The sequence below is a fragment of the Papaver somniferum genome, chromosome 8 (assembly GCF_003573695.1).
Source record: "Papaver somniferum cultivar HN1 chromosome 8, ASM357369v1, whole genome shotgun sequence".
NCBI classification, from domain to species: Eukaryota; Viridiplantae; Streptophyta; class Magnoliopsida; order Ranunculales; family Papaveraceae; genus Papaver; species Papaver somniferum.
Window position 1 is genome coordinate 84,292,152 of NC_039365.1, and position 72,089 is coordinate 84,364,240.

At 38.0% G+C, this 72,089-nt stretch overlaps 1 pseudogene; it reads right to left on the reverse strand.

The window, feature by feature from the left end:
* Positions 1 to 20,130: 20,130 nt before the first annotated feature.
* LOC113307184 lies at positions 20,131 to 20,230 on the reverse strand (annotated as a pseudogene).
* Between the last annotated feature and the right edge of the window lie 51,859 nt (positions 20,231 to 72,089).

A 72,089-nucleotide genomic window follows, 5' to 3' on the forward strand; every position in this document is an offset into this window, starting at 1 on the left:
AGTGTTTTTAAGTCTCGATAAGTTTACTTATGTTGAGCATGTCTTATTAAATTAATCATGGGTTCTCTTATGGTTAATTTAATTGAATATTTTGGATTCAAATTCATACTCGTATGTGATTTTTTATGTCCAAAGAAATCCTTCTTTGGTTTTTGAAATTAAGGTTGCTCTTGTTGTTCTTTCGGGAATGACATTTAATGGGGGAGAGTTCTTAATTGAACTTGTGCTTAATTTTCAAATCTTTGTGGGGAGTGCGGCTGTGGAATATTATAGGGGTTATCTTGTATCTTTATAGACTCCTTGATGGATGCATTTAGCTTCGGATTTATGATTGCATCTAAATAAGATGATATATGCTTTCTTTTGGTCATGAAATGTCTCTTTCGGAAATTTCATTAGGATCCCGTTCTTGTACCTTTGCCAATTTTATTGACAAAAAGGGGGAGAATTAATATGTAGTTCACACTAAAAATACATATGGTTTTCGGATCATTATGTAAGGAGGAAAGGTTTCCATGAGAGATGGAGTATTGACTAAGGGGGAGTGACATATCACCATAGTATTGTTGTTAAAGTTGTGATACAATTGAACTTTGACGCTGTGTAATGATACCATGAAACTGTATAACAATGATTGAGAACTGTTGTTTTCTCGTTGTTATAGCTACGGATTTTCAACAACGATGATTCTAAACTTACAACCTTTGGGATCATTGGAGTACTTGGAAGTGACGAAGATTTCGAGTAATGCTGAAGATTAGGCATGTGGAATAGGAGCTACAAAAGTTTATTTATATAATTTTTGTATTCCATATGTATTGATAGTTTTGTCACTAAAATTGACAAAGGGGGAGATTGTTAGAGCATTGCTCGGTCGAAATCGCATGCATTGTTATCTCAAGCATGTTTTTCAATGTTAGTGAGCAAAACTATAAGTCTTGATTTCTAGTCTACTATAGCTAAGGTCTCGGACTAGGATAGAAAGTGTAGTTGAGCTCAAGAACTCCATGGCAATCATCATACAAGACGAAGGACTACTCAAGGAACTGGTGGATCTTCATCGAATAAAAAGTACGTGGAGACTTGAACTTATCTATCACTCAAAAGTATATTTATCTCCTATATTGAGACAAAAGATGTTTTGCTATATAGACTTAGATTATATACATTTGGTATTTCGAGCCGAGTTTATCTCGCCTATCTATTTCTCGAATATGTGTTGGTAAGATTTCGCTTTAACCAAGTTCATCTTTACCTAGTGACGAAAGTCATGTTATTTTTTCAATCACTTTGAAAATTTCTCTGACGAAAATGGTTTGTGAATAAAAACTATATAACGTCCTCTGAGAATGTTTCAATGATTGAAATGAGAGTTTAGATTATATAATCATTGGAGGAAATAATCATTGTTGTGGAAACACATACATGTATAAGTCCTTATTCGTTTAACCAAATTTTGCGAACTTTGTTGATCAAGTGAACCGGAGTAGTGCGTGAGCTAAGTCCGCGAACCCAGTCGGCGAACTTGAGTAGGTTATATCTAAAAACGATGATTGTGAACTTATTCATATTAACTAAGGAACGCAATTGCAAACAGTATATATATAGTTCATGAACCGATTCAAGTGAATCAAATCGTTTTTGCTTCAATTGTGTCTTGTGTAGTACATGAGATTTCCTTGCAATTGAACGAATCTCTAACTAGTTCATTTGAGTCATTTGAACTAGTTATGCTGAAGAAGAATATGGTTGATATAAAAGTGATAATATGGCTAACCATTTGGTTTACTATTGTTGAACCAAATAATATATAAGTTTGGGTATGGTTACACAAGCCTAGAGACGTGCATTTCATTTTTGTATAACAAGCTATGTTTTCGATCTAACGGTTGATAAATATTAGATTGAATCTAATCAGGTTTCCATCTAACGGTGAATATTGAATGCTTTGTTACCAAGCTAACATTGATTGCAAACCCTGATTTGAAAGACTATATAAGGGAGAACTCTATCAACTTGGAAACCTAATCCCCACACATTCTGTGTGATACTAGTTGTGCTAAGCTAGAGTCGATTCTCCTTTAACCTTTGGTTTCTTCTTCTCAACCAGGTTAACGACTTAAAGACTTCATTGGGATTGTGAAGCCATACCGATACTACTTTATCGTAGTTTTGTGATCTGATCTTGCTGCTTCTATCGTACTTGTACAATTTTAATAATTGTCTTGATATTTTTATCTCCGATAGGCAAGATAAAAAGTAATCACAAACATCTTCGTCTCATCGTTTGTGATTCCACAATATCTTTTTTCGCTGCGTCGATTAATACTATTGTGAGGTGATTGATAATACTAGACTGTTCTTCGGGAATATAAGTCCGGATTATCAATTGGTTCTTGTTCACGACGGAAAAAAACTCGTAGGTATATCGTGGGAGACGGATTTATCTATTACCATAGACTTTTCTGTGTCATACAGATTTTTTTACTAAAGTCTTCGACTTTGGGTCGTAACAACTCTTAGTTGTGGGTGAGATCAGCTAAGGGAATCAAGTACGTAGTATCCTGCTGGGATCAGAGACGTAGGAGCATAACTGTACCTTGGATCAGTGTGAGATTGGTTTGGGTTCAACTACTGTCAAGACCGAAGTTAGTTTGGAGTAGGCTAGTGTTTGTAGCGGCTTAATACAATGTGTGTTCAATCTGGACTAGATCTCGGGGTTTTTCTGCATTTGCGGTTTCCTCGTTAACAAAATTCTGGAGTCTGTGTTATTTTTTTTCCGCATTATATTTTGTTATATAATTGAAATATCACCGGTAGTGCGTTGTTCAATCAATTAGAATATTCGACCTTTTGGTTGTTGATTTAAATTGATTGACACTTGGATATTGGTCTTTGGTACCATCCAAGTTATCTCTCTAGTATTTGATAAAGACTAGCAGATTTTTATTTGCTTGAGTATATATCAAATCGAGAGATTGAGATATAAACTCTTTGATATACTTTTTATTTAGATTGAGTCTGCCTGTCTAGTTGATTTTCTAGAAAGTATATTGGAGTTTGTCCATACAGATTGCTAAGCGAAATATTGGGTGTGTTTGTTAGACCCCCGCGTTTTCAGTAGATTGGATTGATTAATTGAATAGATCGGCATCAACATATTTTTTTGGATTAAGAGTGTTTTTGGCTTAATCTTAAACGATTACTTCGGTAATTGAACATAAGATAGATCTAAGGACCTGACGAAGGAGTTTATGTTAAGATAAACAGAAGAGCCTTTGTACGACTCATATCACTTGGTTAAATAGAGTTGATACCAAACAGATTTGTTGTTCCTTTACTGTTTGGAATACGAACCAAAGAAATTGTACCAAGTATGTGACTTATTTATAAGTTGGAGGCGTGGGAATACATACGGAACTAGGTGAACTATAGGTTTAGTTGCTTGGTCTCAACTATACGAAGTTAGGTGTAATTTTGTGTAGCTGCTTAATCCTGAGAGTATTTAATTCTGGACAAGGTCCCAGGATTTTTCTTCATTTGCGGTTTCCTTGTTAACAAAATCTTGCTGTGTCATTTACTTTATATTTCCGCATTATAATTTTTTTATTATAATTAAAGTAAATTACACAAACGTTAATTCCTATTTACTTGATAAGCAATCCTATTGTGTTTGGTTAAGTCCGAATCTTTGTATCAAGTAAACATACTTCGTTGTTGCATTGTCTAGATCTCGTATCCATAGAAAATCACACGAAGAGTGAACCGATTAGTTGTATTGTCTCGACTCAGTCCATAGACAATCACTTTCGTAGAAAGGACTTATAGATAGGAAAAGTTTTAGCTTGTGGTATGTTTAGGTACCCTCGCCTTTTAACTTTTTATAATATTGAGTCTGACTGTCTAGTTGATTCTCTTAAAAGTATATTGGAGTTTGTCCATACAGATTTCTAAGCGAAATATTGGGTGTGGTTGTTAGACCCCCGCTTTTTCAATTGGTATCAGAGCAGGCAAACAATATAAACCTAATAAGTTTGTGTTTGACTGTTTCCTAAAGACTGTACCTATGGGAAATATCTTTAGGAAGCTTTCTCTTGGCATCTGTAACGCATGCCAGAATTTCGTAAAGATTGCTCAAAGATTATTGATTAGACCTCTGGTCTCTTGTGATAATCCTGCTTCATTTAAGTCATTGGAAAACTTAGATGATGAGGAACAATCTAAAGGAAAAATTAAAAGTTCTTCTAAGAAGAGTCTGTTGAAAAAACGCAGTCAACGCTCAAAGATATGGAATCTCACTAGATTTACTCTTAATCTTTATGAGGAATACTATCATAATGGATCAATGGACAAATATCTATTTAGAGATTTTGAAAGCGTTTTAAAATTCTTATTAAAGCTTAATTCCTTTGAGAATAAGAATTGTTCTGAGAAAAGTTTTGTACATGTCAAATCACGTATTCATGATTATGAACTAGACCTACCTCCAACTCATGTGAAATCAATAAAAAGAATTCCTATGAGTGCGGTGTAGGTTCTAATCTTCAGAAAAAGTCTTTTCTTGGGTTAAAAAAGGGGATTCAAAAAATTCTACTAATCCAGAATATAATCATTACTATGATTATACTAATACATCTCAACCTGAAAAGTTGCATGAGAATTTCTCTGCACATTTAGTCTCTCGATAACATGACTGGCTTTACCCCATGTGTATATAACTTGATGTGGGGCAAGTGATGGTTGAATTTTTGTCTAGATTAATTTCTGTTGTAGATTTTTTTGTTTTCTCCAAAGTTTAACTAAAATTAATGGAGTCTCTCCTTTGTTCTTTTACTGCACTGTACTGATCTCTTCAGTGTGCGAACCTTGGATGGTGAACGGCTTAAGAAATCCTACTTTCCTTTTATGGGTCGCTGTTCATGAACGGGTCCAAGCCCATTCTTGGGTGTTCAAAAGGATTAGTACACGTACCTTCTTCTTCCTTCCTGTTCACGTACGTGAGCATTCTAGGGTTCATGCTTTTCCTCTATTAAAACTTCTTTGGAGAAAAATTAAGAAAAAGGGTGTTCAAGGTTAATTCCAAGTAAGTGTTTTCTTCCTCTTTCCTTTCCAATTTCTAGACCTCATGATGAATCTCAAGGTTTCAAAAATAATTTCAAAAAGTTTGGGTTCTTCATAGCATGAATCTTCCTTTAGACCAAAATTATCTTAAGATTAGGTTTGTCAATGATTCTTGTGCTAGTATTTTTGAAAGGATTTCATCTAATGGATTTATTTTAGAAAAGAAATTGGATTCCTCTAGTGGACATAAAGAGGATTTAATTTGTTTTGAAAAATTCAATCTTGGAAACATCTTTGATGGTCTTGGCCAAGGGTTTGATACTCTCACAAGAATTTTCTATGCCAACATTCATGATGTTGATCTCGAAAAATTGGAATTCAAAACCATGATAAATAGAAAAAGGTTTCTTATTAATAGAGAGTTGATTCCGAATATTACCAAAATTCCTTTGGGTAATTTTCATCTCCCTAGGCCAAGTGATGAACGACCATCGTATGAAGACATCTCTCATGGTCTCTGTGGCAAGAAGTTTGTTTGGAATGAAGGGAAATTTCCAACTAATGTTCTTAGTATTACCTTGATGACTTTCGGGAAACTTGGTATCTATAATCTTTGTCCCTACATAATTGAGAATTCTCGGTGGAGTCGCGAGTTTGTAGAGTTAGTTTATTTCCTTGAATCGGGTATTCTGAGTCTCGATATTTGTGGTTTCATCATTTTTCAAATGGATTCGATGACTTCACCCAACAAGAAGTTAGTCTTTCCTTGCTTGATTAGTAAAATTTTCCATGAACGTGGTTTTGATCCAATTGGAAATTCCCTTAAAGCTCCCAAATCTGTTCGTCCCTGTACTTTCAAACATATGAGGGAAAATGTGTGCCAAAGACAAAGATGTGATTCCCTTGACGGTTTCTGTGACCTTACCACCTTGAGTCTTCTTCAAAAAATTCACAACGGTGTGTGTAAGGTCAATTCAATGGTAAAATGCGTGCAAGAACAATTAATGTTGGTTGCAACTAAGTTTCCCGAGATCAAGGAAGATATGAACATGATTCAAGCATTTTGGATTGTTTCCGATGATGAAGGTGATAAGTAAATCTTGTTGTCTTTATTAGCTTGTTGATTTTATTCTGTCTAGGAAATATTCTTATAAGAATTTTATTCTTGTGTTTTAGGAAGAATAACTAGAGTTCGGAATAACCATTATTGTGATTACACATATCTATTTCAAACGATTTTCATCTTCTATGTTTTTAGATTTATTTGCTTAAATTCTAAAGTTTGTTTGGAAGATGATTTTTGCAGTATTAATCTTTATGGTTTTATATATTGTAATTTGTTATGGGATATGTGTGTTTGCGTCCGTGAACTATGATTGTCCCATACTTGGTCAAAAGTTAAGTCTTTCATATGTCGATATGCAAGTATTGATAAAAGATTGATGTCATGAACTGAATTCCAGATTCACCAACTTTCAGTGCCTTATCTTCCTCAGACAAGGAATGAGCCTTAATAAATTTCAATTATTGGTTGAATGGTTTTCTCTCACAACCAATCCGAGAAGATAAACCAAAGAAAGGCTGAATCAGCCGATGGGTGCAAACATCAAACAAAGTAACTTAAAACAAGATAAGAGAAATACATTCCCACAATGGGCTTAACAAAGAAAAAGTCTAATAAGGTTGTCATGGCCTAGCTAGCTAAAGAGAAACACTAGGTACATGACAATACCCCCTTCTTTGGAAAATCCTTGTCCTCAAGGATAAAGTATGGGAATTGGGAATGAATGTGGCCAATGTCCTCCCATGTCGCATCTTCAGCAGGAGCCCCAACCCATTGAATCAAAACTTGAGGAAAAGTGGTATCATCCCTGATAATATATCTGGAGTCAAACACAACAATAGGGGTGACAATGAAGGTACCTGAACTATCCACCAGTGGCAGGGTAGGAGTGGGAACAACATGCTGACCAATTTTTTCTTTAATTGTGAAACATGAAACACATGGTGAATTCTTGAACCAACAAGCAACTTCAACTTATAAGCAACAACACCCACTTTGTTTAAGACTTCAAAAGGGCCAAAATATTTTGCATCAAGCTTCATATTAGTTCTGAGAGCCACTGAAGATTGTCTATAAGGTTGTAACTTCAATAAAACCAAGTATCCCTCTGTAAAAGATCTGTCAGTCCTTTTAATATCAGCAAAATGTTTAATTCTGTGTTGGGCTTGAATCAGATCATCCTTGAGTAACTGCAGCATGTGATCTCTTTCCTGAAGATATTCTTGTACAGTTGCAACAAATGCAGTAGCCTGCACTGGAAAAGCCATGTGTGGGGGAATGTAGCCATATAAAGCCTGAAATGGTGTCATCTTCATACTGGTACGGTAATTGGTTTTGAACCACCATTCATCAAGGGACAACCATTTAAACCATTGCTTAGGAGTAACACCAGTCATGCACCTCAAATATTGTTCCAAGCAAGCATTGGTTCTCTCAGTTTGTCCATCTGTTTGTGGATGATATGATGTACTGAGGTTCAATTGAGTGCCCAGAGATTTAAATAAATGTTTCCAAGCTAATAAATACCTTATCCCTGTCAGATACAATGGATCTTGGAAGACCATGAAGTTTGAAGATATGGTGCATGAATTCCTTGGCTACTGAGATAGCAGTGAAAGGGTGACTCAAGGAAATAAAATGACTATATTTAGTAAGCATGTCCACCACTACCAAAATGACAGTCTTCTTGTACGACATAGGCAAACCCTCTATAAAATCCATAAAAATGTGTTGTCATGCTCTCTCTGGAATTGGAAGTGGTTGTAATAGTCCAGCAGGGGAAAAATGATCAGTCTTATTGCATTGGCAGACATCACAGGCAGCAACAAATGTGAAGATATCTTCCTTCATATGAGGCCAGTAGAAATAATCTTTTGCTCTAGTGTAAGTGCCCATCATCCTAGAATGTCCTCCTACAGCTGAAGTATGCACATAGTGAATGATGGTTTGCCCGATGTTCATGTGAGAACCAATATAGAAGAGTCTAGACTTGAATCTGAGAATGCCATCTTTGAGTGAGTACAAATTATTGGTAGGAGTGATGAGGAGTTCAGAAATTAATTATTGAGCATGAGAGTCCTCAGTGCAACTTGCAATAATATCTTGGAACCATTGTGGCTAAGAAACTGCCATAGCTTGACATGTAGAAGCATCATGAGGAAGCCTAGATAAGGCATCTGCCACTTTGTTTTCCATGCCCTTTTTGTACTTGATAACATAATCCAGCCCCATCAATTTCATGAGCCATTTCTATTTCAAGACAATAATAAGCCTTTGTTCCATAAGATACTTCAAGCTTTGGTGATCTGTATGAATAATGAATTGACTATGAGAAAGATAGTGCCTCCATTTTTGGACTGCCATGACAATGGCCAATAATTCCTTCTCATAAGTGGATAAAGCCAATGCTTTGGGCCCTAAAGCTTTGCTATAAAATGCAATTGGTCTTCCATTTTGCATCAATACTTCCCTAACCCCTGTAGAGCAAGCATCTGTTTCCAGTGTAAATGGTTGAGAAAAATTTGGAAGAGCCAGAATTGGAGCAGAAATCATTGCTTGTTTCAAAGCAGAAAATGCTTGTAAGGCTAAAGGAGACCACACAAAAGAATCTTTCTTCAACATATCTGTAAGTGGCTTGCTGAGAACTCCATAACCCTTGACAAATCTTCTGTAATAACTAGTCAAACCCAAAAAAAAAACTCAACTGCTTCAATTTAACTGGTTGTGGCCAAGTTTGCATTGCAACAATTTTATCAGGGTCAGCAGCAACTTCTTGTGAAGTAATAAGATGGCCCAAATAATCCAGCTGAGGTTGAGCAAAACATCATTTTTTCTTGTTGGAAAATTAGGAATGTGCTCTCAAGAGTGATAAGGTTTTTGTTAAGTGTAATACATGTTCCTCCACATATTTACAATAAACCAAAATGTCATCAAAAAAGACTAAGATGTACTTCCTTAAGTAAGGTTTAAAGATGGAATTCATGAGAGACTGAAAAGTAGACGGTGCATTTATAAGGCCAAAAGGCATAACTTAAACTCATAATGACCCTGATGTGTTCTAAAAGCAGGTTTGAAAATGTTAGATAAATCCATCCTGATTTGATGATAACCAGAAGTCAGATCAATCTTTGTAAAAATGATTGCTCCATTCAATTCATCTGGTAACTCTTCAATTAGAGGAATAAAAAACTTGTCTTTAATTGTGATATCATTCAGTTTCCTATAGTCTACACAGAATCTCCAAGAGCCATCTTTTTTCTTAATGAGTAAGATAGGTGAAGCAAAAGTACTATGACTCTCTTGAATCAACCCAATATTAAGCATGTCCTGAACCAACTTTTCTACTACTTCCTTTTGGATATAAGTACATCTATATGGTCTCTGAGAAATAGGAGTTGAATTTGGTTTTAAAGGTATCTTATGGTCTAATGCCCTTGGAGGAGGTAATGATGTTGGCTTAGCAAATACATCAGAAAAAGAATCTAAAAGTGTATTGATCTCAGGTGGAATTGGTTCCAAAGGCATGGTGGAAATGGATAAAAATTGGCCAATAATAGTGGGAGTATTGGCTTTCAAAAATTTCATAAAGGAACTACCACTTATTAAATTGCAGGATGGAATGGAAGAAGTACCTTGAAGAGTTATTTGTTTCCCTTGGTGGACAAAATAAACCTTGAGATCAGCTAGATTAAACATCACATCACCCAACTGTTTCAACCAATCAACTCCCAATACCATGTGACAACCACCTAGAGGAAGGACTCTCAAATCACCATATAACTGATAACCCTGCATACTCCAAATCAAATAAGAACACATACCCTTACTTATTGTAGTACCACCATTAGCAACAGTGACTAACATATGGCCTGTGGGTATAATGGGTAACTGCAACTTCTCATCTAGTTGTGAATCCACAAATCTATGAGTACTACCAGTGTCTATCAAGACCAAAATATCTTCAGAGTGTAGTATACCTGGTACCCTTATGGTGTTTTGAGTGACAAGGCCTGTCACAGCATGAAGTGATATCTCCATAGAAGATTCAATAGGTGATGAAGGAGAGGTGGTATCTTCTTCAAGATCCTCCACAGAAGAAGGAGAGGAAGCTTCCTATGCTACCAACATAAACAGTTGTTGTGATTTACAGAAGTTCCCTGGTTTATATAATTCATCACAGTTATAACAGAGCCCTTGATCATGTCTACTCTTCATCTGAGCAGGTGTTAATCTCCTAATAGGAGGAATAGAAGTAGTAGCTTTGGTAGGTGTACTTGGGTGAGTTACAAATGGTTTTGTATTGGAGAAGGATGGATTTGGAATATTAGTAAGCTGAGGCAGAGATGGCTTAGAAGGGGATGGTATATGAGAGAATATAGTAGGTGAAGGTTGAAATGGTTTAGGAAAATTTCGAAAACGTTTATTCTGAAAATCGACAGAAGCTTGTTGCATTCTAGCAAGATAAAACGCATCAGTGTCTGAAGTAGGTTTAAACATCTGCACTGGATTATGAATTTCTTCCTTGAGACCACTAATGAAACTCATTTTAAAATAAGCATCAGAAAGAGATGGATTTCGAGCCTTCATTAACGCTTTTAATGACTCATAACGTTCATAATATTCTTCAACTGTTGTGAGATGAGACAAATTATTAAAGCTACCCACATAATTATCATAAGCAATATCTTCAAAACGACAACATACATCAGAAGAAAATTGAAGCCAATCGATAAGAATTTTACCCTCCTGATAGTCTAAAAACCATGAATCTGCTTTACCATCAAAATGAATGGAAGCCAGATCTACTTTGTGAACATCTTCTACTGAATTAAGATGAAAATACCTTTCACATTTACGAATCCAGCCTCTAGGATTAGTCCCATCAAATCTAGGAAAATCAATTCTAGGGTGTTTAGAGAATTTACCAGATTTCAAAATCAATTCAGTATCCTGAGATTGAGATGCTCCAACAGATGAAGCTGTCGGAGTAACTACATTACCACCCTGTTGTTGACATAAATGATTAATAGTAGCTAAAGATTCTTTAATAGAAGCCATATCTGTAGAAAGAGAACGAACTCCAGTGGACAGGTCCTTAACCGTATCCTATAAGTTCTGTAATCGATCTTCTTGAGTCCGTAAAACAATACAACATCCTTCAGTGTTGTAGGTTTATCAACGCCTCCATCCATAACTCCAGGAATCAGGATTGTAACTGGAGGATACCAATTGTCATGAACTGAATTCCAGATTCACCAACTTTCAGTGCCTTCTCTTCCTCAGACAAGGAATGAGCCTTAATAAATTTCAATTATTGGTTGAATGGTTTTCTCTCACAACCAATACGAGAAGATAAACCAAAGAAAGGCTGAATCGGCCGATGGGTGCAAACATCAAACAAAGTAACCTAAAACAGGATAAGAGAAATACATTCCCACAATGGGCTTAACAAAGAAAAAGTCTAATAAGGTTGTCATGGCCCAGCCAGCTAAAGAGAAACACTAGGTACATGACAATTGAATGAACATTTGACAAGAAAATATTGATGAAAGAAAGGATGAGCTTTTGTTTACAAAGATTAAGTCTATTATATGTCATTGTGCAAATAGTAACGAAAGATAGAATGAATCTTTGTTTATTCCTCAGTATTGATCTTCCCTGATCCATATTTTTTATGTGTATATTGTGTGGCTCCGTAAGTTCTCTTATGCTGAGCATTTCCGATTAAATTAATCATTGATTCTCTTGTGGTTAACTTAATTGAGTATTTTGGATACAAATTCATATTCTTATGTGATTTATGTTGTCCAAAAAAATCCTTCTTTTCTTGTGAAAGTAAGGTCGCTCTTGTTGTTCTTTCGGGAATGAAATTTTATGGGGGAGAGTTCTTAATTGAACTTCTGCTTAAATTCCAAATCTTTATGGGGAGTGCGGCTGTGGAATAGTACAAGGGTTATCTTGTATCTTTATAAACTCCTTGATGAATGCATTTAGCTTCGGCTATATGATTGCATCTAAAAAGTTGATATGTGCTTGATTTTGGTCATGAAGTGTCTCTATGGAAATTTCATTAGGATCCCACTAGTTTTCATACCTTTGCCAATTTTATTGACAAAAAAGGGGGAGAATTAATGTGTAGTTTGTACTACAAATACATATGATTTTCGGTTAATTATGTAAGGGGGAGTGGTTTCCATGTGAGATGGAGTATTGACTAAGTGGGAGTGATACATATCACCATAGTATTGTTGTCAAAGTTGTGATACAATTGAACTTTGATGATGTGTAATAATACTATGACACTGTGTAACAATGATCGAATACTTTTGTTTTCTCATTGTTATGGCTACGGATTTTCAGTAACGATGATGTTGAACTTACAACCTTTGGAATCATTGGAGTACTTGGAAGTTACGAATATTTCGAGTAATTTTGAAGAACCAAGAGGATCATTCATGTGGAAGAGAAGCTGTAAAGTTTATTTATTTTATATTCCATATGTATTGATATTTTTGTCACTAAAATTGACAAAGAAGGAAATTTTTAGAGCACTGCTCGGTCGAACTCGCAAGCGTTGCTATCTCAATCTTGTTTGTCAAGTTTAGTTGCCAAAACTATAAGTCTTGATTTCTAGTCTACTAATAGTTATGTCTCGGACTAGGATAAAAAGTGTAGCTGAGCTCTAGACTCCACGGCGTTCATCATACAAAGACGAAGAACTACTCAAGGAACTGGTGGAACTTCATCGACTAAAAGGTATGTGGAGACTTGAACTTATCTATCACTCAAAAGTCTATCTACTCTATCTCCTCTCTTGAGACAAAAGTCGTATTACTATATAGACTTCGATTATACACATTTTCTATTCCGAGCCGAGTTTATCTCACTTATCTATTTCTCGAAATATATGTTGGTAAGCTTTTGCCTTGGCCAAGTTCGTTTTGACGAAAAATAGTTTGTAAACAACATGTATATAACGTCCTCTAAGAATGTTTCAATGATTGAAATGAGTGTTTAGAATATATAACCTTGAATGGATATAAACATTGTATGTGAAATCATACTTTTGTAAGTCCATAATCCGTGAACCAAAGTACGCATACTTAGTCCGGGTACTTAAGTATGCGTACTGGTATGCATACTTGAGTGGGTTATTTTATGAAAACGGTTTATTTGTGAACTTAAACTTATATAAACTAAGGAATGCATATTTGCAAACCGTGGCTATAAATTTCATGAGTCGATTCGAGTGAATCAAAATTATTTTTGTTTCGATTGTGTCTTGTATACTTCTATGAGATCTAAGCAATTGAAAAACTCTCTAACTAGTTCATTTGAGTCATTTGAACTAGTTGTGGTAAAGAAAAATATGGTTGATATGAAAGTGCTCATATCAAGCTAAGTCCGACTAAGTGTACACGTTTATGTACGGTTACACAAACCTTAAAGAACGTGTATTTCATTTGTGTATAACAAGAAAAGTCCGATCTAACGGTTGAAAGATATTAGCTTGAATCTAATCTGGTTTTTATCTGACGGTGAATATTGAATGCTTAGTTACCAACGTAGCATTGATTGCAAACCTGATTTGAAGACTATATGAAGGAGAACTCTAGAAACTGGGAAACCTAATCCCCACATCCCCTGTGTGATACTAGTTGTATAAGCTAGAGCCGATTCTCCTTTAACCTTAGATTTCTATCGAGACCCTGTAGGTTAACGACTTGAAGACTTCATTGGGATTGTGAAGCCAGACCCAACTATTTTCTCTGTAGTTGCGTGATCTGATATTGTTGTTTCTATCGTATTTGAATACAATCGTAAGATTGGCTTGAGATCAATTTCTCCGATAGGCAAGATAGAAAAGTAGTCACAAACACCTTCGTCTCATCGTTTGTGGTTCCACAATATCTAGTTTCGCCATCACATGATTTAGATTATTATGAGGTGATTGATAATTCTAGGCTATTCTTCGGGAATATAAGTCCAGGTTAACGATTGGTTCATGTTCACCTTTATTATCAAAATACGGAACAAAACTCGTAGTATTTCTGTAGGAGACAAATATATCTATTTTTGTAGACTTTTCTGTGCGATACAGATTTGTTTATTAAAGTCTTCGACTTTGGGTCGTAGCAACTCTTGGTTGTGGGTGAGATCAGATAAGGGAATCAAGTGCGTAGTATCCTGCTGGGATCAGAGACGTAAGGAGCGCAAATGTACCTTGGATCAGTGTGAGATTGATTGGGGTTCAACTACAGTCCAGACCGAAGTTAGTTTTTAGTAGGCTAGTGTCTGTAGCGGCTTAATACAGTGTGTGTTCAATATAGACTAGGACCCGGGGTTTTGCTGCATTTGCGGTTTCCTCGTTAACAAAACTACTGGTGACTGTGTTATTTCTTTTCTGCATTATATTTTTTTATATAACTTAAATATCACAGGTTGTGCGTTGAATCGATCAATTGGTAAATCCAACCTTTGGTTGTTGATTGAAATTGACTGATACTTGAACATTGATCTTTGGTACCGTTCAAGTTAATTTCTCTTGTGTTCAATTAGACTCGCAGATTTCTATTTGCTTGAGTAAGTATTGAATCGAGAAATTGAGATATTCTTTGATATACTTTTTATAAGATTGAGCCTGACTGTCTAGTTGATCCTCTTCAAAGTATATTGGAGTTTGTCTATACAGATTTCCAAGCAAAATATTGGGTGTGGTTGTTAGACCCCCACCCCCTTCATAAGTGATAAGAACATATTGTAAAAGTACAATACCGAGAAATCCGGAAAGAGAAGGATTACCGGAGTAAGACAAATACAAGTATGAATAAGATCCGATTAAATCGGAGGAAGAATGGTTTTTCTCGGAAGTAAATCTCAACCATTTAATTTCTTTTTCTTCTTTAGAAAAATATGCTCCCAAAATATGAGTGATTTGCTCAAATCTCTTGTAACTAGTGATGAGGATCTGTTGTCAAAGAAATCACTGATTAAGATTCCGTCGTCGGGTAATTTGTTGATGAATATTTCGTCATTGAAGAGCATCACTATCGATCTTAAAACCCAACCCAAGAACCAAGAAACGCCATTAAAGCGAATATAAACCTCAAAATAGTAAATAAAACCACCAAAATGGCGTAGATAAGCAGAAAACATAATAAAAACTAAAGTAAAACTACTAACTAACCTAGAAAGCAAGAAATAGCCAAGAAATATGCTCAGATCCGATCCAAAAAAGGACCAGATCTGAGCAAAGAAGGGTTGTTGTTGATGGTTTCGTTGAAGAAGAAGAAGGAGTAAGAGAGAGGAGAAAGGGTGTTTATTAACACTCAAGACTAATCAATGATCCAGAACTACAAGTGATTTAGTGAATATAATTATCTTAGAAGTGTCTATGAGAGATGTAACAAAAGCGAACATAGTCATGTAGATTAATTTGTATACTTTTGAACGTGTTTGGTTTGGAAACCTCTGATAGTTCATGAAGTCATGACACAAGGGTTTGCAATCCGTATTTGCATACCTTGGCAGTTCGCGAAGGGTTCGCAAACCGGGTTTGAAAACCTTGGTAGTTCGCGAAAGTGAAATGATAGGGGTATGTAAATCGGGTATGAGAACCTACCTTATCCTCGAACTCAGATGTAAAGGGTTCACAAACCGGGTTTGCATACCAATAAAATTCTCGGAATTCACACTGACTTTGGTAAAACATACAAGTATGTATACCTACCGCCAAGTAGTTCTTTTTCTTTCATAATTAATTCGAAATATCCCAATGGCCATAGATAGTGTGTACTGTTGCTTGGGCAACCAAATTATCAACTTGAATTAAAAATATTTTGTGAACAATAAATTTTCTAACTAAGTTTTATAAGGATCTGTGAACATCCATTGCTCGAATCATATTTCGAGAGTTTAACCAAGACAAGCTTGAACTTTAAAATTTTTCTTTGCAATATTAAATCTACTAGAGTCATACGACATAGTCTCATAAGATAGAATGGTAAATGTCGTTGTTAGAGCACTGCTCGGTCGAACTCGCATGCGTTGCTATCTGAAGCATGTTTGTCAATGTTAGTGATCAAAACTATAAGTCTTGATTTCAAGTATACTTATAGCTAAGTATCGGACTAGGATAGAAAGTGTAGTTGAGCTCAAGACTCCATGGCGATCATCATACAAAGACGAAGAACTACTCATGGAACTTGTGGAACTTCATAGACTAAAAGGTATGTGGAGACTTGAACTTATCTATCACTAAAAAGTCTATCTATTCTATCTCCTATCTTGAGACAAAAGTCGTATTGCTATATAGACTTTGATTATACACATTTGCTATTTCGAGCCGAGTTTATCTCGTGTATCTATTTCTCGAAATATGTGTTGGTAAGCTTTCGCTTTGGACAAGTTCATCTTTACTAATGACGAAAGTCATATTAAGTTTCAATTACTTGAAAATGGATTTGACGAAAAATGGTTTGTGAATAACAATCATATAAAGTCCTCTAAGAATATTTCAATGATTGAAATGAGAGTTTAGAATATATAACCTTTGGAAGGATATAAACATTGTGTGGTAACACATATGTGTGTAAGTCCTTATTCCTTGAACCAAAGTATGCGTACTTTGCTTCTTAGGAAAACCGGAAATAAAGTCCACGTACCAGTACGCACACCATCTGAAGTTCACGTCCCGTGAAAATCTGCTGGAGTTTGTGAACTGAAAACAAACTCATTCCGGGTACTTAAGTCCGCGTACCAGTATGCGTACTTAAGTTGGTTATCTTCTAAAAACGATTATTTGTGAACTTAAACTATATAAACTAAGGAGTGCATATTTGCAAACCGTGGCTATAAAGTTCATGAATTGATTCAAGTGAATCAAATAGTTTTTGCTTCAGTTGTGTCTTGTATACTTCTATAAGATCTAAGCAGTTGAGCAACTCTCTAACCAGTTCATTTGAGTCACTTGAACTAGTTGTGGTAAAGAAAAATATGGTTGATATGGAAGTGCTCATATGGTTAACTACTGTTGAACCAACTAAGTGTACATTTTTGGGTATGTTTACACAAACCTAAATAAACGTGCATTTCATTTGTGTGTAACAAGCTAAGTTCGATCTAACGGTTGAAATATATTAGCTCGAATCAAATCAGTTTTTCATCTAACGGTGAATATTGAATGCTTTGTTACCAAGGTAACTTAGATTGCAAACCCTAATTTGAAACTCTATATAAAGGAGAACTCTAGCAACTGGGAAACATAATCCCCACACCTTCTGTGTGATACTAGTTGTATTAGCTAGAGTCGATTCTCCTTTAACCTTAGGTTTCTTCTCGAGACCCTGTAGGTTAACGACTTGAAGACTTCATTGGTATTGTGAAGCCATACCCAACTATTTTCTTTGTAGTTGCGTGATTTGATCTTGCTGTTTCTATCGTATTTGAGTACAATCATAAGATTAGATTGAGATTGATTTCTCCGATAGGCAAGATATAAAAGAAGTCACAAACACCTTCATCTCATCGTTTGTGATTCCGCAATATCTTTTGTCGCTATTCGATTAATATTATTGTGAGGTGATTGATAATACTAGGCTGTTCTTCGGGAATATAAGTCCGGGTTATCAATTGGTTCCTGTTCACCTTGATTTATCAAAAGACGGAATAAAAACTCGTAGGTATTTCTGTGGGAGACAGATTTATCTATTACCGTAGACTATTCTGTGTGATACAGATTTGTTTATTAAAGTTTTCGACTTTGGGTCGTAGTAACTCTTAGTTGTGGGTGAGATCAGCTAAGGGAATCAAGTGCGTAGTATCCTGCTGGGATCAAAGACATAAGGACAACAACTTTACCTTGGATCAGTGTGAGATTGATTGGGGCTCAACTAAAATCCAGATCGAAGTTAGTTTGTAGTAGGCTAGTGTCTGTAGCGGCTTAATACAGTGTGTGTTCAATCTGGACTAGGTTCCAGGGTTTTTCTACATTTGCGGCTTCCTCGTTAACAAAACTTCTAGTGTATGTGTTATTTCTTTTCCACATTATATTTTGTTATATAATTGAAATATCACAGGTTGTGTGTTGAATCAATCGATTGGGAAATCCAACCTTTGGTTGTTGATTGAAATTGATTGATCCTTGAACATTGGTCTTTGGTACTGTTCAAGTAGTTTCTCTTGTATTCAATTAGACTCGCAGATTTCTATTTGCTTGAGTAAGTATTGAATCGAGAAAGTGAGATATAACTCTTTGATATATATTTATTAAGATTGAGTCTGTCTGTCTAGTTGATTCTCTTAAAAAGTATATTGTAGTTTGTCCATACAGATTTCTAAGCAATATATTGGGTGTGGTTGTTAGACCCCCGCTTTTTCAATTGGTATCAGAGCAGGCAAACACGTTTAAAGACCTTATAAGTCTATGTTTGTAGCGATATGACTCTATGGACAAGAGCACTATCTCTGATAAACGCATCACCATAAATAAAAATTATGTCTCGACTGTATCTATTAAAGAGAAAGATTTTTCAATCTCAAATATAGACGAACCGAGTGTTTTGACGAGACAGACAAACACTGACATGTGCTATTCCGATTACCCTTCAAAAGAGTCTATCTCACGATGGCTCAAACCCTTCGATACCTAAAACGTTGTGCTACCTTCACCTCCAGCGTTCCCCTTTCAGCATTTTCTTCGGTATTTTTCCTTTTCATGCAATATTTGTAACTTCTCTAAAATGATTGCACTGCTTGCACTCATGAGTAGAGTTTTCGATTTCAATTAAAGAACGTCTTTCCTTAAAAGGTTTTCCCAAACCATCTTAAAGGAAAAATACCAATTAAACCCAAACTCTCACAGAGTCATTACCCGTCTATTGAAAGCCAGAGAAACCAAATCACCACAAAAAAAATATATCTATTCAAAAATACTGAAGAAGGGAATATGCAAGGAAGTTGATCATTAGGCGGCAGAACAAATATCTTCTTCAAAAATATCCGGCTTCAAATCTCACCTAACATTCCTCTGGTTTTCGGGATGTGTGACAACGATGCTGCTACAAGGGAGAACCAAGAAACAGGTCGGTCGAACCTTTAACCATTGTTGTTATTTCCCCTGTTTTGAGTTAATATGGGTGATGTCAGTGTTCGGAGGCATTGGATACGAAAGCAGCAGACCGACTAGTACCTGTGGCAAATTCCATCCGCATTATTTGTGTACGACGTCTATCCGTCTACTGGATGGCCAGGAGGGTCGAGCTAATTATTTTCGCATAAAGGGTTTTTGGATCTTTTCAGTATGGAGGTTTTATTGATTCATTCAGAGATGTGAAACCGAGCTAAACAACGAAATGTTACTTGGCGAAGACCTAACTCCGCCATGAAGACAAGAAAGTGAAACTAATATTTGAAATATCAGAAGCGGCTACACGCCGAGAAGAAATAGCAAAAGTAAAAAAAATTGGTCGTCAATGGCAGACGCCTGGATCAATAACGCCTCCATCAGAGCTTTTTCAAGCAATTTCCCCAGCACCCTCTCTGGAAGCAAACGTTCCATCCAGACGCCGCCTCGGAAGCAACAACTTCAGCATCCCATCCAGAAGCCGCCTCAGCAGCAGCGACCTCAACATCCCATCCAGAAGCCGCTTCGGCAGCATCATCTTCCACATCTTGTCCGGCGTTTGTTTCAACAGCAATCCCAGCGTATGAAACAGAGGCACCCTATGAACTGAAACCTGGGACCTTACAGATGCTCCCAATCTTTTTAGGGAAAGAAAATGAAAACCCTTATTACCATGTTAGGGATTTTGAGGAAATTTGTAGTACTCTAAGAATTAGAGGCTTAGATGATGATGCTTTGAAACTTAGGTTATTCCCATTTTCCCTGAAAGATAAGGCCAAGTCGTGGCTGTATAGTTTGGACTCCGAGTCAATTGAGACATATGAAAAACTTACAGCTGCCTTTTTCAATAAGTTTTTCCCTAAGCACAAAACATCGTCTATTAGGACGCAAATATGCACATTTTCACAACAAGAGGGAGAATCTTTATATAGGTATTTGGAAAGGTTCAATGATTTATTATCCCAGTGTCCTCATCATGGTTTAGAAAAGGTTAGGCTAGTTCAGATCCTTTATGAGGGTTTAGATTATTCCACAACGACCATGGTTGAGTCTCTATGCACTGGTGGATTTGAAAACCAAACTGTTGATGCGGTGATGGAATTTTTTAATGTAATCGTCGAAAAAACCCAGCAATGGGAAAATAGTAGGGAACCCCAGAAAACAATTCTTTTAAGTAGAGGAAACGTTAATAGGGTAGAAGGAGGCTATGAATCAGATGTCAAAATTTCTGCTATAGCAAAAAGGTTAGAAGCCTTAGAAGTGGGCCAGACTAGTGGTAGAGTGGAGCCTTTTTGGGAAGGCCAGAATATTGAAGAGCAGGCCAATGATCTTTATAATAACACTAGATTTGATAACCGTCAAAAGATTGACCCATATTCAGAAACCTATAATCCTGGTTGGAGAAACCATCCGAACCTTTCGTGGTCTAAGGGACAAATTCAAGGTCAGTTTAGTAATTCTAATGCTCCCCCAGGTTTTGGATATACTAAGAATCCTTCAGGACTAGCTCAGTTTCAGAATCAGTCAGATAAGAAAATCCTAAGTTTAGAGGAATCTCTCACCTTGTTAACTCAGCAAACTGCAAAATTCCAGTTATCGGTAGAACAGAGTCTACAAGCTAGTAACAGGATAGGACAAGAAAATAGTCAGGCTATTTCCGAGTTAAAAACCTAGGTTGGTCTGATAAGTGATTCTTTGAGAGAAAAAGGTAAGTTTCCTAGTCAAACACAACCCAACCCTAGAGGAGTTCATGAATTAGGTGCAAAACTATCGAATAAATTGAATGTTGTTAGAACCCTTAGAAGTGGTAGAGTTGTAGACAATAAGGTAACCATGCCCGATAATGAACATACTGTAGTTCACCCCTCAGGATCTCACCTCTCAGGACCAGTAGCTGAAGAGACTGATAAAGAATCTGATGATGTGAATTCGGTTCCTGAAAGGTCTGATTTTAGGCCTAGAGCCCCATTTCCTCATCTATTAGTACCAACAAAGAAGGAATCGAACTTTAATGACATAGTGGAGGTTTTTAAGCAAGTTACCATAAACCTTCACTTATTAGATGAAATTAGGCAAATTTATGCTTATGCCAAGTTCCTTAAGGATATGTGTACGCGAAAGCGAAAACTTAGCGTCCATAAGAAAGCCTTTTTAGCTAGTCATGTAAGTTCAATCATTCAGAACACCACAACTCCAAAGTACAAAGACCCAGGTTCTCCTACCATTTCTTGCACAATAGGTAACTTCCGGGTAGAAAAAGATTTACTTGACTTAGGAGCCAGTGTGAACTTACTGCCATTCCATGTATACTTACAGCTAGGACTTGGTGAAATGAAACCTACTCAGATGACACTGCAGTTAGCTGATAGGTCTGTTAAAATCCCTCGAGGTGTTATCGAGGATGTTCTTATTGAGGTCGAAAAGTTTATTTATCTAGTGGATTTCGTGGTCCTAGATACCTAACCTGTCCCTGACCCAGAGAACCAGATACCTGTGATTTTAGGTCGCCCATTTTTATCTACGTCTAATGCGATCATTAACTGTCGAAATGGTGTGATGAGTTTATCTTTTGGCAATATGACTATGGAGATGAACATTTTTAATGTCATTAAGCAACCTCATGAGCTAGATGACACATGTGTTGAGGAGGTGAACATGATAGAAGCCTTAGTTCAGGAGTCATTACCAAACATCTTGTCTGAAGACCCATTAGAAAGTTGTCTATCCCATTTTGGTTTAGATTTTGACGACGATAGCACTATTGAACAGGTGAATGCTCTATTAGATTCTACCCCTGTGTTAGACACTGATAGATGGAAATATAGGTTCGAACCGTTACCAGTTTCTGAGACTACCCTAATTCCTTCTTTAGAAGAGCCCCCAAAGTTGGACCTTAAACCGCTACCCGATACTCTAAAGTATGTGTTTTTAGGCCTATCTGAGACTTTACCTGTGATTGTAGCTTCCAATTTGGATAGTGATCAGGAAAGTAGGCTAGTAAATGTACTTCAATACAATAAGGAAGCTTTAGGGTGGACTATAGTATAAGTCCTACTGTGTGTATGCATCAGATTCATTTAGAGGAAGACTCCAAACCTTCTAGGGAGATGCAACGTCGACTGAACCCTAACATGAAAGAGGTAGTTCGAAAAGAGGTGCTTAAGTTGTTAGATGAGGGTATTATTTACCCAATTTCAGACAGTAAGTGGGTCAGCCCTGTTCAGGTTGTCCCCAAGAAATCAGGTATCACTGTAGTCCAGAATGATAATAATGAATTAATCCCTACCCGAGTGACCACGGGATGGCGTGTGTGTATTGACTATAGTAAATTGAACAAGGTCACAAGGAAGGATCACTTTCCCCTTCCTTTTATCGACCAAATGCTAGAGAGATTAGCTGGACATAGTCACTATTGCATCTTAGATAGCTACTCCGGTTATAATCAGATCGTTATTGCCCCAGAAGACCAAGAGAAAACCACTTTTACCTGTCCCTTTGGTACCTTTGCGTATAGACGCATGCCTTTCGGGCTATGTAATGCCCCTGCAACTTTTCAGCGTTGTATGATGAGCATATTTTCTGATATGGTAGAATGGTTCTTAGAGGTCTTTATGGATGATTTTTCAGTGTTTGGTTCATCTTTCGATGAGTGCTTGCATCATTTGACATTAGTGTTGACTAGGTGTAAGGAAAAAAATTTAGTGCTTAAAAAATGCCATTTCATGGTTAAATCAGGAATTGTATTAGGGCACATCGTCTCTTCGAAGGGTATAGAGGTAGACAAAGCCAAAGTTGACCTTATTAACTTTACAGGTCCCAAAAACCGTAAAAGATATTAGGTCATTCCTAGGGCATGCAGGTTTTTACCGTCGATTCATTAAGGATTTTAGCTTGATTTCTAGACCTCTTTGCAATTTGCTTGCAAAAGATGTTAAGTTTGTCTTTGATGATGCTTGTTTAGAGGCTTTTGAGAAGCTTAAAACTTTACTCACTACTGCCCCGATAGTCCAGGCACCTAACTGGAACCTACCCTTTGAGATTATGTGTGATTCTTCAGATTATGCTATAGGCGTCGTTTTAGGACAACGAGAAAACAAATTACTTCATGTGATTTATTATGCTAGCAAAACTCTGAATGATGCCCAAATGAACTACACAACTACCGAGAAGGAACTTTTAGCCATCGTGTTTGCCTTGGATAAGTTTAGGTCCTACCTATTAGGTTCTAAGATCATAATCTATAGATCATGCTGCTTTGAAATACCTTTTATCTAAGAAGGATACCAAACCTAGATTGATTAGATGGATCCTATTGTTACAGGAATTTTCCCCAGACATTAGAGACAAAAAGGGTGCAGAAAATAGTAGCAGATCACTTGTCTAGGCTAGTTGTTAGTTCCCCTAGTGATTCCCTTCCTATAAGGGATAGCTTTCCTGATGAACAATTGTTCTCTGTTTCCCAATCACCTTGGTATGCAAATATAGTGAATTATCTTGTTACTGGTCGAACCCCTCAACATTGGGGTAAGCAAGATCGTTCTAGGTTTTTAGCCGAGGTTAAGCATTTCTTTTGGGACGATCCTTATCTGTTTAAGTATTGTCCGGACCAGATTATTAGGAGATGTGTATCTGAGAGTGACCAGTCTAGTATTATCTCCTTTTGTCATGAACATGCATGTGGGGGTCATTTTAGTGCTAAGAAGACTGCTGCTAAGATTTTGCAGTGTGGATTTTACTGGCCTTCGTTGTTTAAAGATTCCCATAGTCATTGTGTTTCTTGTGAGCGTTGCCAGAAGTTAGGAACCATTTCCCGTAGAAATATGATGCCTTTGAACCCTATTTTAGTGATTGAGGTCTTTGATGTGTGGGGCATTGATTTTATGGGTCCATTTCCTATTTCGTTTGGTTATCTTTACATACTTGTCGCTGTAGACTATGTGTCTAAGTGGGTTGAGGCGGTTCCGTGTAAAACGAATGACCACAGGGTCGTAGTCCAGTTTTTGAAAGAGAATATACTTACACGTTTTGGTACGCCGCGAGCTATAATTAGTGATGGAGGTTCACACTTTTGTAATAGACCGTTTGCTTTTAATGAAACAATACGGTATTACCCATAAAGTAGCAACCCCATATCACCCTCAGACTAGTGGTCAGGTAGAGGTTTCCAATAGGGAAATTAAACGTATTCTAGAGAAAACAGTTAATCCAAATAGGAAAGACTGGTCGTCGAGGCTTACTGATGCCTTATGGGCTTACCGTACTGCGTTTAAGACACCCATTGGAATGTCACCTTATCGTTTAGTGTTTGGCAAGGCATGTCACCTGCCTGTTGAGTTAGAGCATCGAGCCTATTGGGCTATTAAGAACTTAAACTTTTCACTTGACAAGGCAGGAGCTCAAAGAAAGCTCCAGCTCAATGAGTTGGACGAGATTCGTAGAGATGCATACGATAGTGCTAAGGAGTATAAGAACAAAATGAAACTTGTGCATGATAGGAATATTTTACGAAAGTCATTTTCTCCAGGTCAAAAAGTTCTTCTGTATGACACTCGTTTGCATCTATTCCCGGGAAGTTGCGCTCTCGGTGGACCGGTCCTTTTGTGGTCCGTACTGTTTTTCCTCATGGCGCTGTTGAGATTGAGACACCAGATGGTAGTAGTTCTTCGAAGGTTAACGGTCAGCGATTGAAGCCCTTTTTAGAGCCTTTTCCTACAGGTGATGTTGAGGAGGTCCCTCTGGAGGACCCTGTTTACCTTGATTGACCATCGAGGCGATTTTGTGTTGTATAATATTTTTGTAGGTTTTGGTTACACTTCACCCAGGTACTATCTTTCCGACTTCTCTCTTTACTATTTCCTCATGTTACTTATTTTTGGTACTGTTCTTTGATTAGAAACATTGAGGACAATGTTAGATTTAAGTTTGGGGGTGGGGTAGAACTTTTTGTTACCTTTTCGTTGCAATAAATAAACTCCAGAGCCTAGAAATTTATCCCTATTAAGGATGGCACTAACCAATCTAAGTGGATGGAAGCATTTTGGTTGTAGGAGTTGAGGAACCAATCTGACTAGATGGCAACATCTAAAGAGTCTATTCATAAAAGCACAGAGCTCAGGTGTTAGAAATAACATGATAGTTTCACCATATCTCGTTGAGTCCTTTTCACTTCTGTTTTATTTTGTTTTGTTTTTAAACTATGTTTCTCTAAGTGATTAGGTGGGGCTCACGATTCAAGTTGTTACCAATGCTAGGGTGAATTAGAGTGATTGAGATACAAAAAAAAAAAAAAGACCAGACCATCAGACCAACTGGAATAAATTCAATAAAGTCGACCACTGGAACCCTTGTATATGCCAGTTGTGTTGACCTAGAGTTAGGATTATCAATCACTGTTCCCTTGTATATGCCAGTGTGTTGATATTAGTCAGACGTATCTCAGTCCATTAGGATAGGTTCATTTTGGCGGAGGCCTTCAGACAGATATGAGAAACACCGTTCACCTAGTAAACATCAAAACCATCTATGTTTTTCTATATCCATCTTCTTGATCTATCCATGTGATTAGTTTTGACTCCGGATATTGATGTCCATAGTGCGACTATCTGAGTAGAGCTCTGTCACTTCATATGAATTTTAGTATGCTTGAGTGCAAACTCGTGTACAACAATTGGAATTTCGCATCAGGGTACTTCCTCCTGTAGTCAATAAGTATGCCAACCAAGGAGATTCTTTAGTGCCTTCCAAGGTTCTGTGTAGATAGCTAGGGTCTGGAGTAAAGGTTTTGTGGGTATACCTCTGGTAAGCCCTCCGGAGACAACACTCCGCCACTAGGGACACCTAGGGGTTTAAAGGCTTATTGCATACGCTAAATGCAATCGACGATGCCTGCGACAGTGAGTTAGGATTTTATTTCTATTTTATTTTTGCTCGAGGACTAGCAAATAATAGGTTTGGGGGTATTTGATAGACACATTTTTGTGTCCGATTTGTCTCGATTCTATATTTGTTAGGGCTCATTTTTGTACTTATTATGGTGTTTTATTTATTTGTAGGTTTTTTGGCTAATAAACATTTTTGGAAAAAATTGGCTCGAAAAGTTGTCGGAAAGCACCCGGAGGACATTTGCTATTCGGACTCTCACTTTGGATAAGGGGTAACCTAATTACTAAGGGGCATCCCATTTCCAGGCAGTTGCTAATCGCACCCCTACTCTGGATAAGGGGCAACCATCTTCAACATTCAAAAACCAGGTTTTGGCGGGAAAAAGTGCAGTTAAAGAACAGTTTTGGCAATCGTGATTTGGAGGAGTTTGAGGTCGATTAAACCTCTGATTTTCATAGGATAGACTCCTTATGGGTCTAGGAATCTGATATGGGTGTTTAAATCGATTAGACTGGGCTCAATCGACGGATTTTTCTCAAAAGAAAATATGGAAAGTCACGTGTGTGACCTGTTTTAGGGAATTTTAGAGAGATTAAAACGCTGTAAACCTTCCAAAAGATTTGTATCTATCTAAGGAAGAGTTTAGAATAAAAAGGAAATCTCAGAAACGCGTAGAAATCCTAAAACAAGAAATTGTCGCAACTTGGCCGTGAAGAGAAGGAAAGAGATTTTGGAAGATTTGGGAGAGATTTAATCGGTATTTTTGATATAAATAGATGTCTTGGGTCATATAGAAGAGGTGTCGAGAGTTTGGGAACCTAAGGAGAGCCAGAAAAGAAGAAATCAGAGCTTTACCAAACTCTGTTTCTGCTGCTGCTGCTGCTGTTAAAGAAGAAGAACGTGAATAACATTGACGCTCGGTAAACAGTCGCAGAACAGTGTCGTTGTTTAACAGCTGAAGAACATTAAGTTGTTCAGGGCAGTCTTATTTTAGGGTCTTAAAATCAGCGGCAAAGCAACAGTTTTTCTGTAACAGTTCCATTGTAACAGCTGTTTTGCAACACCAATACACTGTTGCAAACAGTCTGTGTTATTACTTTTCACTCTTTTAATCATCTTTTGAGCAACAAACACACATTTTGAGATCATGATTGATATGAGGAGCGAAACCCCATTGCTGAGGCGATAGAGGAAGCTATTTTTCCAACAAAAAGTGGTATATTCTATTTTATCTTTTTATTTGCAATAATTATATGATTATTTGCCTTGAACTGTTATTGAATATGATTTTTATTTGAGTGATTGTGATCTATTTTGATGGAGTATGCTTAGTTTTAAGACTTTTGATGCTTCATACTTAGTATTTACAATTATTACTTTTGAAAATCTACTTGTTGCAATATTTTAGAATCAAATTAAACAAGAAAATTGCATAAATAGAACTATTGGTTTAATCACTTTGAACTTGGAAAACAGTGGAATCTTAGCCTCAGTGTTTCTTTTAGTATTGATATCATCTTTGATTGAATTTGCTATAATTTTTATTGATTTTTCTATTTTAATATTAGTATTTAAGTCTAATTAATATCCTTCACAAGTCTGAGAATCGAACTACTTTTACCACTATCTACAAATCACATCAAAGCACAAATTCGGTTTTCATAATTCCTGGAAATGCTCTGTCCAAAAATAATGATCGAAATCTCCCGGAAAATCTCTAATTAGTAAATGCACATTACTAATTCTTATTTCCCTATAAAATGAAATTAATAACCTTAATTAAAAGATTCTTAACTTATTTATGTTTTGATCCTAGGATTCTCTTCCCTTAGCTATTAAGGAATAACTTTGAAAAATTAAAGAAATAAACATTCATAGCACATGTTCAAAGTATGTCGACATCCTTACTTTGTAAGTTCTCTTTCACACTTACAACCTTGAAACCGATTAACCACACTTCCAAACAAGTTTAGAATTGGTTCATCTGACTTTCAAGAACTATGTGATTGATCAAATAACATTCAATCACAATCACGGGTTTAACGGTTCTACCAAAACAAGTTTCGGTTCTACCTTCCATGTGAGTACGGTGCATAGTCACACTAACTTTCCAAAATTCGGTTTACTAGCTACTAGGATCGGTTCCCCACATATATATGGTATCTATCTTATATGTGTTGCACGTGTCCATAGGATCGGTTCCCCTTTGCCTAAAAACGTGTTGTACATGTTCATAGGATCGGTTCCCCTTTCTGCTATAAACCTTGATGCACCTTATACAAGGATCGGTTCCCCTTTGTAATGTACTGCACCTCTTACTAGGATCGGTTCCCCTTTCCCATATTTGGTCATACATAAAATCACAAACCTGATCATACCATCTCATGTGATTATTTAAGATCGGTCTCACTAATAAAAGTCATACCAATACATAAATCAGACCTTTGTGAATAGTTCTACCAAGAACACAACAAGTCGTGAACGGTTATACTCAATCACACATATTGGTTACTCATAGATATGCAATGAATAACAAAACCAATAGCGCCTGACGATTTCTTTTTCGATTCACAAACAAGTTTATGAACTTACTTCCTTAGAACACATGTAAAACATTGTTCCCTAGGATGAAATCCTCACCTTATATCCATACATAATCATAATATGATTCAAATGATTATGTCGATGTCTTATTTACAAAGTTTAATGGTTAAGCAATAAACCTCGTATTGTACTCCTTAATACTATGTCTATCTATAGTTCAAATATGCTTCGCAGTTTTGTTTTCAATATGCACGACTTGAAAGATACGTTAGGGAATGAAACAGTTCAAGTCAAATATCACTAACCTCAAGTGGAAGGATGATTGTTGTCGTTGTAGCTCCTTGCTTGTTCACATCTCCAAGTCTTCAAAATACTTGTAATGTCTCATATCTTAATACTTTAAAGCTAACCTATACGAAATTGACTCTAGTACATAATCAAGCGACTCTTAACATGAGTTTTGATTTACTAAAATATGACAACCAAACTTGACATACCAATGCTTGGTGGGTTCAACCGAGCAATGCTCTAACAATATCCTCCTTTGTCAATTTTAGTGACAAACCCCTTAAATTACAAGAATTCATTACACATACGCTTGATTCCCGATTCAACAACACAGTAAACTTCTTACATTCAATCCTTGAAAATGTCGTTGTTGACATTATAATAACAAATCAAATACTCCCCTTAAGGAAGATTGGTAGATATTTAATCCGCACGTCTGTGTTATACCAATTCATATGACATGTTACTCCCCTTTAGTCTGTGCCTTCACTCTTTCGTTTAGATAAAACGTTTAAGCGCCAATGTTCTTTTCCTTAGCGATACAAATCAATATAAAATCAATGCCAATATCACTTGTTTACTCCATATATTTCTCCCCCTTTTTGTCACAAAATGACAAAGAAACGAAAAAAGAAAGGACAACGCGAAAAGAATCTTACAAATCTCAAAATAGACTTGCAACTTGTAGAGTTAGGCACGAGGGTTCCACACATCATGTTCTGATAACCAATATCAAAACCGAAACTAGAAGTAGTTTTATTTTGATATGTTACCAAGGAAACAATTGTCCGAAACAATTTTTCCAATTTAGTTTAGCAAAACAAAAATAAACTAAGCACCTTAGTCCCTTTGCTAAACCGATTGTTCAAACAACCGCTTAATTCGATAAGACCAAAATAAAGATAGCTCTATTTTTCTCATCAGGTTCTAATTATCCATAAACTTAGACCTTTCTATTTTAAACAAGACAAGTACTAGGTTAGTTAACTATCATTTCTTGTTAAGGAATTCAATTAGACTTGAATAACCGAAACCTCACTTCGATAAGTCTAACTAAGATCAGAATTAACTTAGTTTCTCTTATACGAAATCGAATTGTACTAAACAACTCATCCCGTAATCGTTTTATTTCGTTAAGCCATAAATAATTCATACAAACCAACATAAATCAACTTGATAATTATTCACCTCAACCGGAAGCAATTGAAACAACATAAGCATTAAAACACCGCAATTGCACCGAAATTTTGTAAGCCTAAACAATTGATACCACACAATAAAGCAAAATAACAATAGTTTTTCTTAACCGAAACCAATTGAATTACACACATCCATACACACATAATGGAATAAACATCAATTGAACCCAAATTTTGTTAAGCAAAAGCAATAAATATATATGATATAAACTCAGGCTTTTCTCAAACAGGAAAACAATTAATTAACAAGATTGTTACCTCGAATTTCGCATCCACTTCTCCAATATGATTGCATCTTCGTCCATGGAGAATTGATATCGAAATATCATCATGTTGTCATTCTTATGCAAAAACAAAAGAATAACAACAACCAACCTTTACCAGAGAAAGGTTGAAAATCGGTTTTAACAATTGCAAGCAAAAGTTGAAAACCGTCGAAACATATATGCTTTTATGCTAAACCAAAACCGATTCAACATATTGTGACTTTTCACGTATTGTTTCTACCAGAACCCCTCATGATTCTTTGATAAAGACTACCAACATGGGATAGAACTTAATCCTGCTAAATCAAAAAGTCACCCAAACCACAAGGGTTCACAACATATGAGATCGAATATTAAGGTAGTAAAATCGAAATCAAACATCCCATAGACATACATAACAATAAGATAAAAGCATTCAAGCAAGGCTATGTAAACCGAAAACTATCACAAGAAAAATTATAAATCAAATAATTTTATTCATAATAGTTTTATTCATAATAGACTAATACAATCAATAAAAGAAATCAAAAATTGATGTCTATTTTTCTCATTTTTGAAACTCTAAAATTGACTTTTTAGAGTTTTCTTCCAAAACTGAAACCGGATCAGCAGATTTTACCGGATTCCAATCATCTTCTATAATCACAAGTATTGATTCAAGACTAACAACATTGTCATTGACTTCTTTAACTTCCTTCCTCAAATCCTTTTCCATGTTCCTTACTTCACACAAAATTAGATCTAACTTTAGTGAGAGATTTTTGAGAAGATTATCATTGAGAAAAGAGATCTCTTCATTAGGAACATCATGTCGAAGCTCCGAAGATGAATCGGAATCGCCATCAGAAGACTCGAGATGAAGTTTCTTGTTAGGAAACAATATAGTCCATACCTTTTCCGTTTTGCGAGAATTGCAGCTAGAGGTAGATATTTTGTCAGAACTCTATGAAAATGGAGTAAGATATCTTACCTCTTATAAGCTCTCGAACTTTTTCTCAAAGATCTTTGAGAATATTATTTTAATTAAATTCATAACCGAAAAATCAATTTTAGAAAAAAATTTATCCAAATATTTACATCTATATCCTTATTGTATACTATCAAGGGTAACAAGTAAGGATTCATGATAACCGGTTAGGCTGTCACAATTTGGTTGTTGAATTTTCTTCCCTTGAAGATTTCAACAATATGTTTGAGCATTTAGATTTACCTCTTAATCTCGTTGTAAGATCATGATGCTCGAAGATCTTATTATCTTGTTTTGAAGAGACTTTTGATCTAAGCTTAGATCTTGATTTTCTGGTTTTATACAGTCTCTCTCTATGTTTAGTATTCACACATTCCCTTTGAAAGTGCCCACCTTGTTTGCACAAGAAGCAAACACCAGAATTATTACGTTTTCTGGAATTAGATCCTTCAGATTTGTCTAGCCTTACCTTCTTGTCTCTTAAATCATTCATATCCGATGATGATTTTTCAAGGTAATTGAGTCTGTCTCTCAGTTCCTGATTCTCTGCTTTTAACTTCCTGATCTCACCTTGACAATATTGAATATCGGAGACGAGTTTAGACACTTGAGTTTCTTCGGAGAATTGAGTAACTTCGATTTTCTTTAGTTGCTTGTTAAATTTTTCTTTATCATTCAGAAAACTCTGTTTGAGTTGATTAAGCGATGCTTTCATTTCAACAATGTCGGATTTAAGAAGGTGAGTTCTTTTATCTTTCATGGAAAAATCTCTTTGAAAATCGAAGGGTTAAACTCTTCTTGAGTGTTTATAGTTGGAAGAATTCCAGAATCATAGACTTCTGCAATGGTTACAACATGATCTATCTCATCAACTTGATTATTCTCATTAGGACAATAATCAAGTATGGCAGTGTAAGCATTTCTTTTCCACTGTATATCCTTGGTTGGACAATCCGGAGAAATATGGCCAAAGCCTCTACACTTGTAGCATTGAGGAATAACATCATCATCATCATCCCAGGTGTCTTCTCGTTTATGTGGAGGAACATTTTTTCTTTTTGACACATGTGATTCTCTTTTTCGATGTCTCAACAGTTTCTTGAATCGTTGAGTAATAAGAGACAAATGATGATTTAGTTCAGCTTCATCTTCAGCAGTAAGCTCTTCCTGATCATCGGACTCTTCCGAGTATTGAGTCGAAACCCCTTTTATGGCTTTATAGCCCAGATTGTCCTTTTGTTTAGACAAACTTTCTTGATCAAATATCTTCAGTTTTACAACTAAGGAACTTCTATATAGAGACGAAAGATCATTAGCTTCAACGATTGCATAGTTTTTAGAATCGTATCTAGATGGAAACGATCTGAAAATTTTGCATACTATGTATTTTTCAGAAATAGTCTTTCTTAACGAAAAAGAAGCATTGATTATCTCAGAGAGATTAATATGAAACTCTTCAAAAGTATCGTTGTCATCCATTCAAATATTCCCAATCAGACATAAGAGTTCGAAGTCTAGCTTCCTTTTCTGATGTGTTTCCTTCGAATACGATCTGAATATTATCCCAAGATTCTTTCGAAGTTTGATATGTTGAAACATGATGTTGTAAATTACGACTTACAACATGAATAATCGCATTCAAACCATCTGAATTCTGCTAAGCAAAAGTCTTTTCTTAGTTTGAAAAATCCACTAAGCATTTAGGTTCAGTTTCAGAATTTTCTACCGTTGGGTAATTGTAACCATCAACGACTAATAGCCAAGTATTAAAGTCTCGTGATTAAAGAAAAGATCTCATAGCAGATTTCCACCATAGATAGTTTGTTCCGTCAAATCTTGGCGGTAAGTTAATTGAAGTCGATTCATGAGAACCCGCGTTCATTCTTATAGGTTGGATCGCACCAAACACAGATTATTAGATCTTTTCGTGTTTGCATGCTCTGATACCAATTGAAAAGATGAGGATACCCAAATATACCTCAAGCTAAAACTTTTCCTACCTATAAGTTCTTTCTCCGAAAGTGATTGTCTATGGACTGAGTCGAGACAATACAACTAATAGGTTCACACTTCGTGTGATCATCTATGGATACGAGATCGAGACAATACAACAACGAAGTATGTTACTTGATAAAAAGGTTCGGACGTAACCAAACACAATGGGATTCACTTATCAAGTAAATGGGAATTAACGTTTGTGTAATTTACTTTAATTATAATAAACAATTATAATGCGGAAATATAAAGTAAATGACACAGCAAGATTTTGTTAACGATGAAACCGCAAATGCAGAAAAGCCACGGGACCTTATCCAGAATTGAATACTCTCGGGATTAAGACGCTACACAAAATTACACCTAACTTCGTATAGTTGAGACCAAGCAACTAAACCTATAGTTCACCTAGTTCCGTCTGTATTCCCACGCCTCCAACATATAGATAAGTCACGTACTTGGAACAATTCCTTTGGTTCGCATTCCAAACAGTAAAGGAACAACAAATCTGTTTGGTATCAACTCTCTTCAACCAAGTGATATGAGTCGTACAAAGGCTCTTCTGTTTATCTTAACATAAACTCCTTCGCCAGGTCCTTAGATCTATCTTATGTTCAATTACCGAAGTAATCGTTTAAGATTAAGCCAACTGATTATTAATCCAAAGAATTGAGTTGATGTCTATCTACTCAATTAATCAATCCAATCTATCACAAGGATAAACCGATTATTAATTGGATCCTCTTTTACCGAAACAAGTATTGTGCACACCAGAGATTATGAACCCACAAATCAGAAATCTTCAATATCTTCTTCGTCTTCAAATCTTCTTAGATCTTCAATAATAACCTGCACACAATCGTTTGAATCTCTTGTGATCAATCACGCACAGAACGGAGTCTGTTAACAATGGATTATCACAAGATCGTCTTTATAACTAACAACAGTCTAAATATCCCTGTCAAAACTCTGAACTAGTTTGAGTGAATCTTATATCAGAAGAAAAGATTCTTAAGCATAAACAAACAAGGTCCAATCAAAGTTCAACCACCGTTAGTCAATCAAATTAATGAAAACAAAAGATAAACCGTAATTATCTAGTTTCCCACCAACGGTACACGCTAGAGCTTCTCAATCCCAAAGAAGACTTTAAACTGAGAGGCCGTAAGAGATTTTTCCTAATTAGGTCACTCTCCTCTCCAAATAGGCGGCTACACCAGTAACAGCACAACAAAAAGGAAGCTTATTGTTACGAAGGATTAGTTTGCTAGAAAGGAAAACTTCAAGTATTTATAGACAAGGAAGTTTGGACACCAAGGAATTTCCAAAACCGAAAATATTCTCAAGATATTCATTAAAGCACAAATTCGGTTTTCATAATTCCTGGAAATGCTCTGTCCAAAAATAATGATCGAAATCTCTCGGAAAATCTCTAATTAGTAAATGCAAATTACTAATTCTTATTTCCCTACAAAATGAAATTAATAACCTTAATTAAATGATTCTTAACTTATTTATGTTTCGATCCTGGGATTCTCTTCCCTTAGCTATTAAGGAATAACTTTGAACAATTAAAGAAATAAACATTCATAGCACGTGTTCAATGTATGTCAACATCCTTACTTTGTAAGTTCTCTTTCACATTTACAACCTTGAAACCGATTAACCACACTTCCAAACAAGTTTAGAATTGGTTCATCTGACTTTCAAGAACTATGCGATTGATCAAATAACATTCAATCACAATCATGGGTTTAACGGTTCTACCAAAACAAGTTTCGATTCTACCTTCCATGTGAGTATTGTGCATAGTCACACTAACTTTACAAAATTCGGTTGACTAGGTACTAGGATCGGTTCCCCACATATATATGTTATCTAACTTATATGTGTTGCACGTGTCCATAGGATCGGTTCCTCTTTGCCTAAAAACGTGTTGTACATGTTCATAGGATCGGTTCCCCTTTCTGCTATAAACCTTGATGCACCTCATACAAGGATCGGTTCCCCTTTGTTATGTACTGCACCTCTTACTAGGATAGGTTCCCCTTTCCCATATTTGGTCAGACATAAAATCACAAACCCGATCATACCATCTCATGTGATTACTTAAGATCGGTTTCACTAATAAAAGTCATGCCAATACATAAGTCAGGCCTTTGTGAATAGTTCTACCAAGAACACAAAAAGTCGTGAATGGTTATACTCAATCACACATATTGGTTGTTCATAAGTTATGCAACGAATAACAAAACCAATAACGCCTGGTGTTGATACATAAAAAATATTACCCCTTAGCCGGGCTAGTGTGCCTTCAAAAGAGAGGCAAACCCAACATGAAACGTGGGGACTAAAGCCCAAGTCCATTAAGAAAGTATCCATAAGATGGAAAGGACATGGAAGGAATTAATAGGAAAGAGGAGGTTGTATTAGAGAAGGAATGTCATAAGTAGTAACTAAGGAGGTTTAGGACATGTGGCATGACATCATAAAAGGAAGGGATTTTGTAAAGTCTATATAAAGAGGCATATAATACAATAGAAGGGATCTTTTTTTTCTCTCTTTCTCTCTCTTGGGAATTGGGTGTGTTGTGGCTAGGATTTGCAGAACCCAAAATCAAAATCAGGTATTAACATTTGGCGACCACACCCGGAGGCTCGTGCCTAGACCAACCATCCACTTCCGATAGCATCCCGCGTCTCTCCTCTTTCAACGTCTTGTGTACACCTCCCCCCTCGCCTCTTACAGGCTCGTTCACAAGCCATCACAGCCGCGTCTCTCACAGACTCATTTGTGTACGCAAACACCTCCCCTTTCTTTTCATCCGCGTTCACCTTACCACACCCGCGCTCTTAAATGATATAAGTGCTTTCCCTGACATATCCGGCTACACCAAAATACACCATGAGCTTGGTTTTCTGCATCTGCGTCTCTTCTCGGCCGCCGTTCTTAAAACGAGTCACCCACCTGAAGAATCTCCACGCGCCCCCCAATACCAGCGCCATTCTACCGTCATTCTCCGACTACGACACAATACTTCATTCAATGGAATCCAAACCGAGAACAACAACAACTACATGTCTTAGATGACGAAATCACCATCAACGAAAAATGCATCAAAAGATAAGTTCCATCTCTTCCTAATCTTTTATTCCATTGGAACTGTTAGTTGATTGAATCTGAAATCAAATTTTTGATTTATCAAAATCAGTTTAGGGTTCCAAAAACCTAAATCTCAAAATCGCTTTCAATGGGTCGTTTGATTTGAAGTCATAGTTTCTATTTACAATCAATTTCAGCTAATATGACTTGAGATCGGAGTTTAGGTATTGTGTTTTTGTAAAATCCATTACATCCCTATGCTCTTAATTTTGAATTTAACATCGATTTAACATCCATGTTTCATAATTAGTTATGAAAGTCTCTCAAATCAAGTCTTGCTCAATCCCATGGTTGCATAACGAGAGCAAGGAGTAATTGCAGTGTAGGTACACATTTCATCTTCCGCCACGTGTCCACAAAGACACACGTGGAGGACATGCGGCTGAGAACATCAAGATATGATATCACACGTGGACAGCCAAGAGACGCGCCTTATCAAGATAGCGTCGCCACCCACCAGATCCAACGGTAGAGGATCGAGGAAACGGAAGCACTAGAACACTGCGAAGCACTGAAGGATAACCCAAGATTCACTTTATCCTATCCCTAGAAAGATCTAAGATCTACGGCTGAGGATAGTCAGACTGACGCAGACAAGACAGGGGCAGAGGATAGATGTCTACCGCGGACAGACATCTCAACTACCCGCATTAAATACCCTCAAACAGCATACGTGTCAGTCATCCTGTGGAGGAAGCGTAGATAACACTGAATATTCAAACGGAACACGCAGAGAAGACCAAGAACACGAAGACCTCTGCGTAAGCGGCACAAGACACAAGAGGATAAGGTTATAACGGGCCTCGGAAGTGGACCCCATGTAACCACCCTATATATACCCCTCTCTCCCAAGTGAAGAGGGGAAAAAGAAACATTGAGAAGAGAATATGAGAGAAACAGAGAAATAGAGAAAGTGTAAGTGAGGTTCCTCCTGCTACGCAGGCTTATATTGGTCTCAAAGTCATTCGACTATTTCTGTAACCCTCATACATATAATGAAAAACCCAATCCCGGAGACAGAGATCTGAGTGAGAATCATATAAGTTAATCGTTTCGTCTATGTTCATACATCTATACTTTATATATTCAATTCGTTACTTATGGCATATCATGTTCGTACATTTTCCACTATTTATCTTATTGTATGAGCCAAGGACAATGATTGTAGTTGATGAGACGAGGAAGAGTATTAGAACTCTGAGTCAAAAATTCGACATAACCAATCCATTCCCTTCAGGCGCAGCCTATTTACCGTATTATCATGAGTCTGCGCGCATTGTTTGTGAATACTCAGATGACATTAATCTGCGTGTTCACAATCTGGCGCTAGAAACATGGACTTTCATCCCGGTAAAAGATTTATCTTCTCCTGTGACTTGTTTCAGGCTTCGTTTTCTGAAAATAGCGATGTATGGAACACTATGGTTTTTTCCGTTCATGATTTCAAAAACCAAAATTATGAACAGATCCGCGTTTATCTAAGTAAGATCTGATTTTTCATGCATTTTCTAAGTTTTCACACCTTTGAAAACTAAAATTATGAACAAATATGCGTTTATTCAAGTGGACCTGATTTTTCATGCATTTTCTAAGTTTTCACACCTTTGAAAACTAAAATTATGAACAGATCCGCGTTTATCTAAGTGGATCTGATTTTTCATGCATTTTCTAAGTTTTCACACCTTTGAAAACTAAAATTATGAACAGATCCGCGTTTATCTAAGGGGATCTGATTTTTCATGCATTTTCTAAGTTTTCACACCTTTGAAAACTAAAACTATGAACAGATCCGCGTTTATCTAAGGGGATCTGATTTTTCATGCATTTTCTAAGTTTTCACACCTTTGAAAACTAAAATTATGAACAAATATGCGTTTATTCAAGTGGACCTGATTTTTCATGCATTTTCTAAGTTTTCACACCTTTGAAAACTAAAATTATGAACAGATCCGCGTTTATCTAAGTGGATCTGATTTTTCATGCATTTTCTAAGTTTTCACACCTTTGAAAACTAAAATTATGAACAGATCCGCGTTTATCTAAGTGGATCTGATTTTTCATGCATTTTCTAAGTTTTCACACCTTTGAAAACTAAAATTATGAACAGATCCGCGTTTATCTAAGGGGATCTGATTTTTCATGCATTTTCTAAGTTTTCACACCTTTGAAAACTAAAACTATGAACAGATCCGCGTTTATCTAAGGGGATCTGATTTTTCATGCATTTTCTAAGTTTTCACACCTTTGAAAACTAAAATTATGAACAGATCCGCGTTTATCTAAGTAGATCTGATTTTCAAGCATTTTCTAAGTTTTCACGTCCTTGAAAATCAAAACTTCGAACAGATCTGCGGCGATCTATATAGATGGGTGCCTTTTGTATCTTCATGATCTTACACCTTTGAGAACTCAAAACGCTAATAGACATCATGTGGGACCCATTATCTTCGTGATTTTTTCTCTCTTTTTCAGGGAAATATTAAAAGATGGAGAAAAGCAAAGATATCGGGAAGGCAAAAGCTTCGTCAAAAGAGATGCCAAGGACAACCCCAGTGATAACTAGGAGTAAGCAGAGAGGTGAAAAGCTGAAGGCAGGGGATAGGGAGCAGGATAATGCGGAAATCACGACCCCCATCAATGCCAACATCATCGCAGCAAACGCAGTAAATGCGCGGCAACCAAAGCAGGAGCTTCAAGAGCTGGCGGATCCAAGGTTGGAGCTCCCAGAATAACCAATGCTCAACTACAGGAACATCAGGAAGTCGTAGAAGATTCAGGAATACAACAACCCCTCTATGGGATGCCCTTAACCAACAAACAGAACATACCTTTCCCGACCAAGCAACCGCTTCTAATAGCAGGTCAATCCTCATAACAACAGTCGGGGTCCCAGGGTGCACAGTTAGATCCACCAGAGCCAGTAATACATATCGTGGATGAGGAACAGACCATAGCCTCCGATGAGCGATTACGGGCAGGAACACCAAATCAAGGGTCAAATAATTCCGCTCAGGTGATGGCCGAGCTGGCAGAATTAAGGAAGAACCAGAAGGCATACACAGATGCTGTGGCGATATTAGCACAAGATAACCAAAAACTCAAGGAATGAATCATTCATAGCGCAGAGGTAGAAAACCAATGCGACGAAGCTAACTCCAAGGCTGTAGCACCTAATCAAGATAGAAGAATGGTGATAGCAAACAACCCTATTCCATTGAACCAAAGAGGAGCAAGGAGCAGCCAAAGATCAGACACTGAGTACAATCCCGATAACTTGGACTACTACGACGGTACCACCCTCCTAAGAGCAAAATCTACCATTCGTGAAGAGCACCGGATCGCAATGGAAAATCTGCGTGCTGAGATGCTGGAAGAAATCAAGGAGCTAAAAACTAGGCAGGGAGGCGGAAGACTAGAGCAAGTAATGAAGGAAACAAACACTACCCCGCTGACGCCACACATGGCCAGGGCTTCCATACCGCAGAAATGTTCGATTCCTGCTTTCGATTGCTATGACGGGTCAGCTGATCCTGCGGCTCATCTTAGATATTATAATCGAATGATGGCCCGTTGGGATAATGAAGACTCCATACTGTGCAAATACTTCTCATCAAGTCTAAAAGGGTCCGCGTTATCATGGTTCGATAACCTGCCGTCAAACTCCATCGATTCCTACGACCATCTCACAGAATTTTTTTTGTCAACATACATGTACAACAAGGTTGTCAATACCGGCATGGACAAGCTATTCTCGCTGGAGATGAAATACAAAGAGACCATCAGAGAATACACTGATAGATGGCACAAGATTTTCCAAGCTATTGGCAACGTAGATCCTGTGGTTAGTATCAACTGCTACAAATGGGGGATGGACAGGATGAGTCATTTTTTTGTGGAGATCCACGGGACCATCCCTACCACCGAAGGAGATCTCCGGATAATCATAGAAAATCATGCAAGGTTAGAGGAAATTCAGCGTGAAAATCCCAGAGCTCATACTCAACGTCCCACACGCACAAATTCTGTGGATCAAGCCAGCGGGTCCAAAAGAGGAATCACAGAAGAGCATCCCAACACATAAAGGAAAGAACGAAGGGATGATAGACGAAGAGATGATCGAAAATTTGAAGATCAAGTCTATACCAAGCTGAATACAGTTATTCGCGCATCCTGAGAGATCAAAGGGAGGGAGAACTTCGATTGGCCATGGTCCAAGGGAAAGCAGCCTCCTAGATCAGAAAAATCCAAGGAATACTGTGAATACCACTGTTTCAACGGTCATCAAACAGAAAAGTAAAAATCTCAAGATAATGATTCAAAAACTAATCGACGCAGGAGACCTGAAGCAATATATACGGAAGATTGATAACGAAGATAGAACCAAGAGAGGCAAGCAGGTTCAATTACCAGAAGGCAACCGCACCCTCAACACGATTTCATGTTCAGAGATTCAAGGACCATCCCTAACCGCCCAGATTGGGAAGAGATTGAGAAAACAATTCGAAGATTATTGTGAGCTTTATAAGATCGATGGGAAAGAGGTAAACGAGCACGAACAATGGATGGACGCGCCCATGACCTTCGACGCAGACGATGTGGAAGAAGACATGGAAGACCATAATGATCCTCTAGTCCTCACACTCCCAATAGCAGGGTGCAATGTCAAGAAAATTCTCATCGATGGAGGAAGCTCAGTCAACGTCCTGTTCTATGACACGTTCAAACGTATGGAACTCAACGACGAGCAACTGCTGTCATCTTACTACACCATCTACGGATTCAACGGCGCAGCTACAAAGCCCCTAGGGGACATTGTCTTACAAGTAGACGCAGGGCCCATGAAAGTGGACACTCGATTCAGCGTCGTAGATGCACCTTCACCTTACAACGCCATCATCGGAAGAAGATGGGTTCACAAGCTCAAAGGAGTAGCGGCAACTTACCATCAATATCTCAGATTCCCAACACCCCAGGGAGTCATGGAAATTAAAGGAGACCAAGTAACTGCGCGGGAATGTCAGACCTTACAGAATCAGATCAATAACGAGCGGGAAGAAAACCACCAGTCCCGAAGAGCCAAAAATAAGGAAATAACCATAGATACATATCTGGAAGAAATCTCCGGAAAAAGCCTTCTGAACGTGAGCACCACTGGCAGCGCAGAAGCCAGCACCTCCGCGACAAAAAGACGGAGAGCACACCAAATAGCAATCAAAGAATGTTCCTCTCTTGGGGGAACCAAAACCCACGTTTACGCCTGTCGAAGCAGCTAAAAAATCAACATAGGTACTGAGGGAAATCCGAAGATTATCAGAATAGGCACCTTGATGGATGAAGAAAGAGAAGCCGCGCTAATCAAACTTCTAAAGGAATACGCGGACATCTTTGCTTGGAAATTAGGGGACATGCCGGGAATTGACCCAAAGTTAGTTCATCACGAACTTCGAATAAAACCAGGTACCCCCCCCTTTTAGGCAGAAGGTGCGCAAAGTAGCTCCAGAATACCATCGAGCAGTTGAAGTGGAACTCCGCAAACTACTGGACGCAGGATTCATCAAAGAAGTTAAGTACCCAACATGGATCTCTAACATGGTCATCGTACCGAAGAAAAATGGCGGAGTAAGGATATGCATCGACTTCACCAACCTCAATAAGGCTTGCCCTAAAGATAGCTATCCACTGCCAAGCATTGACCAACTTGTTGAGGCAGTTGAAGGATACGAAGAAATGTCATTCATGGATGGATACTCTGGATACAATCAATTATTCCTAGCAGAAGAAGATCAACAACATACAACATTCTATACACCACAGCCTCTATTGCTACGTAAGAATGCCCTTTGGATTGCGAAACGCAGGGGCAACCTACCAAAGAATGGTGGATGCAATTTTCAAACCATGGATTGGAAGTACGCTGGAAGTATATGTGGATGATATGCTCGTTAAAAGCAAGCTGCGCAAAGATCATCACCAAGACCTAAAAGATATTTTCCAAGCAATGACAGTGCACAACATGAAGGTAAACCCAGAGAAGTGCACTTTTGGTGTCACTTCCGGAAAGTTCCTCGGATATTTGGTGACGAAGAGGGGCATTGAAGTCGATCCCGCTAAAATTGAAGCCATCGTAAGAATGCCATCCCCAAAGAGTTTAAAAGAGGTTCAGAAACTCAATGGTTCGCTGGCTGCGCTGGGGAGGTTCATATCCAGGTCCTCGGACAGATGTAAGCACTTTTTTAACATTCTCAAAAAAGGAAGCAAATTCGAATGGACGGCAGAGTGCGAGGAAGCTTTTCGAAATATCAAAGAATACCTGGCTGAGATCCCTATATTACAAAACCAGACCCTGATGAAGTGTTGGCACTATACATAGCAGCAACAGAAGATGCAGTCAGCGCAGTATTGGTTAAAACCAACACGAAGATAGAGCAGCCCATCTATTACATCAGCAAGACTCTGAACGCAGCAAGAAAGAAACTACACGAAGATCGAGCAGCTCATCTTGGCGTTAGTATGGGCAACCCTGAAACTCAGAACTTACTTTTTGACTCACTACGTCCGCGTCCCATGCAAAGCTCCGCTAGAAGCAGTCCTTAAAAACGCAGGAAAAGTAGGCAGAATTGCAAAATGGAATACTCACCTAGATCAATTCAATATCATCCATGAACTACAACACTCTCAGAAGTCACAAGTATTAGCAGATTTCCTAGCAGACTTACCATTGGATAACTGCGAAGAAGTCATCATCGAAGGACGAAAGGCAGCAGGACTACCAGAATGGACGAAGGTAAAGACCCTATAGACATCTTGGAACCAAAAAATCCTAGGCAATGGGAAGTCTTCGTAGATGGGTCGAAAAATAAAGAAGGGGCGGGGATAGGCATCGTAATCACCACCCCAACAGGAGACAGGATCATACATGCTTTCAGGTTAGAATTCAAGGGGCATACCAACAACATAGTTGAATATGAAGCAGTGGTGCATGCCCTTCAGTTGATAATAGAAATGGGCATAACTGACGTGCGTCTGACAAGCGATTCACAGCTGGTCATCCGACAAATAGGGTTGCAATATAATGTTTATGACAGAACATTGTCAGCATACATGGAATTGGTGCAAACACTGGCATCACAAATCCCAAACATCAAATTCCGACACCTGGCAAGGAAGGAACTCAGGCACGCGGATGCCCTGGCCTACATATCATCGATGCTCAGAAACGAGGACGTCAAAGCAATCAAAGTAACCAGGATTTACGAGCCTTCAATTGATATTCAAGAACTCTGCGCTGCACAGCAGAGGAACCACGCAGAAGAAGATTGCAGATGATGACGTGGGAGAATTCATCGCGGATGATTTCCAAGAAGACGACATCATGGCTAAGGCAGATCAAGATGAAGACTTCAGCAAAGAAGAAGATTGGAGATCTGAGATTCATCTTTTCCTAAAAGAAAGAATTCTACCCTCAGATCTAAAGCAAGCCAGAAAAATACAGTCAAAGGCAGGAAGATATGATCTGAGAAAAGAAATTTTGTACAAAAAATCTTTTCTCGGACCATTATTACGTTGCCTATCCAGATCCGAAGGACATTTGATTTTGAAAGACATACACCGCGGCGACGCAGGCAATCACAGCGGAATGAGATCCCTAGCAGATAAGGCGAAAACTCAAGGATATTACTGGCCAACAATGATACGAGACGCTGCAAGAATGTCACGAAGATGCGAAGAATGCCAGCGTTTCGCCAAAAAAATCCACGCACCGCAACAATGTTAAACCCAGTAGACAGCCCTTGGCCATTCTCAAAATGGGGCATAGACATCGTGGGTCCCCTAATCGAAGGATCAGGAAGAGAAGATTCTTGATAGTGGCCACGGACTATTTCAGCAAATGGGTAGAGGCTAAAGCCCTGGCAAGGATTCGAGACGCAGATGTCTTCACATTCATTTTTCAAAACATCATTTGCAGGTTTGGCATACCAGCTGAGATTGTATCTGACAATGGCAAGCAATTCCAGGGAAAAAACATCGACTTACTCTTCGATACTTTCAAAATTCGAAAGAACAAGTCAACACCAATTTACCCTCAAAGCAATGGTCAGGCAGAAGCCACAAACAAAACCCTCGCACTCATCCTCAAAAAGCAGTTGGACGAATACAAGAAGCGTTGGTGTGAGCAACTACACAACGTTTTGTGGGCTTATAGGACAACTCGAAGATCAGCCACGGGAGAATCCCCATTCTTACTCACCTATGGAGCCGAAGCTATTATCCCAACAGAAATAATCATGCCAACTACGAAGACTGAAGCATGGGAAAAGAACCTCACAGCGGACATGATGTTGGAAAGGTTGGATGATCTAGAAGAGAGGAGGGAGGCAGCACTAAAAAAATGGAAAACTATCAAAGGAAACTAGCAAGGGAGTATAATAAGAGGGTTAAGCTTAGAAATTTCGTAGAAGGGCAGTATGTGCTGAGGACCATTCCCCAATACCAACGAGAAAAGAAGTGGGGCAAATTAGCACCAACATGGGGGGGACCCTTCGTCATACATGATGTTGCAGGAAATGGGTCTTATTATCTGCGCAACCTAAAAGGGGAGATCCTCAAACACCCATGGAATGCAAAATATCTCAAGCCATACTACCCGTAGAGGGCAACGCAGACCTGCATCTACGTGAAGAGCGCCAGAAGAAGAAAACGACGCTTGCGATCGACATGTTTCTATCTCTGAGAGAGGAATAGCAAACCTCAACCTATCAATCAAGCAAACTTTTGGAAAAAAATAGTCAATACATGGAGCAACATAGTAACAAGACGACTGCGTGTAAATATAACACCTCACGAGAACCCTACACCTGTAAATACAGCCTCCGCGTCAATACTTCATCCTCCTGTTTTTTACTATTTACTACCTCAGAGGTTCCATCAATGGAATTCTTTTAAATGTAACTCAACAAACTGAATAGACACTTTAACCCTCTTTCACCCGTGGACGTAGACACTCTGCTGTCGAACCACGTAAACACTGGTGTTAATTGTTGTTCTATTTTACTTGGGGAAAGTAGTCACCTACAATCTCTCGGGACTCCCCTATCAGCGTCTATAAGTGTAGGACCATGGGGAAGGCATCCAGCAGAAAGAGATACCCAACCAATCTTATGGCAGCGGGTTGACGGAATGAACGTACATTCCAAACAACTCATATCCTAGAACGCTGCCCCGACCCCCACCGTCTGGGAATCCTCTGGCCCAGGATTAGCCAGCGGGGTGACAGGTCTCAAGACGTTCACGAAGATACACATATCTTCGGGTTCGCACTCAAACACTTCACTTACACTTATGGCAGCGGGTCGACGGAATGAACGTACATTCCAAACAACTCATATCCTAGAACGCTGCCCCGACCCCCACCGTCTGGGAATCCTCTGCCCAGGATTAGCCAGCGGGGTGACAGGTCTCAAGACGTTCACGAAGATACACATATCTTCGGGTTCGCACCCAAACACTTCACTATCCCTGTTACAGTCAGTTATATTCCAAATTAACCATAACAATTATCAATTCATTAAAAGTTGATTACAGGCTTGGCAATGGTACGCGGAAACAAGAAAATACAAAAGGAATCTCACGAAGCCTCATAATCAACAAAGATCAACTCTCTACAAAAATCTACTTGGATGTTCAACCCCACCAGCAGGTTTAGCAATCTTCCCCTTCTGCGTTGAAGGTACGCTCCCACCCGAGGAAGGGCCTGAAGAACCAGATGTAGGGGGAGGGGTTTCTCACGGCGCTAGATAGTCCTGATAAGGCCATGCTCGGTCTTCAGATCATACTCAATGCTATCCAGAATTTTGTTGGTCTCTTCCACTAGTTGACACCGAGCCTTGTACGCAATAACAGTATTCATCATCTCAGCCTTTGACAACAACGAGGAAAGGCGACTCACTTCCTTCGAAGCGGCTTGGGCAGCCTCGTCCCTTGCTGTAGCTAAACCTTTATGATAATTAATCTGACTTTCCTGATGCACTAATTGAGATTGAGCCTCCGCAAGCTCTTCATTTGCAGTACGAAGCTGTCCCTGGAGCTCTGCAAGGAAAAGAAAAACGCAGATGGTTAGGTCCAGGAAATTGCAGAATCACACTCGATAATAAAGCATATACCTTCGACTCTCGCCGAAGCTATTTCATATTCGTTAACAGCAGCATCACGGGCTTCACCAAGAAAATCATACTCATCTGACAACTTCTTATAATCCGCTTGAAGGGTTGAAAGGGCGTACTGACTCGCATCTAATTCTACCTGTTTCATTGAATCCAAGTGACGAAGATGATTGACCTCATTGTTTAAACCCTCCAGACCCTTGTTGAGCCGATACATATTTACTTCAAGATTCCTCTCAGCCTCAGCTTGGCGTACCACATCAGCCCTAGACGCAGCTAAAGCTTTGCTAAGAGCACCAGCCTCAGCCCTAGCGTCATCTCTCTCCCTAGCAAGACGCTGAAGGTAATCTTTAACATCAGAAGACTGAGAAGAACGAGCTTGACGCAATTCTTCTTCCAAGAGATTGATTTTAGCTTCCAATGATGAGACTGTTCTCGGGATTCACGAAGATTATCACGCGTCCACAACAACGTTCCATCAAACAAACGACGATCATTGTTATATTGGTTCTGCAAATCAATCATTTGGACTCGTCTGACCCGCCACTTCTCTGCCAGAGCATTATGTTCATCGGCACGAGCATTCCACTTATCAGCCTCGCTCTTTATCTTCTCTACCAACTCTGCGATGCGAGATTTCTGACGCTGCCGCTCTTTCCGAAGCCATACTAACTCAGGAACTCCACCCACTGAAGATAGGGTGGGGGAGGGAGACTCAGACAGAACACTAATTACGGTAAAGGACAACAGGAAGAGAACAGATAATCAAACCTGTAACAGCCGAAGAATTCTTCTTGGCCTCCTCCAACTCACTACGAACCATAGCAAGATCCATACGAAGCTTCTCCTCCTCCTTGCCTTGTTGCTCCTTAGCCTTGAGGAGACTCTTCAACTCACATATCTCCCTATCCCTATCAGCGATGACAGTCTCAGCCGCAGTAAGCTCCTCTTCCCGAAGACGAAGCTTAGCCTCCAACTTAAGGGATTTGGCCTTAAAAAACTGGTACAACATGTGATTGCAATGCTCACTCCTCATCATCTGCGAATCAGAAGATTAGAACACCCTGACTCTAAAAATTGCTAAAAACTGATACCAGGCAAAATGATAAGAGAACTCACCTCTAACATCCGTTGTTGGGGAAATCCATACTGATACCCATCAGCCAACGCCATCATATCAGCAACAGTCGAGGGAGCGTCGACTACTAGAGCAGCCTCCGAGGCCCGAAGATTCTTATCCCACGCTACTGCAACCTGGTCCTCGGGAGACAATTGCATCATCTTACGGGTATAGGCATCAGATTTCTTCTCACCCTCCACCACAGGAGCTGGATTGGGTACGAACATCAAGTTCTTCTTCTTAAACCAAGCTAAGATGGCATCATCACCCTCCAGGATCAGTGACTGAGGAAAATCATCTCCAGAAGACCCAACCGAGGCCTTACCCATGTCCGTGAATTTAGCACCCGAAGAGTTCGAGGCTACTCTGCGTCCAAATCTGGAAGGTCTCTAGCACCGCTCCCCTCTGGAACATCACTAGCATCCACGACTCCCTTACCCTTCCCGTCCACCTTGTTAGAATTACCAAGCACATCCCAATCATCATTGGGGGAAAGCAGTTGAACTCAGAAGCCAGGCCCAGGGCAGCGTTTATGTCAAAACCATCCTCCGCAGAATAAATCCGACCAAAGGAAAACTCCTGAGACATAGCAGGAATTTCACCACCAGCACCCTCATCACCAAGGCCAGTGCTATCATCACCAGCATCACTGCAACCCGCAGGATTAGCTTCGGCACCAGCATCATGACACCCTGCGGGATTAATCTCACCACCAATACCGCTGCCACCAGCGGTAGTATTCCCTTCAACAAATTCATCATCATCATGACCGGGAGGGGATGTATCAGTACGCTCTTCTATGTCAGACACATCTTCATCCTCGCCAAGCTCAGTCACAGGACTGTTAACTTCTTCATAAACCTCCGCCTCCTCGATTGTTGCGGTGGTGGTCTGCTTGGGATTTATCCTCCTCTTCTTCGTCGCCTAAAAAGACAAGGCACACGAATAAAAATCCCTGACTTTGAAAAGAATTAAAACTGCCTCAACTAAAGGACAAGGCATATATAAATTTTACCTTGACAACCGCAGCATTCTTCGCCTGAAGATCAGCATCGGAACTCTCTTCGTCATCTCCATCAACAACATCGAGGGCATATTGGAAATTCATGCCCTCAAAATTCAAAAGCCAAGGACGGAAATTCCCATAACGAGCAGGAGGAGACGTACGTATCTGGCTATCTGCGGTAGGACGCCATCCTTGCGGACCTGGAACCCACCCCCAAGCTCAGGGACCAACAACCTCAATAACAGTTGTGTGCCATTCATAGTCATAATCACGCTTGATCAGCTCACGAGTAGGAAACACCAGTTTGTTAGTAGAATTCTCCGTACCCGGGACGTACTTCACCTTAGCACCACTTACTTCATTCAGAAGGAGGATCTCACCACGAGGAGCGAAAATATTCCGAAGACTCACACTCCACGGTTTACGATTCCTACTGTTAACATAGTCACCGAAAGACTTGTTAAAATTCTCAGGCGTATACCACTCCTTTTCCTCAGGGTTGGGAACATAAAGAGTCATCATTGTCTCTCCTTTGCTCCGAAGATAACACTCCCTCAGTGCACGAAGATAATTCCCATGAAGTTGGGAAATAGAGCGACAATGTGTGTTCTTCGAAGAACCCTCTCGACCAGCCAGCACATCATAATAAAAAGAATCCCCAGACTTGTACAAAGGCAACATACGACCCGCTTCAAAGGCCCCCACCGTGGTCAGCAGATGAAATTCATCAAACTTATACGTCGATATCATCTCATAAGTAATAACATCATCAACAGCGTAAAAACGAACATCGAATAGTTGAAGACCATGTTTTTCCTTGAAAACCTCCAGATCAATATGTTTGAAGGTCACTTTCTTCTCCCCAACAGCGACGCCGCGTATCTCCTGAGAAATATCCTCCTCCTCCACGGGATCAGGCGCAGAATCCTTCGAAGGGTTTCTATCGGAATCTTTTCTCTTAGGCTGAACCTTAGATGCATCAGTCTTCGAAATCAATTCTTTCGAAGACCTCCCCTTGGGTTGAGACACTGGAGGGGGAGGTATAGGATGTTGGTGATACGCGGAAGGAGGCGCCACTGACCGAAGAGGTAGGACATCCCGCGTTCTCTTAGGATCATCACGCAGATTAGATGAGGGACGAGAAACAGCATACCGGGAGCCAGGAGTCTCTTTTGGCCGGTCCCCCTTCTGCGTATTCCCTCTATGCGACTCACTCCTCTTAGAAGTTAAGCACCTCTGACCAGAAGAAGACGAAACCCTATGACCGCGGGCATCACCCTGGGAAGATTTAGACGAACCTCCACCAGGTGGAGAAACATCAGGATCCCTACGCGGAGGAGATCTACGCGGACTAGGCGGTGGAGTTTGATAAGAAACCCGCAGATGATCAGCCATGTCTGCGTAGTACACAAACAAGTTTCAGATTTCCGCGGATACAAAACGAAAATCAAAAAACCCAATTTTATCCAGTTCTTCATAATCATGAACCAGATGGAAAATAAGAACAAAACCTAAATAAAAAGAGGAAATAAAAAATAGGGGCAACCATGCACGAAGGACGATATTATTACTGTTTATAATGACGAACAGGGGCAATCATACACACAACTATATACATGTTCTTCATCACAAACATATATAGCAGCAACAGAAAACGAACATATTTTTCAAAAGATAATCAAACACAGTAGAACCACTTACCTATAAAGGAAAAATCAGGGTCGTAAAGAAAGCTTCGAGGAACAACAACAACAACAGCAGAAAAGCTCCGAGGAACGACAACATCAGCAGCAACAAAGACAAAAACAACAGCAGCAGCATCAACAATTAATAACAAGGAAACAAAAGCAAAAAACAAAAGTTCTGAGGAAAGAGAAGGAATGAAATTTATGACTAGAGAATTTCCATATTCCTTCTCATATATATATACAAAGAGAAATAAAACCGCCCCACTACCCAAGAAGAAGTTATTGCAAATAGTGGGGAACGTACCCTAAAATCTAGGAAAATAATAAAGATGAAGAGAGTAACAAAGAGAAATAAAACCGCCCCACTACCCAAGAAGAAGTTATTGCAAATAGCGGGGAACGTGCCTTAAAATCTAGGAAAATAACAAAGAGAAGATGAAGAGAGTAACACGTTTTTTCTTCCCATTTCGACTAACCGCCCAGTAGGATGAAAAGGGGAAAATTATAGGTACACATTTCATCTTCCGCCACGTGTCCACAAAGACACACGTGGAGGACATGCGACTGAGAACATCAAGATATGATATCACACGTGGACAGCCAAGAGACGCGCCTTATCAAGATAGCGTCGCCACCCACCAGATCCAACGGTAGAGGATCGAGGAAGACGGAAGCACTAGAACACTGCGAAGCACTGAAGGATAACCCAAGATTCACTTTATCATATCCCCAGAAAGATCTAAGATCTACGGCTGAGGATAGTCAGACTGACGCAGATAAGACAAGGGCAGAGGATAGATGTCTACCGCGGACAGACATCTCAACTACCCGCATTAAATACCCTCAAACAGCATACGTTTCAGTCATCCTATGGAGGAAGCGCAGATAGCACTGAATATTCAAACGGAACACGCAGAGAAGACCAAGAACACGAAGACCTCTGCGTAAGCGGCACAAGACACAAGAGGATAAGGTTATAACGGGCCTCGGAAGTGGACCCCATGTAACCACCCTATATATACCCCTCTCTCCCAAGTGAAGAGGGGAGAAAGAGACATTGAGAAGAGAATAGGATAGAGACAGAGAAATAGAGAAAGTGTAAGTGAGGTTCCTCCTGCTACGCAGGCTTATATTGGTCTCAAAGTCATTCGACTATTTCTGTAACCCTCACACATATAATGAAAAACCCAATCCCGGAGACAGAGATCTGAGTGAGAATCATATAAGTTAATCGTTTCGTCTATGTTCATACATCTATACTTTATATATTCAATTCGTTACTTATGGCATATCATGTTCATACATTTTCCACTATTTATCTTATTGTATGAGCCAAGGACAATGATTGTAGTTGATGAGACGAGGAAGAGTATTAGAACTCTGAGTCAAGGATTCGACATAACCAATCCATTCCCTTCAGGCGCAGCCTATTTACCGTATTATCATGAGTCTGCGCGCATTGTTTGTGAATACTCAGATGACATTAATCTGCGTGTTCACATGCAGCTAGGAATTTATGTGTATGATCATTTGGAGCTGCGCCAATGGCTAAGTCTAACGAGTTCGTCCAATGAAGCCCCAACCATTAATGGTTTTCATTTTAACAACAACAGCTTAGGGCCTCAAGTTTTGGGTTGAGTTTCGGTTCAATCATGGGAAGAACCATATTGCAGCAAGTTGCCATTCGGGACGCGTTAGCTGAACGTCAATGACTATCATCGTCATCAACAAAATTAGAGTTAATAACCATCATAGTCATGCGTACTTTAATCTCATCATCGCTACTAGACCGCGCCAACTTCAGTTCTCTACAACCGAGCCGCTAAGAGGAAACAACTAGACAGGCGCGTATTTCAGGACCGTCAATGGTCTTTGCAACACAAAGAAAGATCTCAGAGGCTAAGACGAAACAACAACAACAACTAGATGAACAAGGCTACTGCCTTGTCTCACAAAGGGCTAAGTATCATCTTAATCAACTTAATCAAATGATAACTTACATGCTATCTGTTGCTAGGAGCCAGGTATTTGAATGTCTTATCTGTTTGAATGATCTTCCCCCTATCCCCATGTGTACCAATCCTGCCTCGCATACATAGTTTGCAATGACGCTAGTCCGAAGTACTCCAAATCCTATAAACATATATGTCGCGTGGCAGTTCACCTTTCTCCGTTTAAATTATTTTAAAGAATAGTATATTTGTATATTTGCCGCCACCATAATGCCATGGGTACGCTGCTTGGACCATTCGTGCCACTTGAATCATTCATATTGTCTACCTGTATGGATGCTTGTTTTTGCCCAGGTACGTGCCTACAGAGAAGGTGCTGCTCGAATTTGAAACAGATGTGTCAGCACCCGTATACGCTAGCAGCCACCACAGTAACGCGTTACTCGACCCCATCAGCACTGCTTGACTGCTCCAATACAGCTCGACTATGCCGTCGCTTCTTGGTGCCAATTTCTTCTCAGATGTTTCAGTGATAGACGAGCAAGCCGCGGTAGGAGTACACGAAATAGTTATCAACAAACAGTAAAGGAGGCCTCTTGGATGAAACCTCACCAAGTCAGTAGCTGTAGTAATTATTGCCGCGACCGGGTTTGGAGTTCTGTTGGGAATGAAGACAAGAAGGCGCCATCGATTTCAAATGAAGGATTTATACAAAATTTCTTTGCCAACTAGAATTACAGAAGAAATGTGTGCTGCCGCAGAAAACAGGGATGAATGGATGAGATTGAGATTCGCAGGGAAGGAGATGTATATGAGGGTTTAGATACCAGCCACCCAGCTCTTAATTACCATTTTGACGCTTGCTAAGTGTCTGACGAAATTTGCAAAAGAGCTCGTCTGAACTCCACAACCTTCTAGCACCAGTTTCATCTGCTCTCAGCTTCACCACCTGCCTGCACCAGAGCTACCTCTCTACCTCTAACAGGACCTCAGCGTCTGAGCCTTTTATCCATGGTCATTGCCTGCTCTCTACAAAGATAAGTACCCATTACCATGTGAATTCATATCTCGCCCATAAGCATGTACTTGTGGGAGTCTACCCTTCTTTATCATAAATCGTATATGCCAATAACATATAGTTAAGTTGATATTGGTTAGCACCCAATCTCTTACAGACCTCCCTTACCATTTGTTGCATAATTAAACGCCAAGAACCATTTTCTCGTGAACTAAAAAAAAAAACACATGATTTGCTTCATCCATAGGTATACGTACACTGCTTGCGTCTGAATATTAACTAAGAAGTCTTGTGACACATCGTGGGATACTAATGTGTTCTATAAGTAATAAGTAGCATCGTGGCATTGATTTAGGTAAGCATGTATTTTATATGTCGTAATGTCTTTGAGCCACTCATTTGTATGTACTTGTAGGGGCTGTATTTTCATAGCGTGATTATCGATGGTACAACTCGGCCTTTACGAGTCGATGCGCCTTGTCTAATGTATTTAGCAAATTGAAAGCATGAAATGTTCAAAGCTAAAGTATACTCGAATATTGATATTCACAATTTTTGAGACATGCATGTCATTTAGTCGCATGTGTAGGCTGTCACTCTATTAATCGATATCATCTTGTTTTGAATCTCATGATCGGCTACGCTACAAAAGAAAAATTCTAGTAAAGTGCTCCGGACACCATGCTAGCAAGGGTCCATAGATGCCGCTTGAACAAATACAAATTTACAAAAAGTTGCGGGAAAACCAATGGCACCCGATCGACTGATAAAAGGTTGCGGAGCGTTAATGACGTCTGATCGACTGACAAAAAGTTGTGGAACGTTAATGACGTCCGATCGACCAACAAAAGGTTGCGGAAAAGTCAATGGCGCCCAATCGACTGACAAAAGTTTGCGGAACGTTAATGACGTCCGATCGATTGACAAAAGATTGCGAGAAAACCAATGGCGCCTGGTCGACTGACAAAAGGTTGCGGGAAAGCCAATGGCGCCTGATCGACTGACAAAAGGTTGCGGGAAAGCCAATGACGTCCGATCGACTGACAAAAGGTTGCGGGAAATCCAATGGCGCCCGATCGACTGACAAAAGATGGCGGAATGTTAATAACATCTGGTCGACTTACTAAAGTTACAGGAATGTCAATGGCGCCCGATCGATTGAAAATTTGCAAAAACGCCAATGTCGTCCGATCGACTGATGAAAGGTAGTAGGAACGCCAATGACGCCTGCTCAACTGACAAATAACGGAAAGGCCAAGACCGACCAATGGACAAAAGAGAAAAAAGAGGGGGAATAGGCGCGTTCATCTTATACCCCGCCCTCACCATTCCTGTTAAGAAAAAACAAGAGGGGAGTAGGCGTGTTTAACGTATATCCCGCCCTCCCAATCCCCGTTAAGTAAAAACAAAGGGGAGTAGGCGCGTTTAACATACCCCCAATTCCCGTTAAGTAAAAACAAGGATGGGAGTAGGCGCGTTTAACATATACCTCGCCCTTCCAATCCCTGTTAAGTAAAAACAAGGGGGGTGTAGGCGCGTTTAACATATACCCTGCCCTCCCAATTCCCGTTAAGTAAAAACAAGAGGGGAATAGGCGCGTTTAACATATACCCCGCCCTCCTAATTCCCTTTAAGTAAAAACAAAGAGGGGAGTAGGCGCTTTTAACATATACCCCGCCATCCCCAACTACGCGGAACAACTAGAGAATAGCAAAAGTGGGGGCCAAGTAAATTTAACATTTATGTCTTCATTGTACTCACACTAAGACCCTCAAATCGCGCTGGTAATACAATCTCAAGGTCTAAGGAAATCTCCAGTTATTTCAAGCAAAATTATTGGGAAATGCCTACCCAAACACCCGCGTGCATGATGAATTTTTTTTTGCAAAAAAACATCTCATTCATAAATTCCTCAAACTTGCGGACTGGGAACTCGACTCGAGAAAACATTACAAATGGAGCTAGAATGGGATGTAATATGACTATCGGGTTATTTGACAATTAACCCAATAGTCAGGGGACTAATGTTGATACATGAAAAATATTATCCCTTAGCAGGGCTAGTGTGCCTCAAAAGGGAGGAAAACCCAACATTAAACGTGGGGACTAAAGCCCGAGTCCATTAAGAAAGTATTCATAAGATGGAAAGGACATGGAAGGAATTAATAGGAAAGAGGAGGTTGTATTAGAGAAGGAATGGCATACGTAGTAATTAAGGAGGTTTAGGACATGTGGCATGACATCATAAAAGGAAGGACTGTTGTAAAGTCCATATAAAGAGGCATATAGTACAGTAGAAGGGATCTTTTTTTTCTCTCTTTCTCTCTCTTGGGAATTGGGTGTGTTGTGGGTAGGACTTGTAGAACCCAAAATCAAAATCAGGTATTAACACCTGGCGATTTCCTTTTCGATTCACAAACAAGTTTATGAACTTACTTCCTTAGAACACATGTAAAACATTGTTCCCTGTGATGAAATCCTCACCTTATACCCGTACATAATCACAATAGCATTCAAGTGATTATGGCGACGTCTTATCTCCAAAGTTTAATGGTTAAGAAATAAACCTCGTATTGTATTCCTTTATACTATGTCTATCTAGAGTTCAAATACGCTTCGCAGTTTTTTTTTCAATATGCACGACTTGAAAGATACGTTAGGGAATGAAACAGTTCAAGTCAAATACCACTAACCTCAAGTGTAAGGATGAATGTTGTCGTTGTAGCTCCTTGCTTCTTCACATCTTCAAGTCTTCGCAATACTTGTAATGTCTCATATCCTAATACTTTCAAGCTAACCAATACGAAGTTGACTCTAGTACATAATTAAGCGACTCTTAACATGAGTTTTGATTCACTAAAATATGACAATCAAACTTGACATACCAACATTTGGTGGGTTTAACTGAGCAATGCTCTAACAATCTCCCCCTTGTCAATTTTAGTGACAAAACTCTTACATCATATGGATAAACAAATTACATGAATTCATTACACATACGCTTGATTCCCAATTCAACAACACAGTAAACTGCTTACATTCAATCCTTGAAAATGCCGATGTTGACATTATAATAACAAAGCAAATACCCCCCCTAAGGAATATAGGTATATATTCAATCCGCACGTCTTTGTTATACCAATTCATATGACATGTTACTCCCCCTTAGTCTGTACTTTCACTCTTTCGTTTAGATAAAATGTTTAAGAACAAATGTTCTTTTCCTTAGTGATTCCAATCAATACCAGTATCACTTGTTTACTCCATATATTTCTCCCCCTTTTTGTCACAAAATGACAAAGAAATGAAAAAATAAAGGACAACACGAAAAGAATCTTACAAATCTCAAAATAGACTTGCAAACCTATAGAGTTAAGCGCGAGGGTTCCACACACCATTTTTCATAACCAATATCAAAACCGAAACTGCAAAGTAATTTGCTTTGATATGTTATCAAGGAAACAAATCCCGAAGCAATTTTCCCAATTTAGTTTTGCAAACCAAAAATCAACTAAGCAACTTAGTCCCTTTGTTAAACCGATTGTACAAATACAATCGCTTCATTCGATAAGACCAAAATAAAGATAACTCTATTTCTCTCATCAGGTTCTAATTATCCAAATAACTTATACCTTTAAGTTTTAAACAAGACAAGTACTAGGTTAGTTAACAAGCATTTCTTGTTAAGGCATTCGATTAGACTTGAATAACCGAAACCTCCACTTTGATAAGTTTAACTAAGATAAACTTAGCTTCTCTTATTCACATTCGAATTGGACTAAACAAGACATCCCGTAAACCTTTTCTTTCGTCAAGCCATAAATAATTCATACAACCCAAATTAATCAACTTGCAAAATTATTCACCTCAACCGGAAGCAATTGAATCAACATAAGCATTATAACACCGCAATTGCACCGAAATTTCGTAAGCCTAAACAATTGATACCACACAATAAATCAAGATAACAATAGTTTTTCTTAACTGGAACCAATTGAATCACACACATCCATACACACATCATGGAATAAACATCAATTGAACCGAAATTTTGATAAGCAAAAGCAAAATATATATGAAATAAAAATCAGGCTTTTCTTAAACAGGAAAGCAATTAACTAACAACATTGTTACCTCAAATTTCGCATCCACTTCTCCAATATGTTTGCATCTTCTTCCAGGGATAATTGATATCGAAATATCATTATGTTGTCATCCTTATGCAAAACAAAAGAATAACAACAACCAACCTTTACCAGAGAAAGGTTGAAAACCGGTTTTAACAATTGCAAGCAAAAGTTGAAAACCGTCGAAACGCATATGCTTTTATGCTAAACCAAAACCGATTCAACATATTGTGACTTTTTCACATATTGTTTCTACCAGAACCCCTCACGATCCTTTGATAAAGCCTACCAACATGGGCTAGAACTTAATCCTGCTAAATTAAAAAGTCACCCAAACAATAAGGGTTCACAATATTATGAGATCGAATATCAAGGTAATAAAACCGAAATCAAACATCCCATAAACATCCACAGCAATAATAAAGCATTCAAGCACAGGCTATGTAAATCAAAACCATCACAAGCAAAATTAAAAATCAAATAGTTTTATTCATAATAGACTTAATACAATCATTGAAAATCAAAAATTGATGTTTATTTTCCAGGATTATGTATTTCAGCATATAACTTAATCTCTAGTGGTGCTCTTGTTGTTCACTAAGGTTTCTTCAGTGTTCAAACTTTTAAAGTATTAGAGCATTGCTCGGTCGAACTCGCATGCGTTGCTATCTCAAGCATGTTTGTCAATGTTAGTGATCAAAACTATAAGTCTTGATTTTTAGTCTACTATAGCTAAGTCTCGGACTAGGATAGAAAGTGTAGTTGAGCTCAAGAGCTCCATGGCGGATCATCATACAAGACGAAGAACTACTCAAGGAACTGGTGGAACTTCATCGACAAAAAGGTATGTAGATACTTGAACTTATCTATTACTCAAAAGTCTATATACTTTATCTCCTATCTTGAGACAAAAGTCGTTTTGCTATATAGACTTTGATTATACACATTTGGTATTTCGAGCCGAGTTTAACTCGCCTATCTATTTCTCGAAATATGTGTTGGTAAGCTTTCGCTTTAACCAAGTTCATATTTACCTAGTGACGAAAGTCATGTCATCTTTCAATCACTTTGAAAATTGCTCTGACGAAAAATGGTTTGTGAATAACATCTATATAACGTCCTATGAGAATGTTTCAATGATTGAAATGAGAGTTTAGATTATAAAATCAATGATGGATATAAGCATTGTTGTGGAAATACATATATGTATAAGTCCTTATTCATTGAACCGAAGTTTGTAAACTTTGTTGATCAAGAGAACCAGAACAAGAGCCGTGAACTAAGCCTGCGAACTGGCGGAAGTTCTCGACCCGAGAAAATCTACTGGAGTTTGAGAACTCCTTCTGGGAACTTAAGTACGCGAACCCAGTCCGCAAACTTGAGTTAGGTTATATCTAAAGACGATTTTTTATGAACTCATGTTTATATAAACTAAGGAATGCTAATTGCAAACCGTGGATATAAAGTTCATGAACCGATTCGAGTGAATCAAATCGTTTTCGCTTCGATTGTGTCATGTGTAGTTACATAAGATTTCCTTGCAATTGAACAACTCTCTAACTAGTTCATTTGAGTCACTTGAACTAGTTATGGTGAACAAGAATATTGTTGATATGAATGCTTATATGGCTAACCATTTGGTCAACTATTATTGAACCAACAAATGTACATGTTTGGGTACGGTTACACAAACCCAGAAACGTGCATTTCATTTTTGTGTAGCAAGCTAAGTTTCCGATCTAACGGTTAAAAGATATTAGCTTGAATCTAATCAGGTTTTCATCTAACGGTGAATATTGAATGCGTTGTTACCAAGCTAACATTGATTGCAAACCCTGATTTGAAAGACTATATAAGGGAGAACTCTAGCAACTGGGAAACCTAATCCCCACACCTTACGTGTGATACTAGTTGTGTAAGCTAGAGTCGATTCTCCTTTAACCTTTGGTTTCTTCTTCTAAACCAGGTTAACGACTTAAAGACTTCATTGGGATTGTGAAGCCAGACCGATACTACTTTCTCGTAGTTGTGTGATCTGATCTTGCATATTATATCGTACGAGTACAATCGTAAGAATTGGCTTGAGATTGATATCTCCGGTAGGCAAGATATAAAAGTCACAAACATCTTCGTCTCATCGTTTGTGATTCCACAATATCTTCTTTCGTCGCGTCGATTAAGATTATTGTGAGGTGATTGATAATACTAGGTTGTTCTTCGAGAATATAAGTCCGTGTTATCAATTGGTTTATGTTCACCTTGATTTATCAAAAGACGGAACAAAAACTCGTAGGTATATCCGTGGGAAACAGATTTATCTATTCAATAGACTTTTCTGTGTGATACATATTTTTTTATCAAGTCTTCGACTTTGGGTCGTAGAAACTCTTAGTTGTGGCTGAGATCAGCTAAGGGAATCAAGTGCGCAGAATCCGACGTGGCTCAAGAGGCGTAAGGAACACAACTGTACCTTGATCAGTGTGAGATTGATTAGGGCTCAACTACATTCCATACCGAAGTTAGATTTGTAGTAGGCTAGTGTCTGTAGAGGCTTAATACAATGTGGTGTTCAAATCTGGACTAGGTCCCGGGGTTTTTCTGCATTTGCGGTTTCCTCGTTAACAAAACTTCTGGTGTCTGTGTTATTTCTTTTCCGCATTATATTTTGTTATATAATTGAAATATCATAGGTTGTGCGTTTTTCAATCAATTAGAATATCCGACCTTTTGGTTGTTGATTTAAATTGATTGACACTTGGATATTGGTCTTTGGTACCATCCAATTTATCTCTCTAGTATTTGATAAAGACTCGCATATTTCTATTTTCTTGAGTATATATCAAATTGAGAGATTGAGATATAAACTCTTTGATATACTTTTTATCTAGATTGAGTCTGACTGTCTAGTTGATTCTCTAGAAAGTATATTGGAGTTTGTCCATACAGATTGCTAAGCGAAATATTGGGTGTGGTTGTTGTACCCCCGCTTTTTCAAAAAGCATGTCTCAAGAGACTTGTCAGTAACCACTTCTTGTTTTTCAAGCTCTTCAATTAGAACCTTAAGCTCAGCAAGAACTTCTTTTGTTTGAATTACTCTTTCTTTGAGCCAGTCATGATGCTGAGCAGCCATACATAGATTAGTTATTTGTTCTTCAGTTAAATCTTCCTCACTACCTTCATAAGATGAAATCATTGTATCACAGGGTTGTGATATCGTAGGAGCATAATCGCACCTATTTATAAACCCTTGTTTTTCCTTTTTCAAGGTAACAGCTCAAAATAGGAAAGTTTTTCTACAGAAGGACCGAAACAAAAACCTAGCCTAATACTTACAAAGCTACTACCGAAAGTATTGAGTAGTCATAGAGTTAAGGTTAACTCCCCTTTTGTTTTTCTAGGGTTTAGCAAATCATCAAAAGATGCTTTCACATTGATATCACTGGATATCTCTAGATCATTTTTGAGTCTAAGCACTAGACTTTCATAGTCATCTTTGTCAAAGATTAAAACATGATTGTTTTTCTTAGAATTTATTTAGATAACTTCCTTTTGGATACCTACTCAGATTTAGGTATCAACTTGTAGGTGGATTTTGAATGAAGGTTCTTCATTTCTTGTGCCATATCATCATTTCATCTTGAAACATCAGATCTCTTATCCCCTTTGAAAAAGGTATCACCTCTTCCATCATTTTTCTTTTTGGAAAAGTTTCTTTTAGGATATGATTTTGAATTTTTGTAAAAACTCATTTTTCTCACAGGACAATGATGATCTGAGAGGTTTTTGGAGATGACACTGTTCAATTCTTTAGATACAAAAGATATAGCGTTTTGTATCTTTCGGATTTTACAATCCCGTTGCATGTGACCTTTATCTCTACAATAATAGCAATGCTTATTCAAAGGAACAAAGTTTTTAGTCTTACCTTTATGAGATGTTTGGCTACTATGCTGGTCCTTGGTTGGAGTTTTCTTCTGACTATTTCTGGAGATGGTTTCTGTTGGAATCTCAGTTGAGCACTTGGATATCTCAGTCGTACAAGTTTGTTCAGGTGGATTTTCTGGGGTGAATGAGTTAACAGCCTTACGAATTTTACTTTCCTGTTGATTGATAGCGTATCAATTCCATCATATCCTAATCCACGTTTGTCGCCATGACATCTTCCCACATCCAACATGGATGATAAATTGATTGTGCTATCATTGAGTCTTCTTAGCCTTATATCTTCCTCTTCTAAGACCTTGATTCTTTCAAGAGCTTCGGTTTGTTGATCCTCAAGAGGATTTTTTATGGGGAAATCCGACTCACGTTGTTCGTTGCTTGTTGATTGTTGAGAATTAAACTTTGCTTCTAACTCAACAAGATTCTTATTCAACAAGTAATGTTTCCTATAGAGATTCTCAAACTCAAGAGTTTTTGAGTGTAGACTTTCTTTATAGTCTTTAAGTAGATATCTGGTATTCTGATATCCATAAAAGAAACCAGAAAATATTTTTCTTAGTTTCCTATTTTCTCTGTTGAGAGGAGCAAGGAGTCCAATTACATCTGAGGAAGACAGTTTTTTTTGTGGAGTCTGCTCCTAGTACTGCCGAAAATTCAGATAGATCATCTTCAACATCTTGATCAATTTCTGAGTCACCATCTTCAGAAATCTTATCAAGTTGCTTTTGTAGGCAAGTTTTCCAATCACTTGAGTCTACATTATAGGAGTCATCCTATTCAGTAGATTCACAGAAGATGTTATCTTCAAGTGCAGATTTTTCATCTTGACTTACGTTAACTGAATCACACATTAGATTCATTCTTGTAGGTTGGATCGCACCAAACACAGACTGTTAGATCTTTTCATGTTTTCCTTCTCTGATACCAATTGAAAAGGCGAGGGTACCCAAATATACCTCAAGCTAAAACTTTTCCTACCTATAAGTCCTTTCTCCGAAAGTGATTGTCTATGGACTGAGTCTAGACAATGCAACTAATCGGTTCACACTTTGTGTGATCGTCTATGGAAACGAGATCGAGACAATACAACAACAAAGTATGTTTATTTGATAAAAATGTTCGGACTTAACCAAACACAACAGGATTGCTTATCAAGTAAATAGGAATTAACGTTTGTGTAATTTACTTTAATTATAATAAAACAATTATAATGCGGAAATATAAAGTAAATGACACAACAAGATTTTGTTATCGAGGAAACCGGAAATGCAGAAAAACCCCGGGACCTTGTCCAGAATTGAATATTCTCGGGATTAAACTGCTACACAAAATTAAACCGACTTCGTATAGTTGAGACCAAGCAACTAAACATATAGTTCACCTAGTTCCGTCTGTATTCTCACGCCTCCAACTTATGAATAAGTCACGTACTTGGAACAATTCCTTTGGTTCGTATTCCAAACAGTAAAGGAACAACAAATCTGTTTGGTATCAACTCTATTCAACCAAGTGATGTGAGTCGGACAAAGGCTCTTCTGTTTATCTTAACATAAACTCCTTCATCAGGTTGTTAGATATATCTTATGTTTAATCACCGAAGTGATTGTTAATATTTTGCAATCAATACTTTTAATCAAAAAGAATTGTATTGATGCTGATCTACACAACTAATCAATCCAATCTACCACAAGGATAAACCGATTATAGTTGGATCCTCTTTTACCGAAACAAGTATTGTTCACACCAAAGATTATGAACCCCAAATCAGAAATCTTCAATATCTTCTTTGTCTTCAAATCTTCTGAGATCTTCAATAAACACATGCACACAAAAACTTGAATCTCTTGTGATCAATCAAGCACAGAACAGAGTCTGTTAATAATGGATTATCACAAGATCGTCTTTAGCACTAACAACATTCTAAATATCCGTGTCGAAACTTCGATCTAGTTTGAATGAATCTTATATCAGAAGAGAAGATTCTCAATCATAAACAAACTAGGTGCAATCAAAGTTCAACCACCATTAGTCAATCAAATCAATCGAAAACACAAGATAAACCACAATTGTCTAGTTTCCCACCAACGGTACTCGTAGAGCTTCTTAATCCCAAAGAAGACTTTAAACTAAGCAGTCGTAAGAGATTTCGCCTAATTAGGTTACTCTCCTCTCCGAATAGGTGGCTACACCAGTAACAACACAACCGAGGAAGTTTGCTATCACGAAGGATTAGTTTGCTAGAAATTCAAACTTCAAGTATTTATATACAAGGAAGTATGGACACCAAGGAATTTACAAAACCGAAAATATTCTCAAAGATATTCAATACATTCCAAATTCGGTTTCCATAATTCCTGGAAATGCTCTGTCCAAAATAATGACCGAAAATCTCTTTGGAAAATCTCAACTAGTAAATGCACATTACTAATTCTCATTTTCCTAAAATAAAATAACAAAAAAAAATTATTGAAAAAGATTCTCATCAAACAAGAAATTAGTCGGGTTCAATCGTCATATCGCGACCATTTCCACCTGCAAAGGGTGAAACAATCGTCACATCCATGCAAACATCACGGCCGCTTTCCCAATTGTGTACCAGAATATCTGCTGGTCTCAGAGAAGTCCCATTATTGGCAAGTAACCCCAAGTCCACCTCCTTACGGGTCGGCACTCCAGCACGATAACAGATATCCGCAATTGTATCACGAACCAAGTCGTGTCGAAACTTTAGACCCACTTCATTCGCACAATGCACCGCATGATCACCAAACACATCCATATATCTCTTGCAAAAGAGACACAGGCTAGCCAACTCGAACAAGGAAATTCCAAGGCGGTAACAAAGAATAGCACTGAACTGCCTGGCACCGATTTAACAACCTTAATTAAAAGATTCTTAACTTATTTATATTTCGATCCTGGGATTTTCTTCCTGTATCTATTATGGAATAACTTTGAACAATAAAAAATAAACATTATTATATGTGTTCAAAGTATGTCGACATCCTTACTTTGTAAGTACTCTTTCATACTTACAACCTTGAAACCGATTTGCCACACTTCCAAACAAGTTTAGAATTGGTTCATCTGACTTTCAAGAACTATGTGATTGATCAAGGACACTCAATCACAAATCATGGGTTTAACGGTTCTACCAAAAAAAGTTTCGGTTCTACCTCCATGTGAGTATTGTGCATAGTCACACTAGCTTTCCAAAATTCGGTTGACTAGGTACTAGGATCGGTTCCTCACATATATATGGTATCTAACTTATATGTGTTGCACATGTCCATAGGATCAGTTCCCCTTTGCCTAAAAACGTGTTGCACATGTCCACAGGATCGGTTCCCCTTTATGATACAAACTTGTTGCACCTCATACAAGGATCGATTCCCCTCTATGATGTGTTGCACCTCTTCATAGGATCGGTTCCCCTTTACTCAGATTCGGTTCAACAAATCACAAACTCGATCACACCATCTCAGGTGATTACTTAAGATCGGTTTCACTAATAAAAATCATACCAATACATAAGTCAGGCCTTTGTGAATAGTTTTACCAAGAACACAAACAAGTCATGAGCGGTTATATTAAATCACACATATTGGATGTTCACAAGATATGCAATGAATAACAATCCCAATAATGCCTGGCGATTTCCTTTTCGATTCATAAGCAAGTTTATGAACTTACTTCCTTAAAAAACATGTAAAAACATTGTTTCCTAGGATGAAATCCTCACCTCATACCCATATATAATCACGATAGCATTTAAACGATTATGTCGATGTCTTATCTATAAAGTTTAATGGTTAAGCAATAAACTTCATATTGTATTCCTTAATACTATGTCTATCTAGAGTATTCATGCTTCGCAGTTTCGTTTTCAATATGCACGACTTGAAAGATACGTTAGAGAATGAAACAGTTCAAGTCAAATATCACTAACCTCAAGTGGAAGGATGATGTTGTCGTTGTAGATTCTTACTTCTTCACTTCTTCAAGTATTCGCAATACTTGTAATGTCTCATATCCTAATACTTTCAAGCTAACATATATGAAGTTGACTCTAGTACATAATCAAGTGACTCTTAAAATGAGTTTTGATTCACTAAAATATGACAACCAAACTTGACATACCAACGCTTGGTGGGTTCAACCGAGCTATGCTCTAACAATAGCCATGGTTTTCAAATTGCATTCCTTATTATATAAATGTTTTAGTTCATGAACAAAACATTTTTACTTACCCAGTCTCCATCAACCATTTAGTACACACACAAATATGCATACATTTGGTTCCCGGTTTTGGACTTATACACTAATGTGCGAACACACTATATGCTTATATCCAAAGATGGTTACATATTCTAAACTACATGCGAACACACTATATGCTTTTAATTTTATCAAGTAATTTAGTGTGTTTTTGTGCTTTGAAAGCAACATCCTTCCCATATTTGGATGTACGCTCATGATCAAAGATCTTTAAATTCCCAACCAGAGTATTTCTGGAAAGCGTTGCGAGATTATTTCCTTCAACGATGGCATGCTTCTTGGAATCGTATCTAGATGGCAGAGATCTGAGAATCTTCATCACAATGTCCTTTTCAGGAATAATGTTACCCAATGGAAAAGATGCATTAATAATTCCATACACTTTGTGATTAAACTCATCAAATGACTCTTCATCTGCCATACGAAAGTTTTCCAATCAGAATTTAGGTTTTGAAGCCTAGCTTCTTTTTCACATGTATTCCCTTCAAATACGGTTTCTAAGATATCCTATGCTTCTTTAGACTTTGTGCACGTAGTCACATGGTGTTGAAGATCTGGGGTAATGGCATGTATGATACCATTTAATCCGTCATAATTTTGCTTTACAGCAAGGATTTCTTCTGGACTATATCTACCAGTATCCTTAGGTATAAATACATCGCCTTCTATATTAACCGGAGGATCACAGCCATTAACAACACGTACCCATGTTTGAAAATCACGAGCTTGAAGAAAAGCACGCATAGAGGTTTTCCACCATAAGTTGTTTGGTCCATCAAAGACTGGTGGTACGTTTATGGAGATAAAATTTCTGTCCATAGAGTCAGATCGCTACAAACACAAATTTATAAGGTTTTTAAACGTGTTTGCCTGCTCTGATACCGATTGAAAAAGTGGGGGTCTAACAACCTCACCCAATATTTCTCTTAGCAATCTGTATGGACTAACTCCAATATACTTTCAAGAGAATCAACTAGACAGTCAGACTCAATCTTAAGAAAAGTATATCAAAGACTTATATCTCAATTTCTCGATTCAATACTTACTCAAGTAAATAAAAATCTTCGAGTCTAATTGAATACAAGAGAAATTCACTTGAACGGTACCAAGACCAATGTTCAAGGATCAATCAATTTCAATCAACAACCAAAGGTTGGATTTACCAATTGATTGATTCAACGCACAACCTGTGATGTTTCAATTATATAACAAAATATAATGTGGAAAAGAATAACACATACACCATAAGTTTTGTTAACGAGGAAACCACAAATGCAGAAAAACCTCGGGACCTAGTCCAGATTGAACACACATTGTATTAAGCCGCTACAGACACTAGCCTACTACAAACTAACTTCGATCTAGACTGTAGTTGAACCCCAATCAATCTCACACTGATCCAAGGTACAGTCGCGCTCCTTACGTCTCTAATCCTAGCAGAATACTACGTACTTGATTCCCTTAGTTTATCTCACCCACAAATAAGAGTTGCTACGACCCAAAGTCGAAGACTTTAACAAACAAATCTGTATCACACAGAAAAGTCTACAGTAATAGATAAATCTTTCTCTCACAGAAATACCTACAAGTTCTGTTCCGTCTTTTGATAAATCAAGGTGAACAGGAATCAATTGATATACCGGGCTTATATTCCCGAAGAACAACCTAGAAATATCAATCAAATCACAATAATCTTAATCGACTAGCGAAACAAGATATTGTGGAATCACAAATGATGAGACGAAGATGTTTGTGACTACTTTTCTATCTTGCCTATCAGAGAAATTAATCTCGAGCCAATTTTACAATTGTACTCAATACGATAGAAACAACAAGATCAGATCACGCAACTACAAAGAAAATAGTTGGGTCTGGCTTCACAATCCCAATGAAGTCTTTAAGTCGTTAACCTACAGGGTCTCGGTAAAAACCTAAGGTTAAAGGAGAATCGACTATAACTTATACAACTAGTATCACACAGGAGGTTTGGGGATTAGGTTTCCCAGTTGCTAGAGTTCTCCTTTATATAGTCTTCAAATCAGGGTTTGCAATCAATGCTAGATTGGTAACAAAGCATTCAATTTTCACCGTTAGATGAAAACCTGATTAGATTCAAGATAATATATTTCAACCGTTAGATCGAATCTTAGCTTGTTATACACAAATGAAATGCACATTCATTTAGGTTTGTGTAACCATACCTAAACGTGTACACCTAGTTGGTTCAACTGTAGTTAACCAATGGTTATCCATATGAGCACTTTCATATCAACCTTATTCATCTTCACCATAACTAGTCCAAATGACTCAAATGAACTAGTTCGAGAGTTGTTCAATTGCTTAGATCTTATAGAAGTATACAAAACACAATCGAAGCAAAATAGGTATTGATTCACTCGAATCGATTCATGAACATTATAGCCACGGTTTACAAATTGCATTCCTTATTATATAAATGTTTTAGTTCATGAACAAACCAATTTTAGAAAGTAACACACTTAAGTATGCGTACGGGTATGCGTACTTAAGTAACCGGAATTGAGTTTGTTTTTGGTTTTCAAACTCAGCAGAAATTCACGGATGTGAACTTTCTGCCAGTATGTGTACGGGTACCCATACTTAGGTAACCAAATTGAGTAGGTTTTGATTTCCAAACTCAGCAGAAATTCACGGTCGTGAACTTCCGCCAGTATGCGTACGGGTACGCATACTTACCAAGTCTCCATCAACCATTTAGTACACACACAAGTATGCATACATTTGGTTCCCGATTTTGGACTTATACACTAATGTGCGAATACACTATATGCTTATATCCAAAGATGGTTACATATTCTAAACTCTTTATTTCAATCATTGAAACATTCTTAGAAGATGTTATATAGAGGTTATTCACACTCTATCAACATGACTTTCGTCACTTGTAAAGATGAACTTGGCCAAAGAGAAAGCTTGCCAACACATATTTCGAGAAATAGATAAGCGAGATAAACTCGTCTCGAAATAGCAAATGTGTATAATCGAAGTATATAGCAATACGACTTTTGTCTCAAGATAGGAGATAGAGTAGATAGACTTTTGAGTGATAGATAAGTTCAAGGCTTCACAAACCTTTTAGTCAATGTAAATCCACCAGTTCTTTGAGTGGTTATTCATCTTTGCATGACGAACGCCGTGGAGTCTAGAGCTCAACTACACTTTCTATCCTAGTCCGAGACTTAGTTATAAGTAACTAGAAATCAAGACTTATAGTTTTGGCAACTAAACTTGACTAACAAGCTTGAGATAGAAATGCTTGCGAGTTCGACCGAGCAGCGCTCTAACAATACCAACTTTCAAAATTCAGTTCACGACGGTTTGTGAACTGTCCCCATATTAACTTGTGGTTTCTGAACTGGTTCGCCCCTTCTGTGTTTCTGAAACTCGGATGTTTATCGCTTGTGAACTGGTTCGCCAACCTATCCTGAGTTTAAATATCAAATAATTCCATATTTTTCTCTTATGATGTTTGAAACATTCCCGCATGATAAATTCATTTGCGTGGGAAATTTTCAACCCACAAATTAATTCACACAATAAATAGTTTAGAACTAATATTGTTAAGGATCGTTGAACATGTTTGATTAGAATCGTATTTCGAGGTTTTAAAAAACAAGATTGACTGAAAACTTTTTAATTGTAAATCTACTAGAAGGCATACAACATCGTCTCAAAATGATAGAATGGTAAGATAGTGAGTAAAATAGAATGGTTTAGTCTCCACGTAACTGATAGAGAAGTTCTTCAAATTTCTTCGTCGATCTTCAGTCTTCAAAGGTGATGTCGGATACTCAACTACCAACTTCAAACCTAGTCTGAGATTTGACTTAGTAAACTAGAAATCAAGATACAGTTTTGATCACCTAACATTGACAACAAGCTTGAGATAGCAAAACTTGTGGGTTCAACCGAGTATTGATCTAACAATCTCCCTCCTTGTCAATTTTAGTGATAAAACTATACATATGGATTCATATAAATAAACTTTTCAACTCAATCCACTATACTTGATTTCCTTAGTCTTCAACAAACTTCTTGAATTCTCCGTACTTCAAGTTATTCTATGGTTTTGCATGTGTTCGTTCAGCACCTTTGTTGTTGAAGATCCGTGGCGATAATAAATTATGAGAATACTCAAAAAGAGATTTACTAGAATGAGATAATCATACTCTACTCATCGGTTGTTATGCAGAAACATAGTATTGTTACCTTCCTCAAAGTTCAATTGCACCACAACTTCAAAGCAATACTATTGTGATAGGTTCCCCCCTTAGTGATTTAAATCGTGTATATTCGTCACTTGTAGTGATTTATCATTCAATGAATGACTAAAGACTGATTCGCCGATATTAATCAAATCGTAGATTTTTTTACTTTGTTTGTACGTACATAAACAAAGCATTCAAAATCTTACTCACCTTTTATATTTATACCCATCCAGAGATTCTTCCTGTATTCCAGTCCAGTAAAATTATTTCATTACAATATCAGAATCGTAAATAGGGAACTCTACCATTAACCTACCAAATTTATTATAGAAATTCTCGGGATCAACGATTGGACCATGCAAAAAAGAAACATTTTTTCTCGGATAAAGGAGAAGATGGTTCGATCCATTTCTGTGTCGATCATGCTATGTGTAATAACTTGGCCATCTATTTCATATGCATAACCCATTTTTGCACAACAGGGTTATAAAAATTTACGAGAGGAGACTGAGCGTATAGTCTGTGCTAATTGTCGTTTAGCTAATAAGCCTGTGTATATTGGGGTTCCACAAGTGATACTTCCTAATACTGTATTTGAAGCAGTTGTAAGAATCTCTTATGACATGTAATTGAAACAAGTTCTTTCTAATGGTAAATGGGGCTTTGAATATAGGGGTTGTTCTTATTTTTTTCTGAGGGGTTCGAATTTTCCCCCTCGGATCGTATTTCTCCTGAAATGAACGAAAAGATGGGAAATCTTTCTTTTCAGAGTTATCTTCCCACAAAAAAAACATATTCTTGTGATAGGTCTTGTTTCAGGTCAGAATATAGTGAAATAACCTTTCTTATTCTTTTCCCATACACCGCTATTAAAAAAGACGTTCACTTCTTAAAATATCCCATATATGTAGGCGGGAACAGAGGTAGGGGTCATATTTATCCCGATGGGAGTAAGTAAAATTGTACGTAAATAAAAAGGAGGACATGAAATAAGCATAGCAGATACGTCAGACGGTCACCAAGTGGTCGATATTATACCCCCAGGACCGGAACTTCTTGTGTCCGAATGTGAATCTATCAATCTTGATCAACTACTAACAAGTAATCCCAACGTGGGTGGATTTGGTCAGGGAGACATACTTCAAGATCCATCACGTGTCCAAGGCCTTTTGTTCTTCTTGGCATCTGTTTATTCTTGCACAAATATTTTTGGCTTTGAAAAAAAAACAATTCGAGAAGGTTCAATTTTCTGAAATGAAATTTTAGGTCCACGTGTTTATTAACACACACGTAAAGTTAATAAAAACCAAATTATTGTTGATCGATGTAATTATGTATGGCTAAAAATAGTATTTAGTTTACTTGCTTTGCTGCTACTGTTTGTTTTTATACCGAATATTGTGAAGTACTAAATTAGTTTTTAATTTTAACGCTAATAATAGAATAGTATTATATTGTGAAGAACGCGTTATTTGACGTGAATCCAACTTCCTTTTTCAATCCAAATAGAAGTTGCGTTACTATCTTACTGTTGTCAAATTTGAAATGCCATGAAATACGTGAAATCAAAAGTATTCTATTTGTATAGAAAAAGGGAATCAAATTCGAATAAGAGTGATAATCTACATAAGTGGTAGAAGAATATAACGCAAGGAATAAATGAAAGGAACAATTTATTCATTATATGAGGGATTATTTATCTTTCTAAATTCGACATAAGAAAAGAAATTTTCACCCTTTTCTTGTGTCAAAAGAATAATTATTCTTAATCCCCTTACACCTAAAAGGTATTATTCCTTTTTTTTTTTCTAAGTTTATCGGAACCTCACCACCGCTTTGGATTTCTAAAAAGTAGTGGACACGAAAAAAAAAAAAAGGGGGGGGATGGAGTATGGAGTAGCTCGTTGAGTAACTCGAACTTCTTCAATGAACTTCTAAAAAATAAAACAAAAACTTTTATGAGATAATAAAATAAATGGAGTAATATTCTATTAGTATAAA